Source organism: Aedes albopictus, chromosome 1 (genome assembly GCF_035046485.1).
Source record: "Aedes albopictus strain Foshan chromosome 1, AalbF5, whole genome shotgun sequence".
NCBI lineage: Eukaryota > Metazoa > Arthropoda > Insecta > Diptera > Culicidae > Aedes > Aedes albopictus.
The window spans coordinates 317838316-317909629 of NC_085136.1; the positions used below are offsets into that span (position 1 = coordinate 317838316).

General features: G+C 40.7%; 6 protein-coding genes across 14 annotated transcripts in view; 2 read left to right on the forward strand and 4 right to left on the reverse strand.

The window, feature by feature from the left end:
* The window catches only part of LOC109423622 (serine-arginine protein 55), an 18528-nt gene extending 5963 nt beyond the window's left edge, over nt 1-12565 (forward strand). The window contains exons 4-8 of one of the 4 annotated variants that reach the window (XM_029867456.2): nt 6091-6201; nt 6418-6517; nt 10962-11035; nt 11254-11520; nt 11588-12565. In XM_029867456.2, the coding sequence (XP_029723316.1) occupies nt 6091-6201; nt 6418-6517; nt 10962-11035; nt 11254-11520; nt 11588-11864 (829 nt within the window). In that variant the 3' untranslated portion in view covers nt 11865-12565. Of the gene's footprint in view, nt 1-6090; nt 6202-6417; nt 6518-8683; nt 9187-10961; nt 11036-11253; nt 11521-11587 lie in introns of those variants that run through there. The other 3 variants (XM_029867457.2, XM_062847194.1, XM_062847195.1) reach the window with 3 other exon arrangements.
* A 13578-nt stretch (nt 12566-26143) lies between these two features.
* Nucleotides 26144-33546, reverse strand: LOC109423623 (mitochondrial dicarboxylate carrier). Of its 3 annotated transcripts, none has more exons than XM_029867458.2 (5): nt 33399-33546; nt 28948-29282; nt 28756-28882; nt 28559-28691; nt 26144-27025 (listed from the first exon to the last, which is right to left on the reverse strand). In XM_029867458.2, exons 2-5 carry the CDS (start codon nt 29231-29233, stop codon nt 26705-26707), a joined length of 867 nt encoding a protein of 288 aa, XP_029723318.1. In that variant the 5' UTR covers nt 29234-29282; nt 33399-33546; the 3' UTR covers nt 26144-26704. The 3 variants fall into 3 exon arrangements, with proteins under 3 accessions (XP_029723318.1, XP_029723319.1, XP_029723320.1); XM_029867459.2 differs by lacking the exon at nt 33399-33546 and adding an exon at nt 29644-29740; XM_029867460.2 differs by lacking the exon at nt 33399-33546 and adding an exon at nt 29489-29633.
* Nucleotides 29692-45424, forward strand: LOC109423624 (uncharacterized). Of its 4 annotated transcripts, none has more exons than XM_062847196.1 (2): nt 29692-29715; nt 44640-45424. In XM_062847196.1, exons 1-2 carry the CDS (start codon nt 29711-29713, stop codon nt 45394-45396), a joined length of 762 nt encoding a protein of 253 aa, XP_062703180.1. In that variant the 5' UTR covers nt 29692-29710; the 3' UTR covers nt 45397-45424. The 4 variants fall into 4 exon arrangements, with proteins under 4 accessions (XP_062703180.1, XP_062703181.1, XP_029723322.1 ...); XM_062847197.1 differs by lacking the exon at nt 29692-29715 and adding an exon at nt 30394-30586; XM_029867462.2 differs by lacking the exon at nt 29692-29715 and adding an exon at nt 33596-33730.
* Nucleotides 45425-49501: 4077 nt separating this feature from the next.
* On the reverse strand, nt 49502-51709 carry LOC134285760 (uncharacterized). The gene is made up of 2 exons (XM_062847199.1): nt 49625-51709; nt 49502-49562 (listed from the first exon to the last, which is right to left on the reverse strand). The coding sequence occupies exon 1, from the start codon at nt 51697-51699 to the stop codon at nt 49900-49902; it is 1800 nt and encodes a 599-aa protein (XP_062703183.1). The 5' UTR covers nt 51700-51709; the 3' UTR covers nt 49502-49562; nt 49625-49899.
* Nucleotides 51710-51926: 217 nt separating this feature from the next.
* On the reverse strand, nt 51927-57306 carry LOC134285759 (uncharacterized). The gene is made up of 2 exons (XM_062847198.1): nt 56973-57306; nt 51927-56910 (listed from the first exon to the last, which is right to left on the reverse strand). The coding sequence occupies exon 2, from the start codon at nt 56529-56531 to the stop codon at nt 51927-51929; it is 4605 nt and encodes a 1534-aa protein (XP_062703182.1). The 5' UTR covers nt 56532-56910; nt 56973-57306.
* An 8746-nt stretch (nt 57307-66052) lies between these two features.
* The window catches only part of LOC109423626 (disintegrin and metalloproteinase domain-containing protein 12), an 11502-nt gene continuing 6240 nt past the window's right edge, over nt 66053-71314 (reverse strand). Inside the window, exons 6-8 of the mRNA XM_062861069.1 lie at nt 70439-71314; nt 70200-70338; nt 66053-69288 (exon numbers count right to left, since the gene is read on the reverse strand). The exon at nt 70439-71314 is cut by the window's right edge and continues 664 nt beyond it. Coding sequence (XP_062717053.1) covers nt 67122-69288; nt 70200-70338; nt 70439-71314 — 3182 coding nt within the window. The 3' untranslated portion in view covers nt 66053-67121. The remainder of the gene's footprint in view (nt 69289-70199; nt 70339-70438) is intronic.

Sequence of the window (71314 nt, forward strand, 5' to 3'; positions counted from 1 at the left end):
GATGGGAGTCAAAGATCGCAACAGAACTGAATCGTCCAGCACGTTGCATTACGCTAACGGGATGTACCATGCAAAGTCCTAAAAACACCTACGTTATTCCACTTGATGAAATGCAAAAAATCATAAAAGTATCATCAGTGTACGACCAATACTGTTCTGAGTATGGAGCTGTGCTTTCATACAATCCATTATTGTCTGAATGCCCGAGCAGGGAATGAGAACTAATTGAAAACAAATTGAGTTATATTTAGATATCACGAATTTTGATAACAAAGTGAGTTTTCATTTTGTATGACTTAAGTGTTAACATAACAAAAATGATAACAAAATAATGTACTGGAATATCTAATTGAAATCAGAATGAGTTCTCATTGATAACAAATTGATATCTCATTTTGTTATCTACATTTTACGACTTGATATCATACGCAGTTCTCAGGGAGTTGTCAAATCTAAAGGGTAATAACTAAAAATTAATAACAAATTTAGTATTCATTTTGATATTTTATTAGGCATTAATTTACATGAATAAGTAAAAATGTAAATTAGATTTTATTTTAAATTTAGAAAAATCTCGTGATTGAAAATTTGTTTTGTTTGATACGATATTATCAGAATATGGCACCTATTAATGGCGTAGTAGGGGTAGGCGGGGCATAATGAGCAGGTGGGGCATAATGAGCACCCTGTATTTTCACTGCAAACTTCCAAATTTTCAAAACAAATTGCTTGATTGTAGCTTAATTATCTCAAATTCAATGAATTGATGACGAAACATTTGTCAAAAAAAAAGCCGTTTGTTTTGAAAAAATAGTCAAAATGCGTGAAGTGGTCATGTACTGGGGAAATGTTATAAGAATCAGCTGACCTAAAATAAGGTTTTGGAATCGAATTAAAAATTTAGTGGGCGTCTATCAAGTTTCTTGATATTTCCTGGGTCAATGAAATATATTTGTATCATTGTCAAAATATTGGTATAATTATTTTGTTAAAAAAATATACTTTAAAAAGTTGATAATAGGGTGGGGCAAAATGAGCAACTGGTACAAAAATGATGAAAATGATTAACATCTCAAACAAACGAATTTCACTTTTGGTTTTCTCCGTTACGATGCATGTAGTAAGGTTTTGTCATGAATTTTCAATTTATTAGCTTGAAAAAATCAGTATCTTTATATTTTCACCGTTTGAAAATGCCTTAATAGTAAATTCCATGGAACCCCGCAGTTCCCTACAAATTAAACCCCATAATCCCCTCAAAATATCATTGGTTGTTGCCGGTATGCTTTATCATTGACAAGAACTGTCAATCAGCAATTGATTGTGTACAAAACAGGGATTGATCATCCTGCCCCACCTAGGGTGCTCATTATGCCCCACCCCCAAAACGCAATCCACGATTTTATACGTTTTTTAAAGCATTTAATTTTGCAACATTTATAGCTTTATTTAAAATTTCAACGATTAGTTTTTGTCAGTTAAGATTCAAATGAGCATTATACGTAAAAATTACACATTGATTGCGCTTAATTTACTGGATTTGGTGGCAAAATGCTTAAGCTGCTCATTATGCCCCGCCTACCCCTATTATCGATTGTAACATTAACATTTCATCAACAGTCATTTCCAACTTGGAGCCTACACGGAGAAACTGAAAAACTCAAAAATAGGTACTTAACTCAATTTTGAGTTCTTTTTCATCTTTCTTTTCATGCGCTCTTTCTGTTGTTGTCAGAGAGTGAAGAGAGAAACAGCCCAACTTTTGCAGTTCCGTGCATCAAGCCAACACTGCGTTTCTAGCACAGTACTCAAATTTGAGTGAATACAACCTAGTCAAAATTTCGGTTGGGTGCCAAAAACTTAAAATTAGGTATTTTTTTCACATGAAAGCAAGCGGGAACAACCCAACAAAAACATCGATTCCATCAACTCAAAATTGGCTTGACGCACGCAACCCCGAAGTTGAGTGGAAAGAACTCACTTTTGGGTAGTTTCGTCTCTCCGTGTAAACAAAGAAAAGTTGTATGGAAATCTGATATGATATCCCCATACATATGCAGAATAACTATACCATGAGTCAACTAAAAGATTAATGATGGACATTGAAGTGACAAAGAAAAATAAATTTGGAGTCAAAGGACAACTGTCCTTAACCTTCCGTAACTCGCGCGGTTGACTACCTGCGAGATTTTTTCAACGTGTTGTACAAAATACAACAGCGCGATCACTCGAGGGTTAATATTTTTGCATTTTTGTATAGGTAATTATATTTCAGCTTTTCCTGATCGCAGCAATCTGCGCGCGCGGGTGGCTGCGTTTTTGTTCCAACTGTCACGTTTTTCTGCATCCCGTAAGATTTTTTTTTTTTTTTTTTTTTTAGTTTGGCCGGTGAAAGTATGAAACGGCTGATGGTGCTACGCCATCCGGCAGCCAGAATATGTAAAAGTTTTGTTCAAGTGATTCTAGTGAATGTTGATTTCCAAAGTGCGAATTGTGATGCGGGGTGCAAAAGTAATCAAACCTAGCTTTACGAAGTGTTTCATCAGTACGCGGTTAGGATTCACAAAGGACTTTTGGGGACGAAACTTTTAAATTGCTCGCTGAAAGGAAGAAAAGTGCACTCGTTTTTGTACGTGAATCGAGTCTTAACAAGCGTACAGACTCGAATGTTGTTATAGTGTAGAACAGTTGGAAAGATCACCATTATATTTGCAACCAATGAATAGTGTGTGATCAGACTGACGTGAAACAGCAGTAGCTGAAATTGGTAAAATTCCATCATGGTTCGGCAGTACACTTGGTGAGAATGTTCCTTTTACCATAATACAATGAAGCGAATACTTGAGACGATGTTTGGTGGTGTAACAAAAATGTTTATACAATGATCTTCAGCCTCAATAAAATAACACATCTTATTACTATTTTATCATTATTAATCAACTTAATTTCAAGAGTATTTAGTTAAATTAAATTATCTAATGGTTGAATTATCATATCTTCTACTAATTTTTACTCTTCCAGCGGTAACCAGGTAAATGATTGAACTAAATGTATAATATAATTGTTCTACGCTTTTTCGCCAAGGAAAGCATCCCATAAAACCCCATCCACATCCAACTCCAGATATCTATGAAGTGGGCCAAGTTCTTGGACATATTCTGAGTAGATATCTAATCAACATTTCCTCCCCATCCCCGCTGATCGTAAGGACCTGGCCAGGTGTCGAGAGTTCGTTAAATGAAAGGTTTGTCAAGTCACAGGCAACTTTTCTGGCGCATTAAACTTCTCAATCGACAGCCACCCCAGGATGTGTACGGTCGGCTATGCTATGCTATGCTATGCTATGCTAGGTAATTATATTTCAGCTTTTCCTTCTGATTATATGCACTGCAGCAAAACAAATGTGGGAGATGTTCACGACATCCCAGAGCCACAGGCATCGGGACTCAAATTGAATGACATCGAGCAACGAATTGAATCGCATTCGGCTTCTCAGTTTTTCCCTCGTTACCCGGGGAAAATGATAACATTGAAAAAATAAGGCATCCGATAGGAAAAATATTTTACTACAATAGTTCTATCGAGTATGGCATAATGACGTTTGGCATAGTCATTTGGCATAATAGCCAAATGGCATAATTTGGCATAATAGTCGATTGGTAAAATGGCCGTTTGGCATAACAATAAGTGAAATGGCATTCATCATTTTCATGAATGATAAATATCTGTGTTATTTTCAAAACTTCAAACATAACGAGATTCATCATTTTGGTACGGAGCTACAATGAATCCTTTTTCGCGCGAGAATACTTTATAAAGGTAAAATATGTGACCTTCAACAGTAGAATGACCGTGAATTACTTCGGTTGGCCATATCAAACTTCATTTGCCTTTAATATAGAATTTAAAAATTTAAAAATATTTGGCAATATGTTTAGATTGAAATAACTGATATCTGGGAACTTTTGTATTCTGGGTAGTTTTGTTCTCTTCGTCATGGAAGGCTTTTTGAAACCTGTTGAATTCAAAGTTGGCCTCAAATGTTTCCCAACCAAGCTGTACAACCAAGTTTCAGGCAACTTGGCCGATGAATACCCCCTCATAACGAAGAGAACAAACCTGTCGATAATATCCAGTCACCCTAAAAAGACTTACTAAAGTTCAAGCCAATTTAAATCAATAGCATGACCATTACCCAGAATCAGCAAATTATAAATTTTGTGTCAATATGTAAGTAAAATACTCTGGTATGTATATTCAACAAATATTTTGTGAATATAATTAATATTAATAAAGCATATTAAACCTTTTTCGGATTTTTGAAATTAAATCTTGTTATCATTGAGTTTTTGAAATGATAACAAAATGATATCTCTATTTGATATTAAATAAAAACAATTCGGAAAGAAAACTAATTTTGATTTCATTTTGTTATCAATAACAAAATGAGTTATCCCCTGGCCAAGTTCGCAGGGGTTGACGGTATTAAAGTGAAGGAGTTTCATTTTGATTATTGTAATGTAGTGTTCTTTAGTGAAACATATCACCTTTTTAACACTTTAATGCGCCTCCAACGGTTCATCACGAACCGGCTGCTGCAGATGGAGTATGGCTGATCATATGCATCAGACATGCTCGATAAACATGGAGGATCCGCCAGGGCTCATTAGAGTCTATTCCCAAGCAATAGTTCCAAGTCGGTTGGATTTAAGAAGGTTTTGATGATCGTTACAAATCCTAATAAAAGTATTGTAGGATTTGTGACAGGTTTTGGAACCTTTTACAGCCAGCTGACTTCAAAATGTTGTTTGGGCTCTATTTCCCACGTTTCTCGGTTGATTTTGATCAGTAATTCATTAATGTCATAGTCGCTTTTTCGAATTTTTAGAATGTTAGTTGGTCATATTTTCTTTAAATAAAACAATTAAAATCGACCGAAGAATTAATAGTGGGAAGGAGATTTGCAGCACTTAATTGTGCTGATAGATTCGAAGCTAACGTGCGAACACTTAAACGCATTGTTGACGTCAATGCGTTCCACGTGACATTTTGGACAAAAACTGACTGCTTTTTTTAACTGAACAACGTTACTTGTGTATGACTAGGTTGACATTTCTAGGCTACGCTTAAGAAAATGACATGGTTTATCTACGAATTTGAACATTTTTCATAGTATTTGTAGGAGGACGAATACATAATAGTTGACAAAGCAATCTTTATTATTTTAAAATTTTATTGCAATCAACTGACCAACTTGACGTATTTTTGTTTATCTCTTAGATGGCATTTTGACACCAACAGAAAAATATCAGAAGTTCAGTTGCATGTTTCTGTGGGTTTTGGACCGATGACAATTTAAGGACACAAGAGATGAACACAGAGAAGTAGAAAACGATTAGCGAAATCAAGAAAACAATTTGACACAGGATCGACTATATTTTAACATACAGGGTTTGATTTATTCGATGAAAAAAAAACAAACATACGACAACCGACTTAACGAGAAGAAAAACATGTTGAACCATACCACAAAATCGAACCAGACGACAAACACAAACCGTGTGACCATAACACTACATAGGCAAATCCTGACTGACTGACCAATTGAAAACTTTCCAACCTTCTACCGTAACTTTCTGAGTCAGTAAGCAACAGTGTCTTAATGGATATCATTTTCCGCGTACGGCTGGCAAACTGCTTCTGAAAGATTACGTACTCTTTTCTATCTTCGGGTCTAGTGTAGAGATTCAGAGTGCAGCTAGAAACCTAGCAAAAAAAAAATAATAATAACAAAATGAGTTATCAATTTGTTATAGGTTTGTTCTCATTCCCTGCTCGGGTGGCAGAACTCTGTCGTAATGTCTGAATGTCACAAATTTGATTGCCTGAAATTGTGTCGCCACCGGCTTGAGGTTCAATGAACTTGAACGTCGTGCGACTCTATTTATGTGTGGGAAGACGCTTAACGATGAATCGAAACCATTCTTGTGGTGCTAGCTCTTCTCTCGCATCATTTATCGGTCACAGCCTACACACATTTGCATAAGACATCCCCATTAACTGTGGCATTCTTTTGTTGATTATTTACAGAGTAACCGTTGAGCCGGCTCGTGGAACAGCTCGCGGAGGCGGATCGCGCCGTGATCACGACCGGTATGATCGCTACGATCGCCGCGGCGGTGGTGGTGGACGCTATGACAAGTAAGTAGAATCTTTTCCATGAATTTGGCATCATCTGAGTCATAACCAGGAAAACAAGTACCAAAGACGGACGAAAAGACTTTGCATAGCTTTTTCTTATGGTGGAATTGTAAAATATTCCACTATTTATCGAGAAACGCCCGTCCTAATGCTTGTCCACTTCCTTTCATTCTCATCACTATTCCTGTTCGGGCATGAAACGGTTTTTCACTCCAGAAATAGAAGCAATTCCAGGAACAGCTCCCGCTATGGACCCCCGCTCCGGACCGAGTACCGTCTCACGGTGGAGAACCTTTCGTCGCGCGTCAGCTGGCAGGTATGTAAGAGGCGAAGGATTACGGTTGACAAGCCCCCCGTCCCCCCTCATCCCCGTAGATTGTCTTAGTGTGGTGTGTCCGGGTTGTTCCGGTTTCCGGAGCAATCTCGGATGCATTTGCAGGTTTGGTTTTTGAAATCCTCCCCCGGTTGTTGTAGATATACCTGTTTCTACAAATTGTATAGCTATGTAACATCGTGACCGATAACCACTTAAAAAAGGTGCTGAGCAACTTTCGGAGATGGGAAAGTTTCGATAAACTTTTCCACTTCCGAAAGTTGTTTGTACCCTTTGTATACTCGTTTTGTTCCTGTAGATTTCCACAACCATTCGCTCACTAACGTTTGGATTGTTGTTACACAAAGTTGATTGGTTGAGGTTCATTTTATTCGAGTTGTTAATCTGATCAAAAAAGCGGAATGCGTTGCAGGAAGACGGAAGCGAAATGTGTGTACATACATTCGATGTGATTTTATTTGTTTTTCTTTTTGAAAATTGCACTGGTTGCGGATAGAGTTCTAAATTGCTCAACATCAGTTCCTTAGACTTCAATTCTATCGGGATTGTTGGTTCAAAAAATGACGGAAGAAATCAATTTATGCTCTGTATTCTACGTTGTATGGAGAACAAGAAAAATCAATCGGCAGATCTGTTTATGAAACCTGAAATAATCTCTTCATCTACGAACAACAACATACAGCTGAACTACAAGAATTTGATAACCAGGTGAGCGGAGTTTGTGTTTCAAATATTTGCCTTATCAACTATTGATGGATGTATAGAGGAATACCATGGTTGCAACGCGTAATGGGAAATTATGTGGAATTTTTGTATAATCACTACCTCATGGAAGAATGAACGAAGGATGGAAATGAAATAGGACACTGGTTAATCCCTTTGAAAAGTACTGCAAAGCACAGAAGTAAGAAAGAGATTATCTGCTCACTGTAACGGATACAGATCTCTAGCGTATGCAGTATTTTATTTTTTTTAAACTAATATGAGAAAGAGAAGGATGGAAGATGGGGCACTAGTCTCATCTTTTATCCCGCTCTTTCTCTAGTTTGTCACGGAGAATGAGGGAGAAACAATGCTGAGTACGTTAATGATACAGATAAGCTGATTAATCTGCAAGTTCTGGTTTGTGCAGTAGGTTTCTCCTAATAAGCATTTACCAAACGATTTCCTTTGCATAGGAAATTTCCACAAACATTCGTTTGATCAATCGTTTATCCCTGTTTGAACAAATCTCATCATCAAAGTCTAGAATACAGAGCATAGATTGAAAACCTCGCGCACAGTGCAAATGTATGTTTACATATTAATTTCACATCTATACTATAAGTAAACAGAACGCTTGAGACAGTGTCGATTGCCGAAAATGATAGCTTATCTTCTTCGATGACCTGAGGCAGTCACACCTACTTGTCGGGAGAAGCGACATCTAACTGGACGCATACCGGGGTCGCTAAGGACGGATTATGTTACCGATTGAGAATCAGTAGACTGAGCTTGGAGCAGTCTAGTTGGAAGAGAGTAAAGTACTGTCGTATGCTATAACAAAAGCAACGAATTGAATTGCTTGAATTACAACCAAAAATTGTTCGCTGCATCGACATACCCAAATGTAAACGATGCGAATAAATTGAAGCGAATGAATCAAGAAGAACAACAGCACGTTGACTTACTAACAATGGATCAGTCGACAGAAGGTTCAAATCGAAGAGGGGTGATCACAAGTGGCATAAATCGGATTGGAGCGTTACGAACCTGCAGAAAAACGTTACATATCTAGAGGAAAGAAACCAAACCGAACGCGTTGGATAAGGAACTTAAGGAGGATAATCCATCGAGAACTGCCTCTGGCCTCAGAAGAAAGCATTGTTGTTCAGGATCGACATTGTCTGCAGGGTTCTGGGACCAACGATCGTTTCGCATGCAACGATCCGTTGAGCTTCTTCCAATTCGTAGTTGTATCTTTAATTTCTTTAACTATTCTTATCCTTACCCATAACAAATTCCCCTCTTTCCCAATTAAAAACCGTTTGTGTATATGTTGATCTGTTTAGTTTCGGAAGCTTTTTTACAATACACATAAACACAACAGAATCCACCGAAAAGAACAGCAAAATAGTAAATCTATTATTATGTTATCTTTTCCTGAAGGCAACCCTCCTTACATGATCTGGGGTTTGCAGAGAAGAACACGAATAACACACTGACAGGAAGAGCCATGAGCACGTTTAGAGAGAGAAAGCATCCACGCGATGATGATGAGATGATCATGGGCAATAACCGTAGACTGGTCCAATTGGATTCTGAAGTCCTGATAGTCTCCCAAACTCCCTGAGGCGCCAGTCACGATCGGACAAGGACTTACCAAAAGTCAAAGATGGCCGTTGCAACGCCATACTGGCAGGGCACCAAGCGAGCAAACGAAGGCGCCAGTTGATTTAAGCTTTTGAGGGACTTCCAATCATCATCCGTGGTTCCGGAGGTCATTCCGGCAAGCACCACAGTGACGTACCCCTGGGTGGAACTGTTTCACCCGCATCGCGATCAACCCCAGACACAAGGAGTGGCCTTAGTTCGTACCCGTCCACATAGAGGGCACCTTCCGTGCCGTTGTTGAACCCGATGGCCCGTTTTCGATTTCAGAAGAAGATACTCTTCGGCTGCAAAACTACGCAAAAGTACAAACACTTTTTCTCGATTTTTAGCCTTGCCAAAAACTGTATCATTTTTATTAATTTTCAAACTAAATTTAAAGATTTATCCATTACACTGATGCGCCCGCCACACGGTCTCAGCGGAAGAAGCATGAGAGCGAGGGAGAGAGAATCAAGTTGAGGTCATCCCATACAAAGCTAGAGATTGACAGAGAGAGAGACTGATGAGGGATCCGTTGAGAGGGACATTCCAGAGTCAGGGTCAAGGCCAGTGCCGAGGCCAATCTCGTTAAGTTCATCTTCCGCGTAGCGACGAGCCTTATTCCGATGATGTCTTGTGCGTGATCGACCACGAGTGAGACCCCTCCGGGACACCGTAGATACCCCCCACCACCGCCCGATGGACACTCATCGCAGTTCAGGCATCCTTGAGTCATCCGGAGTGCTTGGCGATCAACGTTCTTTTTACCTAATTTCTTTTATAAATCACACACTAGTTTAGCTCATTTCTGGTTTTGGTAACATCGGTTGTTCGATTCCGGGGACATCCGCTAACGAAGAAATGGAGCCAAACGTCGTTCGTGTATCCTTTCCGCTGTTTGGGATTCGACCGTTCCGTTCCGAGGCGTGTACCGAACAGCGCACACCCACACTCTTGAGACCAAACGCTTCGGTTGAGGTCGTCCGCCATTGGTTGAGCACAGATTACTCTTCTACCACCTAAGCCAAGCACACACTGAGCCCGAATGATGAGCGCAGAAGACACAATGAGAGGGAGAGAGACAGACTGACAATCAGACCGCGCGAGAGGCCACATTTCCATAAGGTTCCTTTCTTGAGTGACCGGCGCACGTGCGACAGTCCCACAGTATGTGTGTGTCCTGGCCAAAAGGTAAAGGTCGATTTTCATTCACTTTCATTTAGATACATTTCTTTTGTCTAAACATGTTAGTAAAAGAGAAACCAGTGATTCACCGTGTAAGAAACTAACTTTTCTGCATCGCTTTTTTATTTGATCTGTGTCGGTAAGAGAAAGAAATATGTCAAGAAGACAGGTTCCATGTCATAATGAAAAGAATCGAGGAGAAACAGACGATGGACGAATCCAGATGAGATATCCCGAAAATTGAGCGATCCTTGAGTTGAGGAACTCGATAAAGAATCTAGAGATTGCCAAACGAAATGCCACACTTCCAAGTTGTTGACGAGAGATGCCCATGCAATTCCAATCGAGAGCGAGAAAGAGAGACCACTACAAGAGAGATCCTACGACGATCGAAGAGGAGTTCCAAACGATCAAGAAGCGATCGTGTAACCGATGCCAAAAAACGATGTGGGAGAAAGAGAGAGACTAACGAACTATGCCAATCCCCCGAAGTTCCTCTCCCGTATGCGCAGAAGGCACGTTTGAATCCGATTGTAAAACGAAGTCGTTCGATTCGAAGCGATGATCAGCACGACGAAAAGGTAGATCCCCTCCAATGGGGGAGCACCACCGAGACTCAACGCAGAAATGATTCTTTTCATTATGACATCCGGTAGTTTCAGAAGCAGACAGAAGAAAGCGCAGGGTTTTCCTAGTACAATAGGTCGATCGATATAAATGAGCACGCGTAGTTAGAGATAAGAAAGAGAGACCTTGTTATCTAGCTTGTAATTCTTTCAAAATCCAAGCCCTTACTGGATTATACTGATGGAATCTTGTTCTGTTTGTCTTCCTTGATTTCTGTTTCATAATCTACTCCGGGAACGAACAACGTGCGATACGCGCACAGGACCTGAAAGACTACATGCGTCAGGCCGGAGAAGTCACCTACGCTGACGCCCACAAGCAGCGCAAGAATGAAGGGTAAGTTTTGAAAATCGCCATCAAAAGGTTGACTAGAAACATCTACAGCAAATTCCAGTCTTTTTTAAGATGTTGTTGCGTGAAGATTTAAAAACTTTAGTTATGTTTGCTTTAATCGTATATTATGTTCGAAACAAACATACCTATAGTTGCATCTACACAACTGTCCAAAACCCAGCACAACAACTAATATAATACTCTTTCTTCACCTGTTCCAGAGTGGTAGAGTTCGCCACCAGCTCCGACATGCGCACGGCCATTGAAAAACTGGACGATACCGAGCTGAACGGACGCCGCATCCGCTTGGTTGAAGAACGTAGCACTCGGAACGGCCGCAACGGTCGTGGTCGCTCCCGATCATCCAGCAGCCGATCGCGCTCTCGTTCGCGCCGTCGCTCCCGCTCGCGATCGCGCCGTTCCTCTCGTAGCCGCTCCAAGTCCAAGAATGGATCCAAATCGCCGCAAAAATCTCGCTCGCGTTCGCTGTAAGTATACCTACTCTCTCAAAATCCGGAATCGTTCTATGAAACTAACTCCCGTTACGCCCTGCAGGAAACGGGACTCCAAGTCCAAGTCGCGATCCCGATCGGTGAAGCGTGACGAATCCCGCTCCCGCTCGCGATCCAAATCGGAGCGCCGCTCGCACAGCCGCTCCAAATCCAAGGACAACAAGTCCCGCTCCCGCTCCCGTTCGCCACGGTCGCAGTCCCGCTCGCGGTCCCGATCCCGGTCGCACTCGCCGCAGGACAAACGGGACAAGTCCCGCTCGGCGTCGCCCAAGAACAATGACCACTCGCCCGACAGGGGCAACGAGAGCAACGAGGATTAGGCGGTAAGCTTCGGAGAGTAAGTTTTGTGATTACATTTAAGTGTCATGGCTAGTTGCTTAAAACTTCTTGACATACAACTAGGTTTATGTTACAAAACATACACGCGTATTCACTATACTGACTTCTTGGTGTGAACATTTTGATTTCCGAGTTGTAGTACGATACATGCAATATGATTCTGAAATGTTAGGTACAGTCATAGGTTAAAATTAAGTTTTTATCAAAAGAAACTGGGATCTACTGATTTTAGTGCTTCTCTATTGCATAACAATGGGGAAATACGCAAATCTTTGGTTAGTTTTCTTTTAGTCAATAACAGTTTAGTTTTAATTATATACCCGTAAGCTTGATCAGTTTAGGAATCTTGATTGTCGGAAAATATTACGTCTGTTTGAATTGAAAACGAAATTTTTGATTTTCTTTTGATTCGCATGAATAGTGGAAGCGACAGATCTCACGGTAGAAAGTCGACACAATCGAATATGTGGTGATTATCACAGAACAGCTGTTGTGTCACCGTTTTCTCCGTTCTGTTGGAAATACGGCAGGACGTTTTAAGTTCCCTCTGATTGTCATCCTAAATAATAAACACCATACCATAAAATATTGCATTAAACAAAAGAACAACTGCTGTTGTCACAGCAGTTTTGCAAGTTTATATTCATGTGGAAGTGGATTAAATATAATTGTGAAAAAATCACTTTTAGAGAGGTTGCTTTATCCGAACATCCAGTTAGATTTTGAAAATGTCCACCGTGTACGCACTAAACTTCTCACCACAATGTTAAACTATTATATTACGTAGGTATATCTACAAGTAATGCAACAAGTAATCCGTGTTGCATATTTACCCTGGCCAAGTTCGCAGGGGTTGACGGTATTAAAGTGAAGGAGTTTCATTTTGATTATTGTAATGTAGTGTTCTTTAGTGAAACATATCACCTTTTTAACACTTTAATGCGCCTCCAACGGTTCATCACGAACCGGCTGCTGCAGATGGAGTATGGCTGATCATATGCATCAGACATGCTCGATAAACAGGAGGAAACGCCGGGGCTCAGTAGAGTCTATTCCCAAGCAATAGTTCCAAGTCGGTTGGATTTGAGAAGGTTTTGATGATCGTTTCAAATCCTAATAAAAGTATTATAGGATTTGTGACAGGTTTTGAAACCTTTCACAGCCATCTGACTTCAAAATGTTGTTTGGGCTCTATTTCCCACGTTTCTCGGTTGATTTTTATTACATAGTAATTTATTAATGTCATAGTCGCTTTTTCGATTTTTTGCAATGTTAGTTTTTCATATTTTCTTTAAATGAAGCAATTGAAATCGACCGAAGAATCAATAGTGGGAAGGAGATTTGCAGCACTTAATTGTGCTGATAGATTCGAAGCTAACGTGCGAACACTTAAACGCATTGTTGACGTCAATGCGTTCGACGTGACATTTTGGACAAAAACTGACTGCTTTTTATTAACTGAACAACGTTACTTGTGTATAACTAGGTTGACATTTCTAGGCTACGCTTGAGAAAATGACATGGTTCATCTAGGTAGGACCGATAGGACAATTGAATAGTTTTATTAGTATTTGTAGCGGGATGAAGGTTGACATGAAATCTTTATTATTTTAAAATTTTATTGTAATCAACTGACCAACTTGGCGTATTTTTGATTATCTCTTAGATGTTCAGAAGTTCAGTTGCATGTTTCTGTGGGTTTTGGACCGATGACAATTTAAGGACACAAGAGATGAACACAAGTAGAAAACGATTAGCGAAATCAAGAAAACAATTTGACACAGGATCGACTATATTTTAACATACAGGGTTCGATTGATTCGATAAAAAAAAACAAACATACGACAACTGACTTAACGAGGAGAAAAACATATTTAACCATACCACAAAATCAAACAAGGAGACAAACATAAACCGTGTGACCATAACACTACATAGGCAAATCCTGACTGACTGACCAATTGAAAACTTTCCAATCTTCTACCGTAACTTTCTGAGTCAGTTGCAACAGTGTCTTAATGGATATCATTTTCCGCGTACGGCTGGCAAACTGCTTCTGAAAGATTACGTACTCTTTTCTATCTTCGGGTCTAGTGTAGAGGTTTCAACTCTATTCAGAGTGCAGCTAGAAACCTAGCAAAAAAAAAAAAAAAAAAAAAAATTTCCAACAATTACAAATATTTTAGCAAAATTGACTGATAACTTTTGACAGTGTAAAGTTTTTTACGAGTTTATTGCATTTTAAATAAATATTTGTTTTATACTTTTTTCAAATTTGCTACTTTTTTCAGTAAATTTATGATTACTCCTCACAAAACCAAGTAAATTTGGAGTTTTCTTCGACAATACGGTCAAACATATAGGACCGCGAAATTGCCGCGAAATTCACAATAGTAGTCCGCGAAATTTAAGAAATTTTGCCGCGAATTTCCATTGTCCCTACTAGGGACAATGGAAATTCGCGATTTCGCGGAAGCCGCGAAATCCGCGAAATTGGGCTTTGGCCGCGAAATTCAAGAAATCCCGCGAAATGCTGCGAAATTTGACAAACCTCTAAAAATACCTTACATAGGGTAAGAAATCAAGCTTTGAACTAGTCAAATTGTAATCTTAATTTGAACCATTTCAAAATTCTTTAAAACGACGTACTTTTCAGGCAAATATTGTCCCGAAAAAGATGTTAAACAGCTTTCCGTAATATAACCTGATAACATGGGCTTTAAAAGCATTGAAAAAAGCGTTTTTGTCATGGAAAACAGGCAATTGAAAAATCACTGTGATTTCACCCATATTCCCCCAAGAGAAAGCACATTTTCGGTGCACTCGAACAGCTCATGCATTGTATCACAAGCAATATATGAACACATCAAATGAAAGCTTATTCATCGTTGAATCGACCAACCGAATAATATTCCGCATTATTTGTCATAAAATTATCAAATTTAAGTGATTCTTACTTGGAGAATGTTATCTTAAGTTGAACCATTTGTAATCTAAATTTGAACTAGTAAACGGGGGTGAGCTTCTAGTGTTAGCCTGTAGATTGCGCTAGTGGTTGCTTTGTTTACTCTTGGGGGATGAAAAATTCCAAATTTAGTTTCCAAATTCCTAAAGAATTTCGAACATTCTGAGTTGAGATTCCACTGCCTAATGAAAAATAGGTATGAGAATTAGCAGATTCATGTGATTTTTCATTGTTTAGCATGGAATTGGCTGTTTTGTGAGTTGCTCGAGCTGCTGCCGCCAGTAGTTCAAATTAAGATTAAAATTGGTTCAAATTATGATTAAGATGGTTCAAATTAAGATTAAAATCATTGTTGATGAAAAATCAAATATTTCAATGAAATTCGGTGCAAATACAAACTTTTTACCATTTAACAGAAAGCTTATACCCGTGGCTTTCATGTACATACGATTTTGCCGTAGTAAATTATTTCCATGTGGGAGAAAAAATCACTTAAAATTTGCACTGCTTCAGAAAGCCGCAATTTGGTTCAAATTTTGATTACTTACCCTATTCCCATAAATTTCAAATTTTTTGTCAAAAATTGACAGATAATTTTCGACAATTTGAGATTATTTACGATTTCGTATCTGCATAATAAAAATTCATTGCATCATATGTATGCTTCTTTCTTGAAAAATCATAAAACTTGTTACGTTTTTAAATGAATTATTCATTTAACATGCAAAATTGATTTTTTTTTCAAAAAAAAAAATGGTCAAAACATAGGACCGCGACATTGCCGCAAAATTCACAATAGTAGCCCGCGAAATTTAAGAAATTTTACCGCGAATTTCCATTGTCCCTAGACATGACGTATGTGCATGACGCAACAACTACCAGGACACAGTTCCATACGTCTCTTTTTAATAACGACATTCAGCATATTTCCAATAAAACTATACTTCAATAAAGCAATGACTAAAACTGGTATGATAGAACAGATCAGAATGACTTAATTGACTATTACCTTGGGAATCTACTTCGAATAACTGACAAATTGACAAGAACCTAACTAAATACATACACCATACTAAAAAAAACTGGGCAAAGGCACAACCTTGTGATCAGCTTGATTGCTGTCAGGTCTCGGGGCTTAAATGCATCTTTACTCTACAGAGAAAGATGCACACTCGTGGTGCCACCAAGAATCGATACTTTCCATGATCAGACAAAGAAGCTCTGGGGTCCTTTTTAGTTATTTTTGATATATTTTATTTCTATTTGCAGGAAGGAAGTCGATACAAAATTTTCCTCCACTTTGTTATAATTATTAAATAAACTTCTTAGTACTGAAGACACAAGAACAAGAAACACAAGAAACTAACCTAATCTGCTCACTGAAAATCAAGCATCGTTACCGTTTTGTATGAAAATGGATTGCCGGTATTTTTGCTTTGTCTGACACTGTATGTCCAAAATTCTTACTGCATTATTGGTACCATTTTTTCAAAGGTAAATTACGTTGACCATATAATTAACAACACATTCTTTCACAGCTCAATACAAAGTTAATCTCCCACCTTTCCTAATCCTTGAGGTTGCAATGCCTACTCCTAAATTCCACAGATTCAATGTTAGGAAGAAGTTTTTGATACCAACGCAGCTTGACATGACGAAAACTGATCACTTATTTAGCAAGATGGACAATTTAATTTATAACGACAAAGTAGATATCTTTACAAAGCCAACGAGTGATCAATACTCAATTCTTAAAATACATTATTGACGTCAATGAGTTCTATCTGATACTTTGGACAAACATTTACCATTTCTTACTAGCTGAACTGAAAACTCATAAAAAAACATCATACTCAATGAGTATTACTCATCTGACCGAATATACAAATTTTTGTTGATCTCTAGGTAATATTAAAGCATGACAGAAAGATAAAAGAAATTTTGTTAGACGCTTCTTTTTGATAACGACATGATTAGGATTACAGCATACTTAATTGAACTTCAATGAAAATTCCTATAATTTTTCTTTGGTCTATAACTCAAATTTTAGTATTGAAATATAATTTAAAATATAATTTTCTCTTTTTTAATTGCATTTTAAATCAAGAAGTATATCACATACTTTTCGTCTTTGATACTTACCATTATTTTTTATTTGGATACAATAATAATCAACAATGATGATCAACAAAATTTTTAAAATTTCGTAGTATTATTTGCATTATTGTGCCAAGTCTAATCCAACCCCTTTCCCCAACCCATACCATTACCCATCCGATGGTGTTCATGTGGTCCGCACGGACTATTACGGCCATTACCCCTCCTTGATCTTCGGCTTTGGATTGACTTGCGCTCTTATTGCCCCACCAAACGCTGCAAAATGAAAATGAAAATGAAAGTAATCCGTGTTGCATATTTAAAGTAATCACCTCACGGTTGGCATCCACGCACCAACATGAATCCTCTGCCAAACAACCATTTTCCAAAAATACCCTCTGGAAATGCAGACACAATGACTGGTGTGTATGGTCTGCCGTGGGTAAGAGATTACACTAATCATTTCCTTCCCATTCCCCTCATTGACGTGCAGTCTGACGTAGCAGGCGCCATTCTTGCATAAAAATTGAAGCTTATTAACACTCACACACTGAAGATGCCTGTTAGTCTCAAGTAGGTTCCCCCATTGGTTCCCTGTACCTCATAAGTGTCGCTGATCTGGTGATACTGAAGTAGCAGTAACTTGCGGTAAATCTAGCTCAAGCAGCTTGGAATTCTTCTCCGTGAGTTCCAGGGCCAAAAATCAACCAGAAAACCTATTCAACAAAATGGATTGATTGATTGATTTATCTTTATTATAGAGACTTTCAGCCCTTGGCTGGTTCGTCTCTGACACAAAATGGAGACCGCTTCGCAATTTGGCTCAATCCTGCCGTCCTGCCTTATGCTACCATCGCTGATCTTAGTCGTCATGGTCATGATGTCAAAGAGGTTCTCTAGAATATCTTTTCAGGCAAGTACCTACCATTATCAACTAGAACTAGCGTCCTTCGATTTCATTCCCGTTTTCAACCAATGCCAGTGAAGAGAATTGTCAGACAAAAGAGGCACAAAACAAGCAACAAAGAAGATGCGACGATTACTCTTTATCCCTACTGGTAACAGATAATGACATGATCTCGAATTTTTTTGTTGCAGACAAAACGGAAGCTGAATTTGTTGCGTACTTTTCAACTCGTGAATAATCAATTATTGCTAACCCAAAGTCGAAACTGTTTGATGATAGAGCTTCACCAGAGTTGCAGTGTTTACCGACTCGAAGTTACCGTTCGAAAATCGCAATGCAAGGCTTAAAAATCTCTAAACTCGTGGTGTACGATGTTAAGGACATATGGGAAGGAATCCCTGTCATGGCAGTGCAAATGGCTGCCTCACACATACCACCACATTTTCCACCGTTTCACAAAAAAATGCTCAAGTTATTCCACTTACCTTCAATAAATCATCGTTGCATAGTTATCAACAACTCCTAACGCTATGAATTTAACATTTCAATATATTTTCTGCCCGAAAAAGGGTCAGAATCTCCCGAACCGTGCAATTTTGTTCCACACTCAACGAAACCATCAGTGACTGTTTACATTTTGCTCCCCGGGAGCGGCCGACACATTTCACTAAAAAAATCCTATTTACGCTTCACTAAGCATCACTAGGACAATTTACTTCCAATGTTTAAACAATTGTTACTTCGCACTGGTAGGTTTTTCACGGAAAATACTTGAAACTTGTGAGAACGGTGCTGTAAAAAACTCCCGAGCGCAACATACTGGGTTTTTTTTATTTTTCTAATTTCATATCGGCTGCGGTGCGTACGGCCCGTCTGCGTTGTTTTGTTTATGTTGTGCAGTGATGTCAGCATCGTCAGTTAAAGCGCATCATCTCAGTAGCAATTTAACGGGAATGTGATAAAAATTTGAAACAAAAATTAGTTGATCGTCTAGTGTGAACTTTTGAGAATCAGTGGACTAGTGAGTTTTGTTCAGAGAAGTCTGCAGAGTTGCATGAATCTGAATACGGCATATGTTCTGAAGAAAAAGCGGCATAATGTTTAAGACAATAACGTTACGAGTGATGTAGCTCCGGGAGTAAGTTCAAATTCTTTGGATTTTTTGCGGATAGTTTGAGTTTGGAATTGAAATGATAGAATTCAAATATGAATTTTACCGTAAATGTATGCCTTGTAATTGTAAACGAAAATGCTGGCAACCATGTCCAATGTTATGTGCTTCACCAATACCCGTACAAAAGTGTGCTTACCAATACATTTGAACATGAATCTGTGGATTCCAAGGAGTTTCACCTTAATCCCATTATTTTCAAGTTGGGACAAACTTATGTCGCATGGGTTTGTTTGTCGCAACAAATACAGGTTGCGACATTGTCATTATTGTTGCGCGATGGTTGAATTTTGATTCACTGACCAATGCAAAACTTTATCTACCGCTTTGATCGTCAATCTGCCTTGTCTCACCGAATACGTAGCACAGGCCGATCTTCTTCGTCGACCTTTCGAAGATGTATGGTTCTATGGAAGTCCCCTCTTGCAGTCGAACCCCTAGTAGCCAGCTTTTATTGCCGCCTACAGAATTTCCATGAGTATCTAAATCTAGGGTCACTAATGGGTCGTTTCAAATCACCATTTTCGGCAAGTATTCGACGATTAATGATTGCTCCTGGCCTCATGAATCATGTCGAGACGTTGCCAAGGCCTATTTTGTAAGCGATCTACCAGCATTCACTTCAAACATTGATTGTTCGGAGCTCTCGGATTTTGCCTTTTCGAAAGTTAGAAGCGTTCGGGAGTTTTCCACCGTTTTTTGGATGAAAAGATAATGTCACTGGAAAAATTAGGCGTATCGGCGTAACGCACTTGAGCGAAAGCAACTGTTCAAGCTGGAAGTTCAAGATGAAGCCATTATTGATTCGTGAGGCTCTTGCTGCCCATATTCGCATAACAGTCCCAAGTTTGCTGGGTTTCCTATTCACATGGGACTGTTGTGCGAATGTGGGAAGTTTGGGAGTACACTAAGGTCTTTTTTGCAATTTCTCATCGTAATAGGCTGTTTTACCTCACGCAAATCTGACAGGAAAAGGCCTACTTTCCCACACCAAATTAACAGTGCTGTAATGGTTCATTACAGCACTGATTTGCGTTGCGTAATGAATCATTACAGCACTGTTTTCAGTTTTGGTCAACTTCTTGATGCTTTGTGGACGCAGTTTTAAAAAATTATGACAACTGCTCAGTATAACCTGTTATGTTCTGATTTTCTTAAACATGGCTAAGAACATCAGTGTGCAGTTTGATGAAAAAGTTTTGTTAAAAACTATCCTCAAGGGTAATTTATGAAATTGCAAAAAAACGTTGTACGCAAGCCTCGTTGGATAAATGTACGACTCGTGCTGTAAAAATCGTCATTCTGCACCTTGTTGCGTAAACTACTATTTTTACACGGTTTTTTTTACACGGTTTCGCGAATTAACACGTTTTTTACACGGATTGGCGAATTAACACGGTTTTTCAACTTTCTCGCGCTAAGTGTCTAGAAGGGAACTCTTACTAAAAGGAACAAATGGGATTTATGGGAAAGGGTTGCAAGGGAGTTGAAAAGTGGTATGAGGTGAAGGCGGATGATGATGTAAAAGGTCTGCAGGAAAGGGATGTGTGGGGGGCGGTCTGTTTATTAAAGGGGGGGGGTTTAATATATGGGGGGCTAGGAGGGGTTAAATGGGGGGTTTCCTAAAGGTGATTTCTGGAGTATGGTTCAGCGTCCTACAGGTCCATGGAGCATAGTTCTGAAGAGAAGTAATTTTCAAGGATATTCTAGGGCATCCAAGAACTTCCGCGAGCAGTGGCCTTAAGATCTACAAGCGTAATCGATGGATTGTAGTTACATTTCTGATACGGTGCAACATCCTACAGGTCCTTAGAGCATAGTTCTGTAGAGACTTGATTTTCCAAGATATTCTAGGACCTCCAAGAACTTCCACGAGTACAGGCCTGAAAATATACGAGCGTAATCAATTAATTGTTGCTATACATATATCAGTAATGTGGCAACACACTATTGATAACGTTTGTAGATCTTAAGGTTCTTGGAGGTCCTAGATCATTTTTGGAAATTATTTCTTTAAAGACCTATGCTCCCTGGACCTGTAGGACGCTACACTGTATTAGTAATGTGACAATAAACCATTGATAACGCTTGTAGATATTCAGGTCTTTACTCATGGAAGTTCATGGACCTGTAGCATTCTACAACGTATTAGAAATGTAACAACAATCCATTGATTACGCTTGTAGATCTTAAGGCCGTTACTCGCGGAAGTTCTTGGAGGTCCTAAATCATCTTTGGAAATCATTTCTCTACAGAACTATGCTCCCTGGACCTGTAGAACGCTACACTGTATCAGTAATGTGACAACAAACCATTGATAACGCTCGTAGATCTTCAGGTCTTTACTCATGGAAGTTCTTGGAGGACCTAGAACATCTGTGAAAATTAGTTTCTTACAAAAAAATTGTTCATGAACCTGTAGCATGTTACGACATATTAGAAATGTAACAACAATCCATTGATTGCGCTTGTAGATCTTAAGGCCTTAACTCGCGGAAGTTCATGGAAGACCTAGCATATCTTCAGAAATGAATACTCTTCAGTACAATGCTCAATGGGCCTCTGTGATGTTACAACGTATCGGTAATGTAGCAAGAAACCATTGTCTATGTTTGTAGTTCTTGTGGCCTTTACTCGCGGAAGTTCTTGGAGATCAAAATTGGAGGCCAAGTTTGAAAATTATTTATTTACAGAACAATGCTCCGTAGACCTGTACTGCCGTGAATCGCAAGTCAGTCCCATATGTAAAAAGTAGGCATTGAGAAAATGGTCTCTGAAGTTTTCAAATTCGATTTCTATACGAAACTCTAAAAAATCGCCATGAATTGAAAACTTCTGCGATCATCATGAAACTTTCACATATTGTTTCAAACGTGAAAACGTAGCAGTGAAAAATATAAAACTGGCAAAAATAGTGTTAGGTTTTGTACTGGAGGGTGCACAAGTTCGTAATGGGACAATCTGACTTGGTGTTGTTTTTCAATTTTACTGAACAAACTATATATTTTTTTGCATGCAGCTGAAAGATCATCCGAAGAAAGCTCGAAAACGGCCATTAATTCATTTTTGCCCAAAATGCAGATGGGACTGACTTGCGATTCACGGCAGTGTAGGATGTTGAACAGTATCAGTGATGTAACAACAATCAATCGATTACGCTCGTAGATATTAAAGCCTTTACTTGCGAAAGTTCCTGGGTGTCCTGGAACTTCTTTCTGTACACCACCTTGCTTCGTGGACCTGTACTGCCCACATTCGCACAACAGTCCCATGTGAATAGGAAACCCAGCAAACTTGGGACTGTTATGCGAATAGGGGCAGTGTAGGGTGTTGACAGTCTCCTAGACAATCTCAGAACTCCCGGGGCCCCCCCTCCCCCATAGTAGACTTTCGTCCATACAAAATTTTCGAAATTTGTAAGGACCGTAAACTTTGCCCAGACCCTACGCATATGGTCAAATCTCAACCGTTACGTAGTTATTGAACTTCCCATGTTTATGACTCTTATTGCCTTAACTGGCAATAACTTGAAAATTGTCAAACTTATCGAAGTTTTTTTACCCTTATTCGAAAGATTATTGAATTTTCTAACAAATGGCATCTTTGAATCGATTGGTTTAGTTGAATAACTAAGTTTTCTAGAGCAAAATGACTAAAAATACTGTATTTTTATTGGTTTTTGTCAATTATCTTTGAAACATGCGTAATAAATAAAAATTCTTTCTTTGGCAAAGTTGTGGCCCCTATTACACTCTACAATTCGTTCTTTGACACCAAACTTCTATCTCTTATCGTTGTATTGCAATTTCGATTTTAACATCGCATTTCAGATCATAAATTTGCAACTGTCATGGAATGCACTTTTTTGCGCATTGTGCCGCACATTTAAATCAAAATTGCAAGAAAACGATAAGAGATAGAAGTTTGGTGTCAAAGAACGAATTGTAGAGTGTAACAGGGGCCACAACTTTGCCAAAGAAAGAATTTCAATTTATTACGCATGTTTCAAAGATAATTGACAAAAACCAATAAAAATACACTATTTTTAGCTATTTTGCTCTAGAAAACTTAGTTATTCAACTAAACCAATCCATTCAAAGATGCCATTTGTTAGAAAATTCAATAATCTTTCGAATAAGGGTAAAAAAACTTCGATAAGTTTGACAATTTTCAAGTTATTGCCAGTTAAGGCAATAAGAGTCATAAACATGGGAAGTTCAATAACTACGTAACGGTTGAGATTTGACCATATGCGTAGAACAATTTTTTTCTCCATTTATGGTCCTCTATCACCCTTTAAAAAGTTTGCACTCGGGAACCTAACACCCTGTATAAAGCAACCGACAACGGGTTGTTTAACACCGGCTCTCAGCGAGGAGACATGCCTGCTGAAGCGTACCAAGTAGACGTGTGCGCCGAATATTCGGCGTGAAATCGGCGTTCATCGGCGTGGGGCTTCTCAAACAATTATGAACAAAGTAAACTACTTTCTGATGATTGGATTGCAACAAATGGACATCTAGCTATGTGCTGCTGCATAATTTTTTTTGGTTTTGATGATGGTAGCCTTTCTGAGAAGGGATACGCCGATCGGCGTGCGGTTTTCACGCCGCCGCCGCCGCCGTTTGCCACGCCGACACGCCGATGCTTCCTAGATCGGCTTCAAACAACATAACCATAAAATTTTTCCACCAGTGCATGGGTATAACCCCCCTTTACCTATCCCCGTTTAAAAAATATAGTATTTTTGATTCTTGTTGGCTAGGGGAGCCGCACGCCGATTCACGCCGATTTCTCATCGGCGCGGCGCGGCGCGGCGGCGCACACCTCTAGTACCAAGTGCTTAACCCTCTAATACCCAAATTTTTGATTTTGATCTAAATATCATTTTTCGTCATCTAAAATCGATTTAAACATGTTTTGGAAGATAATCATCTTTAATTCTCGATTTCGTGAGTTTCAGTTTTTGATTTTTCCAATTTTTATTTTTGAACATCCCCACACTTTTATATTTTTCCTGGAAGCCAATTTGGGGAACGGATTTTTTGAGATGAAAACATTTTGAGATTTTATGATTATTGTTGAAATATTATTATTTTAAATTTTTTTCACAGAAAATTTTATTTTCCGTGTAATTTTATGGAAAATAATGTTAGAGTGTATTCGATTCCCTTAAACTATTAATTAAGGATAGAATGATTTGGGAAAAATTTAAAATATGTTAATTGTAGCGATTCAATACAAAATAAACAATGACTTCTAAAAGGTGACTAAAACATCAATTTTTCAATGATTTTTAAAAAATGTAAATACGCTTTAAAATACACCAAAAATTATTTTGAGATATACAGAACAGTACAGTCAAGACTCGCTGGTTGGGGGCTTAATAGTTGGGTGACTTTTTAGTTGGGGCCCCGTTAGTTGAGCTGTCAGCCAACTAAAAAGTACCTGGATGTCATAATTCAATGTCAAACTGAAAATGACAACCCATCTGTAATTCCGAGGGGCGAGCTAATGAGTTTTTGGTTTCTTTAACTTTACTGATAATCGAAAAGAATTTCTATTTCATATTTCTTCAAAAAAAAAAAAAGAATATGTACAATTACTTCGAAACAAATGCAAAACATCGGTAATCTTTATTTTGTCGATCATTGAAAGCGTTTTGTGCTTGCTTTTGGTCCGGGTGGTTTCATAAACATCTATATTTTCACTTCACCGACTAAAAATGGGTGAAAATAAAATGTTTCTGGCATTGGCCATATATGTATCTTGCAAAACGTATCAATTTTGCTCTAAATGTGAAACAAATTGAAAAATTTTCCTTTTTGCTTCCAACCTAAACATGATTTAAAAAAACAATGCGTACGCCCCTTGTGCTGCTGTCACTTCACCCAACTAGCGAATCGAATTCGTTGGTTGGGTGGAGGTTGTGGCTCAACGAGCGGGTTCCGACTGTACTAAATATCAGCCAAAAATATAAAAAAATTGATTTTCCACGAAACAAAAATTACAAAAATGCTCAAACTATACCCCGTCTAAAGGCGGGATTGGGTATTAGAGGGTTAACAAAGAATTTGGAGAGACAAGTCATCACAAAACCAATCTATCATTTCTCTGTCCCTGTTGTGTCTGATTTTGCATCCCTGTGCATCCGGTGACTCACCGGAGATCAAACCCCACACTGTTACCGCTAGTCAAGCCTGCTGTCCAGTGTCCGTTCCTGTCATCTGTTAGCTCGCCGTCGTTGATCATTGTCGATCGTCTGGTTGTCGCAATCAAGTTTTGTCGCCTTTATCTCAGTCACTGTCTAGTTCATCCATCCTGTCTATCCGGCGGTTACCTGTCTGGTTTTCGGTGTCGGTCTGCCGTCCGTCTTGCTGCCGAATTATAGATGGTCGTAATGATCGGCACCGTCCGTACTTACCGTCGTGTAGTTATCTGGCACAGTAGGAATTCTCAGGAAACTGCAAGGGCTACTAGAGGCGCTCTGAACGAATGGGAAGGTCTTCAGCAGCAGTATAACATCCATGGGAACTTCGGGAAGGGCGGCTAATCAGGGTTCAGGTTCCTCCTATTTGAAAGAAGGACGACCAGAGACGCGGTTTTGCAAAGGGCGGACTTTTCAAGATTTCAAAATTCTCAGAGGCCAGAACATATCGGAGAAATTATAGCGGCTTGGAGATACCTATCCAGGACATCCGGAATGTCGATGGAGTGATGTCATTTATTTTGTTTCGTCGACGATATGCATGTGGCAAGTAATGATGAAAACGAGCGGGTGCACAGTTACCTGTAGCAGCACTTAAAGCTCTCGTCTCTGGGTTTTCAAGGGGAGAGAACAAATTTCGGAAGCTTTTCATATCAATCGGCATACATTCGGAAGATTTCCGAGAGTTTCATCATATCATAATATAGTTGCCTCCACCTCGGTCAAAAACAGGAGATGACATACGATCGGGATAACTTTTTCATGAGATCCAGTCAATTTGGTTTTTCCATGCTAGCACGACACTACTAGGTGATCGAACAGAATCTGCAATGAAGCGCTTCACAGTTGGAAACGACCAAAATCAGTCATTCGGTAGATGTTTAAAATTTCTTTCGAACAATAAGCTGCAAATTTGTAGTTTACATCTTGTATCATAAATTACTTTATTTATTGCCTACATTTACCAACTCGGAACGGTTTCCTGATTTTGTTTCTTGTTCGATTGGGATCTCACAATTGGGCAGATGTCTAATATTATAAAATATACCTTCAACACGTTGAACGATTGAACAGCGCTGATTTACCTATAGAGCTTCTTTTCTGTTTTTAACAGAAATTTAAAATAAACGTCTCTACTAAACAGTTAAATGTCACATGGAATGTGTTTGTTCATTGATTGTGAAAGCATTGTTGATTGAAACGAGCAAATTCATCACAAAAAGAGTATGTAACAAGCTAAAACAGTGAGATAAAAGCCAACAGTGAAATGCTTGTGTAGAAGTTCGAGGTCTTCTACTGTCCGGACTTTGCGCAAAACAAAAAATAAAAACTTTGGAACCTTTCTAAATCTGCACCCGTAACCAAAAACCCCAAGCAACGATTTCCCCCGGCGCGAGCAACTATTGCAACAACATCTCCAATTTTCGATCCTACACAGCTAATATCAACAATTTCTTGAATTTTTTCACCGCCTCACTTCTTCTCCGGCTTCAGGTAGCCAAAGTTCATGCGCAGCTGCTCTAGGAACACGAACGTCAGGATGGTGTGCGGTCCCAACCGGACGAAGGCCGGCACGTAACCCTTGAAGAAGCCGAGCGGTCCGAGGCGGGCCGTGTAGCGGATCAGCTCCCACAGGTTGGCGAACTCGCCCGGTTTGGCGTTCATCGCCCGGGTCTTCAACACGTCCAGCGGTTGGGTCATAGTGGTGGCGATGGCACCGGCCGTCAGCGAGGACAGGAAGTGCGTCGTCAGGTTGTCGCCGAAGTAACCGGACTGCAGCAGGAGGTCCTTGACCTGTGTGGGGGAGAGGGTGGGATGTTAGTTGTATAATAGGACTACATATTATGATTAGGGTGGGGCGGGGCAAGATGGGTCGCGGGGCAAGATGGGTCAGTGCCATTTTTGGGCGCATTACTCATGTTTTGTTGATGTTAATAATTTTGTTAGATGACCAGCATGAATATACAAAAGTTTGGGGTATTGATTGAAAAATAATTCACTCTCATTGGAAATAAAAAATAAAATGGTTTTTAGCCATTTTTCTTATGCGATACATTCCATATAATCTCCATATAAACGGCCGTGGGGCAAGATGGGTCACCTTCAATTTTGAACGTATTGTTGGAGCAATCAAAAGTTAATTATTTTTTATTACAAGACCATCTCATAAATGACTTCAATCAAGCGGAATGACCGCTCAAAATTATAACATAAAATTATGATAATTTTTTAGTGAAAACATCGATTTTCAAGTCGCCTTAGGACCACTCAAATCGTAAAGTTTTTTTATATTTAAAATAAATTTATAAAATGTTTACTAGTAGCTCTTGTTTACTCAGTATGGATATGGAGCATATATGAATGCGGAAAAAATCTCATATTTTGACGTTTTTCGTTGAGAAAATGTGAATTACTTAAAAGGTGACCCATCTTGCCCCGCACTTTTTTCACGGCGCCAAATTGATCACTTTTTAAAACTGCTCGTTTAATATCATATTTTGTATGTAAGGAACTTTTTATCGCCTTTTAGTGTATTAAAGAGTAGCGGACGAATACAAACCAATACGATTTGTATTTACAAAGTTATGGTGATCCATCCTTAGGTGACCCATCTTGCCCCGCCCCACCCTATATCTGTTATACACGTTAGGTAAGCAAAGACACAATTTTGCGTAGCAAAACGCCCAGTGTCGATTTCTTGTACATACGCTGTGTTGTACAGAAAACGAACTTATGCATCACAAACGTAACAAGTTCCGTAAGAGTGTAATCGGGAGTGTAATAAAGCTAGCTCGGCATCTGTTTTTGGATAGGTAATTCAGATTTTGAGAAGCGTGTAGACTAGACTAGGTAATTCAGATTTTGAGAAGCGTGATCGTCCACTGTAGAGAAGTTGAAAACTGTGGTGTGGATGGTGCGTTGGGAATACAGCGTTACCAACCTTCCAGATACATCTGGATTTATCCAGATTTTTGAGGTCTCATTTTACAAAACTTTGGAAGATCCAGGCAATTGTTTTCGGGACTTTTAAGGTTTTGCTCGGAATTTGTAAGGTTTTTCACACTCTTCCATACAAAACTTCCTAAATCCAGATTTTTCGACAATTGATCTGGCACCCCTGTGGGAATGGATTGCTATTCCCTCTTCGAATAAAACTACATTATCGATCAGAACACTACAACAGTCATTTAACTGCGAGGCAAATTTAAAACGCCATTTCTGAAAGCATACTTTCAGGCGCTTCTTGAAAAATTATTGTTTGGGATGATATCTGGCAGGATTCAGAAAGTTTTAAATCGAGATGTTTGAGATTTATCGATCACTTACCAGATCGTAGAAAGATAACTGTCCAATTGTCATGAACACAGCACGTGAGGTAGCGGTTGAGGCACCTGAGAACAGACGAGTGAAACCTTCTTCCCGGTACACACGGAAGAGACCATCGACTGCATTTTTGTAACTGCAAATGAAGTTGGTTGATTATAACCTGCTGAAAGATAAAGGCTTCATGACAAAAAACTTACTTTCTTCTCTGGTCCAATGGAAGTTTGATGTCGTTCTGCATGCGCACGTTGACCATATCGGCAGGGGTTCCCACGAAACCTCCGGCAGCACCAGCTGCACCTGCCAACACGGCCTTACCCAAGAATCCTAAGAAATACAAGAATATTTGAAGTCACAAACCTTCCACCACCCGCATTCTCCCCAACACATACCGGAATCACTGCCCATGGCCTGTTTGCCGACCTCGTAGATACCGAACCGGGTGGTCGAGTAGGTGAGCTGTCGCAGCAGGGATGCCGACAGCCCATTGTAGAGCGCCAGGACGCCCTGCGTTCGGACGACCTTGCCCGTCAGCTGGAGCAGCGAGATCTTACCCTCCTGTTGGGTTTGCAGTTGCACCTTGAGCAGATCCAACGGATGGGTACAACAGGCCGCTCCGGCACTGGCCAAACCACCAAAGTACCAGTACGATACTCGCTTTTGCTTTTCATCGGCCATATTGGGGCTGTTGTTGGTGGTTGACCTTGTGCTCCGTTATCAGCGAATCCTGCAAAGACACATGACCCGGAAGGCAAAGGTGAGATCATTCAAAGAGCACACCGCACTCCACGATCCGCGCTCTCGATTTCGATAAAATTTCAATGTCATTGTCATCGCCTCGCGTATGTTGCTAGGCATTTCACGGTGACATAATCGCAGCAAACGTAAACAAATGGGCAGAAGAGTAGGAAGATGCGTTGCAAGTAGACACACCTCTCACCACGATATACGCAAACGAGGCTGCGTTTGGCTGCTGTTCTGTATTTCGGATTCCTGTTTCTACTCTTCTTCGCACGAATTCGTGTGATATATTTTTAGATAAGTAAATCAAAATCAAGAAAGACAAAGCTAAGAAGCAAACACCGTACCGTTTTTCCTGTGGTTGGAATGAGGGTCGGATGTGTGTGCGCGATGCAAGTTCGCGAGGAATGACGAATGACGTAAGTGCGAATGACAGACAGAGAGCGCGATGACGACGGTGGTAAAAGAAGATAGATATGGAGAAGAAGATTGACAGCTGATCGATTTTTATTCTCACGTATCAAAGCGAAACGTGATAAAATTAAGTAAAATAACTCATTTGTATCAGTTATCATAAGATAATTTTATATCGTATTAAATTGATTAAAGTTATATTAAAATATATTCCATATTCCGTTTAAAACGCATGCATTTCAAAGTGTGGTGATTACAGCAATCAAATTCACCTTCAAAGCACAGTTCTCAGCTTTTCACCATACATTCACGAAAGTGCCCAATTCTCTCTTATTCGCAAGTTGTCACGCACACACACATTAAACTCATGGCACATGTGATCGATGCCGCAAGCAAAGTGTTGTCAAAATCAGCTGGCTGGATGATTTGATTCAGGTTTGATGTTGTTAATCAACAGCCTAAACACAACGCCAAAAGAGCACTGTTTGCACGTGCATTGTGATTGAGAAGTTGTAAAAAAAAACGGAGTGATAACAAAAGTGTTTGTGCCAAGTGCCGGTTGAAACGAAAAGCAAGTGATAAAAGTGTCTCGGTAACAGCTGCCTCGGGATTCGCTACTCGGCAGGGTAAGTTTACTCTTGTAATTAGTCCATCTTGAAATTTGCTTTTCTAGTTTTAGTGGTGGGTGGATGGGTGCTATTTAATTTTTCTGTTATGTGCTGCTCTTACAAACAACAACATTGTTAAATGTTCACCCAAGGAAAAGAGGCTTAGGGAAGATCAGGATAACACGCGCTCCCTAAGGAATGGCTTGATTCTAGCCATGAAACGTACAAAAATGTTCATTCTAGTTGCTGATATCTAAAAGTTTGATATGTAGGTATTCTTCCAATTGTGCTCATTCTGCGAATGGAGTGACGTGAGAAAAGTCGAAGTCGTATATCGAGGTGAGAAATCTCGACTCGAATGAGGTGACTCTCCATTTGATTTACACGGCGAGTCACTTCATTCGAGAGTGGATTCTTCATCTCGATATACGATTCCGACTTTTCTCACGTCACTCCATTCGCAGAATGAGCACAAATAGCTAAAAACTGTATATCAAATAACGTTGTAGAAGCAAAGCTATAATTTAAAACATTCAGGATTCAAGCGTTCCTGTTCGATCCTTACAACCCCTTACAACGGCTTATTCTTTAACTCGTGGTATGTAAGATACGAAGATGTTTTTCAAGAGGGAGGAAAACGCTTAGACGATGCTGCCAAGATGATGTTACTTTTTCGAATGCTGAGTACGACGGTTCATTACCGGTACGTGGAAGTAATCTTCCGAAGCACCCAGGGAAGTTCAAGTTGAACGAAACGGTCGCCGGAAGTAAATTTTCCATGCAAGATACCAGTGTTTGCAGTACTTGAAGCACGAAGCAGACGAATTTACCTCGTGTTGCAAGCACTGTGAGGCGTTCCAGCTGTCGAAGCTATTCAGTGACCAGTTCAAAGCCCTTCAATTTATCTTCGGTCTATAGCCACCTCGTGATGCTGATGTTCGAGCAAGACTAGTCTCCAAGTTAGAAGCTGTTGAAACCACATCGGCAAGACCACATGGCTCTAGACGACCACCTTGGAGAATCCCCTTGAAGAATGCTGCCGTATTGTGAATCTAAAGCAAGACACGCAACTTATAGAGAGCAAAGACAAGCACATCAATACAATCTCTTGAAACTACAAAGGCACGGCTCAGAAGTAGTTCTGACATCACAGTCATTTCCCAAGAAAACGGGATCCTGATTGGACGACCACCGACTTGCAACATTTCATAATTTGAAGCTTCTGCCCGAGTTGCATAACTGAAATCACCATTGGAAACGTGAGTAAACCGAAACTCCTTTGCAGGTTTCGGATTGGGCTGCTCTGATAGTCACCATGTGCGTGCAAAGTAAACAACGCTCTTGCATCCGATCGGCATCCTCTAAATTCCTCCAGTGGATTGTCTCTGGGCATTCCTCCGAGAATCCCTCCAGGAGTTTCTTCGAGAATTGTTCCAGGAGCTCATCTGGAAATTCCTCCAAGAGTTCCTGCGGATATAACTTCAGAAATTCCTCCCGGAAACTGCCAGAGCAACTTCCTGGGAAAATTCCTGAGGGAAATCGCGGAAGCACTTCTACTGGAGCTCCTTGGCAAGAATTCACAGAGAAACTCTCAGACGAACTTTTAGAGGAACTTCCGGAGGAATTTCCTGGGAGAATTCCTGGAGGAAATCTTTGAGAAATACCTGTAGGAAATTTTGAAGGAATTCCCGGAAGAGTTACTGAAGGAACTCCCGGAGGCATTTTCGGAGGAACTCCTAGAGGAACTTTCTGAGAGAATTCTTGGATTTCCTGCCAGAGTAACTTCCTGGGGAAATTCCTGGAGGATTTTTTGAATGAATTTTCGGAGTAAATCTTGCAGGAACTTTTGGATGAACTCCAGGAAAATCTTCCTGGGAGAATTTCTGGAGGAATTGCTGACGGAGAAGCTTCAGAAGGAACTTTTGGAGGAATTCTTGTCGGAATACCTGGAGGAATTTCTTGCAGTAATTCCTTGGGAAAATTCTGGCAAGTGGAATCACGAAAGAGAGGGCAAACCTAGACAGCTGTGCTACGATACATGGAGACACGTTCGAGGTAGTGGAAGTCTATCTAAGATCCTTATAAAAGGAAGGCAACAACGTTAGTCGTTGGTCGTTAGTCGGTGGAAGTTAGTCTTCCACAAGAATCTGTGGGCGAAAAAGATTCACCGTCGCACCAAATGTACCATATACATAACGCTAAGCCGGTGTTAGAGCGGTGGGTGCTAACGACGATCTACGGCGGAGTGCAGGAGAACAGTGTGTGGAGGTGGATAAACTGTGGATAAACCACGAACTCGCAGCGTTCTACATCATCTACCCAGCATCCATACGGTAGTCAATGTCGGAAAGATACGATGGGCAGGACATGCTTCAAGCTGTTGCAAGAATGCCGGATAACAACTCTGTAAAGCAAGTGATCCAGTAGGCAAAAGAAGGCGTGGAGTGCAGAGAGCACAAATGGGCGGACCAGGCGAACATTGGGCGTGATAGAGGATGGAGAGCGGAAGCCGTGATTATGTATTATCCGTAGTGTGATACAAAGAAATGTATGTGTCTGTAACCCGAAGAAAGTACGCAGACCTGATTGAAACTCCAAAAACAGTTGCGACGCTTATGCGCAACTGACAACTAAAATTACGTCGCGAAATTTGCAGAAATCACTAGAATAAATCCGTCTTTAAGCTCAAACAAATTATAATCCATCCAAGCAACCCGAGGGATCCTAGCCCGAGAGAAGCACGGATTTTTTAAACGGCGGTAAACTTGTTTTCATTTTTATGATTTGATTCAGGACTTCGAATCACTGATGCAAGTATTACATCATAAGCTCTGCAGTACCACACGCCAAAATCCTAACGATCATATTCCATTCATCAAAACCTCGAGCACACCTCTCTCCGAGCGCCAATATTCTTATCACAAAACTGTTCATCACTCGACCGGCAATTAACTCCCTTGTCGCCGTCGCCGATTAGGTTCAGCGAAAATTGATATAAAACAATCATGCATCACCGACCGGGGAGATCCGAGAGACCATGATGGATTACTACAGTCGATAGACTCCAAAAAACGACTTACTTTCTCTACACAGAAGCAACGACCAACGCAACAACGGATGACAGTCTGCGTCCTTCAATCGCGCACACTACTGTCACACTGACTGTTCTGTTCTGTTCTGCGTTCTTTCACCGACGATGTACTGATTCGGACTAAACTGACCTCCTGACGATGGCTAGCTCACTGCTAGCTCTGCTGATCAGTTAGCTCGCCGACCGTCGTCGTCGCATACGATTAGGAAGAGCAGAGCTCGCAGAGCTTAATACGTTTTATCAGTTTGGTATATTACAGCATTGCGAACATCATCATCGCCGCGTCTCGGGGTGCGCGATTTTCGTGGTGGGGTGGGAAAGGTAGGGTGACCAGTAGAGTGGCCAATAAGCTTGGTTGGGTGGAGAAAGTGGAGTCGTCATGACTTGTTTGAAATGTTGATGTTGAAGTGATCATCAATGCACGGTGTGTCTGGTAGAACAACATTATTTAAAAAAAATCGGTATCGCTAAAACACCCACCCAGCGAAAGCTGAATGTCCCCCCTTTCATTTGAGGCTAAAACAAGAAAGTTCTATCGGCGGTCCTAGAACAATTTTTTTTTCCAAAATTTATTATCATAAGGACACATTTCACGCACTTCTACACCGCGGTTTTTGAACTTCATTGAATGATATTTCCGGGCTCCTGTTGTCGATTTTGATTCTTTTTGCCGCAAAATGAAGATAATTACCTATATTCTTTTAATAGTACCTGAAACTTTGAAAACTGCTTCTAGAAAGTAGCAAATTCCTTGGCGTTCGGTCGAAATTCGTCATTTTTTGCGATGGTGTCCCGTTACGCTGTATTTCTTGTTTTCTTTCGAAGTACAAAGGTCCAACTCCCAATTAGAAAGCATAAACTGAATCTTCTATACAAATCTGATCGTTTGATATGCTGGTTGGTATGTTTATGACAACATATCAATTTTTGGAAGCAAAAGTTTGATTCTCGCACAAAACGTAACGCGTGGAATGTGTCTAAGACTTGCATTTTCTTCCTTTCAACCTTCAGTGTAACCTAATGGGCTCGTATGAGGTCGCTCATTAGTAACGTATCATATTAATAGAGTAAAACATATTCAAAATTTTCCACACAAAATGTTGCACAAGTGTAAAAAATATTTAAGAGAGTTGTAGTAGAATATTACCAATATTAAGGTATATGTGTTAACCATCTCTCCTTATTGACATGTAGAAGAAGTTATTTCGACTGCCATTCTCTTCGTTTTTATCGACAGAGCCAAATGTTCGAAAAGTTTTACAGTCGTAGTAGGCCATGACTTGGATGTCAATAAAAATATAACGATCAACAAAGTAGCTCGGATAAAATTACCGCGTTCCAGTATAGGCCGGTATACATTCATTTTGTGCCCCTTTCTGGTACTAATTTGAAGGATTGCTGTGTGGTATAGCATTTGGTATTGAATCATGAAAAATAAAAGAAATTCAATGTCAACATAGCTTTGCACCAAACTTTTAGAGAAACAACTATGACATGAAATCATAAAGTCACAATGCAAACCGTACCAAGGTGTGCGTGCTGTGTTCGAAGAAGCTTTTTCTGCAACCACCAATATAATCGAAAGTAGTTGATATTCACAGATTTAGATATTTGTTTTATATGGCTGAGCATACAAATAAAAGACAGAATAAAATAGAAAAGTCCCAATTTGTTTTTATTTGTATTTGCAGGTTATTGAGATTATTGATTAACTTTTTCTGAAATATACCAGGTATAGAAGTTGGTACTATCCCACGATAATATATCGCAATTACTCATTTAAAGTTTATTCGTTCAATGATGAGATCATACCCTTTAGAATTACTTTCTTTAAGTATAAATATAAATTGAGTCTTCTACACAGAGTATCGATATTTGCTGTAATTGCGAAATATTTAGTGCTGCAAGAACTACAGTTTCTTCTTAATTTAAAAGCAAACGCGGCAGACCTAGCACTACTACCGATGATGCAAAAAGATAGTGCTCGTTGCAGTTCTGCTAAAGATACGAAAGGGAGATTTCATGTTTGCATTGAAAACGTAATCACTGTACTCCATTCTCCTGCAGCAGTACAGTAAATACATTTTTTAAACGAAAATATCAGTACTGTACGAGAAAACCGCTTTAGATTTTTCAATGATGACGATTATGTAATGACGGCCTTGAGAACAAAAAATGTCGGATAACAATTAGATATTATGAAAAAGTACCTATTTTACCAAAAAACTAAGTAAATCAACGTAATTTTTATTTAAGTTTTGTTCCATTATTGTAGGACCACCTTTCTCAAATTATGTGTCGTGACTCACCTGCCACGTTAGAAATACACGCGTTTTAAAGATTTGACTCCAGAAAATATCGAGTTGCGTTCATCTTAGGATTCTGGAAAGTGTATGTCGTCTTGTAATAAATTGTAGTATCTTAGCATCTAACATCGTGGCCTTAAGGATGTTTTTCACTTAAAACAGCTTAGTCAAATAAATTGGCAATGTTTTGTACCTAGAGATTTGTAGAACTTGTTTATAAAGTAAAAGTATCAATAACATGTTCAGTTTGCCGTTTTAGCCAATTCATGGTATTTGGAACACACAGCCATTCCCTTATATCACAGACGTAGCTCTTAGAGAAAATTCATTTTTTTTGCTGTCTTTTTCATGAACACGCATCCACCTGTTGGTAGAACCGCGCGAGACACTACGGCCATGATGGGATGCGATTTGACGTTTGCCTAACACGCACACTTTTATACATGTCTCCTGTAAGTTCCGTTTGTATCATTCAGCAACGTGTACACTTGCAAACATCAAAGCGATCGAACATTAGCACCTCTGATGAAAGAATCGCGGAAATCAAACGAAATTTGATTTCATCGTTAAATGCATGTGCCAAACCCTATTGAAGAGTATTACGTCTGTTTGTCTGTGCTTATATCGTGCATTGCTCAATAGAGAAAATAATAAAATTCGTTGAATAATTGAAAGTGTTGTCAAATGCATTCTATAAGGATGAACACGCTGATTTAATAATAATTATGAGTATTAGAGCATGATGCGGTACACATGTAAATTGAAATTTGAACTCATCATGTCCACCTGCTTAAAACTATAACAATTTTTTTTAGCATTACTGCCCATAACCACGAAACTGACTACTGTTTACTGTTTTTTTTTATTAATATGGGACTATTATGCTTTTGTGGGAAGTGTAATTAACATCATATAAAAAATCTTCCTTCGGAAAGCCAATGGACTGTTTTTCGTTATTACTTAGTACTTCGAGAAAATACAAAAAATATCACACTATTTCAAAAAAAAAAATTGTTCTAGACCCGCCGATAGAACTTTCTCCTTTAAGTCTCAAATAAAAGGTGGGACCCTTAGCTTTCGTTTGGTGGGTATTTTAGCGATACCGATTTTTTTTAAATAATGTTGTCCACCAGACACACCGTGCAATGCGATCAGCTGAGCTAGATTTACGATTTGAGCGAATGAAGCGATTTGAGTTTAGCTAGATTCTGTGAGTCTAGTCTTCATATTTTGGATTATTCTAGTAATGTGAAGGCTGCGGTCAACAACGTTATCTGACTGGTGGTAAGATAGATGAGGAGCTGACAATGACGAAGAATTCACAAGATAACCAACAAGCTGCATTATTTTTTTTACTAAAAATTGTCATTGAACACAATTTAGGATGTTTTTTCGTTTTCTACGATCGAGAAAAAATAGATAGTTGGCATTGAGATGAGACTCGGAAAGTGACAAAAGACAGAAACGAAAATAAGCACTTATGGTAATGAGCACCACGAAGTATGATATGTACTCGATTTGATCGGATTATCCTAAATCCGAGATTAAATTTAATACCTCTTTCGGTAAGTATACCAAGCCCGGTATGAAGTAGCCACTTTATACGACACATACAAAATGCGAAAATGTATGCGTGAGAGAATAAACGTATGGGAAGGCATCCGAACCAAAACAGCAGATTCTTTATTTTTTTACCTAGATTGCTCGGATACTTTTTTTATTTTTATCTGTATTAACGAGATTTTTAGCCCCTGGCTTGTTCATCTCGGGACCCACGCTGTACTTGCCTTCCGAAGGAAGAACTCACAGTTTGCGCGTTTGTCGGGAGTGGGATACGATCCCAGGTCCTCGGCGTGAAAGGCATGCACTTTAACCATCACACCAGATCCGCTCCCTGCTCGGATACTGCTGCAGCGAACTTCACGTCTTTAAATAATTTTAAAGGATTCCTTCAGGATTTTCAAAAGTATTTTTTTCAGACTTCAATTACACAAGTTTACAAAATAAAACGAAAGTCGTGAACTTCTATCAACGACCAAAATTTTTGAATCATGATTTAGCACTGATTTTGAAACCGTGCTTCAAAAAAATTTAAGTGGAACAGTTTTTGAGTTTAAGCTCAATATCGAGTTTTACAACTTAAAAAAAAATGAAATTTACTAAAATTCAAATTTCGTGCGTTTTGTTCAACCAATTTTAAATCTTTTTCCATAAATTAAAAGCTGAATACAATACCATTCGATCATCTGAATACAGGTTTTGCGTCAGATTGATGAAATTCAAGATATTGGCGAGTTTTAGGGACAATCTCCTTAAATTTTAGCAAAATTCCCAAAATTTTTTGAAGAAATGTATTTTTTTTTCAATAAGAAAAAAAAACAATTTAAAAAATTTTTCTCGACGTTTATTTGACACATTATATGTAGGCGAGTTACAGTAAAAATTTCAGCTCAATCGGAGCATTGATTACGGAGAATAAAATGTTTGAAGTGAGCGACTTTGCTTAAAAATAGAACAAAAATCGATTTCAAATCATCAACCTTGTATGGAAAGTCGAAAAAAAAATCCGCTCTACTGTATTTTTTTTTCTTTCGCGTTTTCGAGCTCAGGGCATGATTCTACACTAAAAATGATCACCAGCTTACCGAGTTCAAAAATGCTGTTAACTAGTGTTATTCGTACAGAGATTTTTTTTCTTCCTAAGGTTGCTTTCAGAATATCTCCAAGTTTTTTTTCGGTACATTCCACCAGATATTTCTCCTAGGATTTTGTTTAGTATTTGTTCAGAGATTTGTGCTTACAATTTCCAAATAACTTCCAGGAAGGATTAACCTGCAGTTTCTTTACGAATTTATCTATAAATCTTCACAAGAAATCCTCAAATAATTTTCCAATAATTCTACAAGGGGTTTCCAGAAGTATCAGAGGTCTTGTTGGATTTTCGAAAGGGGTTTCTCCTGGAATTTGTCTAAGGATTGATTCTTCCACCAATTTCTCCGACGGTTTTTTAAGAATTTCTCTGAAAAAATTTTTCTTATAATTTCCCAATTACAAACTCTCGAATTCGGAAATTCGTTTAACAATTCTTTGAAACTTTTACGGAATTTTGACCAAGCAATCCCCTAGCATCATTTCCTGAATTCCTTCTGGAATTTGTTAAAAAAAATCTTTCTGCATTTTTACTCAAACATTCTGAAGCATGCCTTCACAAATTTCTTCAATAATTGTTACAGTTCTTCCAAAAAAAACTGTGATTCATTTCAAATAATGTGAAAATATATTTCCAAAGATTTGTTCAGAAATTTCAAAATTCCTCAGGAATATCTTCAGAAATTTCCCTAGGAATTTTCACAGAGATTCCTTCTGGATTTTCCCAGGGTTTCCTCCAGGAATTCTTTCAAGAATTTCCTCAGTAATTTGTCCAGGAATTGTTCCGGAAATTTCCTGGAACCTCCTGCTAGGAATTTCCCCAGGAACTCTTTCAAAAACTTTCCCAGGAATTCCTCTTGGAGATTCCCTAGGAATTCTTCCAGAAATTTTCCCACGAATTTCTCCAGTCATTTACCAAGCAATTCCTTTTTTCTTTTTTTTTAATTTTCCCAGGAATTCTTCCAGAAACTTCCTCAAAACTTCCTTACGGAATTTTCCCAGGAATTACTTCACTAATTTCCTCCTGGAATTCTTTCCTCAATTGTCCAAGAGTTTGTTTCAGATAATCATCGAAAATTTTTGAGGAATTCTTTTAGTAATTTCTTTAGGATTTTTCTTAAATTTCCCCAGGTATTCTTTCAGAAAATATCCTAGGAATTTCTTCCAAAATTACCAGAATTTCTTTAGGAATCATTCCATATTTTTTGTCAGAAATTCCTTCTGGTTTTTCACCAGGTATTACGTTAGGAATTTCATTGGAAAATCCTTCTAGGAATTACTTTATACATTTCTTCCGGAATTTTCATACAGATTCCTTCAGGATTTTTTTAGGAATTCCTCCAGCAATTTCCCCAGAGATTCTTTCAGCAATCGCCCCATTAATTCTTTCAGAAATTTCTCCTTTTTTCGGAAACTTCCTAAGACACTCCTGTAAGAGTTTCCCTAGGAACCTTTTCAAAATATTCGCCAGGAATTCCTCTTGAAGATTTCCTAAAATAATTTCCCAGGAATTCCTTCCGGAACTTCCCTGGGAATTTTTCCAGAAATCTCCTCAGGAATTCATTCTAGAATTTTCCCAGAAATTCCTTCTGGAATTTCCAAAGGATTTACCTCCGGTTATTCCCAGAAGCTCCTTCACCAATTTCCTCAGGAATTTCTTCATAAATTTCCCCATGAATTCCTTCCGCTATTTTCTCAGAGTTTGTATCAGGATTTTTTCCAGGATACTGAATTTCCTTAAGAATTTCTTGGAATTTCTCCAGGAATTTATTCCAGATACTCTTTAAAAAATTTCCCCAGAAATTGCTTTTGGTATTTTTTCACAAATTCTTTCAGAAATTTCTTTAGGAATCTCCCGGAATTGCCAGGAATTCCTCATGGAATTTCTCCAATAAATTCCCTTGGACATTAGAATTTCCCCAGGAATTCTTTCGGAAATTTCACCAGGAATTTCTCCAAGAATTCATCCAGAAATTTTCCTGGGAATTATTCCAGAATTTTTTTTTCCGAAAATTGTCACAGATATTCTTCCAGGGATTCTTTCAAAAATTTCTTAAATCATTTCTCTAGTTATTTTCCCAGGATCTGTTTTCAAAATTTCGCCAGGAATCTTCCTCCTGGATATTTCCTATGAATTCTTTCAGAAAGTTCCCAGGAATTCCTCCATTCATTTTCCAAAATTTCCTTCCGGAATTTCTCCAGGGATTCTTTCCGAAATTTCTCTGAAATTTCCCTGGAATTCCTTCCTGTATTTTTCCAAGAATTCTATCCTGAATTCCCATGACTTTTCAGTAATTTTCTCAGAAATTTCTTGGAATTTCCACAGGTTTTCTTTCTGAAACATCCCCAGGAATTTTCTCAGAAATTGCTTCGGGAATTTGTCAAGGGCTTGTGTCAGTAGTTTCTGCAAGAATTCCTTCAGTGATTTCCCAAGAATTCCCTTCATAAATTTTCCAAAAATTCCCTTCATAAATTTCCCTAAGAAAACCCTCCATAATATCCACAGAAATTCAGCCTGACATTTCCCCAGAAATTCCGTCAAAAATTTCTCCAGGAAATACTTTTATAAATTTATCCCCAGGAACTCTTTCAAAAAATTCTTAAGGAATTTTCCTGGTGTTTCCCAGAAATTTCTCTAGGAATTTTCCCAGTAATTCTTCCCCTAATTTCTCCAGGAATTCTTTCGAAAATTTACACAGGAATTTCTCCAACAATTCATGGAAGTTCTCCAGAAATTCTTCCAAAGATTCTTTAAGAAATACCCTCAGGAATCCTATCGGGGTTTTCTCCGGGAATTCTCCCATCCGAAATTTCTTTGGGTATTCTTTCTGGAATACCTCCGGGATTCACCTTAATATTCCTTCAGGGGTTTCTCCATTATTTTTTTCCTTGAATTCTCCCAGGGATACCTCCAGCCATTCCTCCATGGATTCTACCTGGAGTTGCTTAAGCATGAATCCCCATGAATCTGTCTCTTGAAGATTCCCAAAGAATTTTAGCAGAAATTTCCCCTAGAATTCCTTCCGGCATTTCCCCAGGAATTTCTTATGAAATTTTCCAGGAATTCCTTCCGGAGTTTTCGTAGGAATTCTTTTAGTACTTTTTTCAAGAATTTCTTGGATTTTCCCCAGGAATTCATCCCTTCCTATCCTCGTAACGGAGAAGATGGGCGTGGGCGGCAATGGAAGTTCTCATGTCTTTTTTACTTCAACCTCTGATTGGAAAGCTGTTCCTTCCCAAATAGCATTCCATAAGCAATTAGAATAAGAGTATTAAAGATATAACATGACAACTTTCAATATGCAATCTACGAATTACTCCGTTACCACGCAACGCAACGCAATTCCTTGGATTTTCCCCAGGAATCCTTTCAGAAATTTTCCCAGAAAATCCTTCCGAAATTTTCCAGCTATTCCTACTGAAATTTCCTAACAAATTTCTGAAATTTCCTAACGCAATTGTTAGGAATTTCCCCAAGAAATCCTTCAGTATTTTTCCAAAAATTCCTTTATAAACCTCCCCAGAAATTCCATTCAGAATATTGACAGGAACTACTTCAGTAATGTCTCCGAAAATACCTTCAAAAATTTCACCAGAAATTTCCTCCAGACAGGAACTCCTTCAGGAATATCTTCAGAAATAACTTAATAAATTTCTCACAGTAATTTATTCTTAAATTTCTCCAAAAAATCCTCTGGGATTCTCAGAAATTCCTTCAGGAATTCTGTCAGACATTTCTTCAAGAATCCTAAAATTCCAAAAAACAATGTCTCAGGACTTCTTTCGAAAAAAAAAATCCCAGGAATGCCTCAGAAATTTTTCCAAGAATTCCTCCAGAAACTTTTTCAGGAATTTCCACAGAGATTCCTCGAGAAACTCTTCAAGAAATACTCCTAACAAATCTCTCAGGTTTTTCTCCGGTAGTCCTCGCAGGGTTTTTTGTCTGGATTTTTTTTTCTGGAATACTCCCTTGAAAATTCCTCCTGGCTTTCCTTCATTATTTTTTCTTGAGTTTTCTCAGAAACACATCCTCAGATTCTACCTGGGGTCCTCAAGCATTTTTTTTTTCAGATATTAGTTCTGCATCTTCTTCCACCAGTTAATTATTGCAGGACTTCTCCAGGAAATACTTCAGGCATTTCTCCAGGTATTTCCTTTGGAATATTCTTGAGAACTCTTTCAGAAATTTCATCGGAGATTCATCGGAGGATTTTTCCATTATTTTTCTGCCAGAAATTCACCAAAAAGCTTCTCTAGAAGTGCATTGAAGGATTTCCCGAGGAGTCTCTGAAGGAAGAACTTTAGGAATTGCAGGAAAAACCTTTGAAGGGTTGACTGGTAGAATCTCTGGAAGTACTCCTGGGGAAAATTTAGGGAGAATTTCAGGAGAAATCCCTAAAGCAGCCCCTGGAGAAACCATGAATTTATTCATGGCTGTTCAAACCATTTGCTAGAATCCATGATAGAATTTCTAGATCATTGAAAGAATTCATGAAGGCATTTAAGGAGCAGCTCATTAGGCAATTCCTAGGAAAACTTTTGAAATAGTTACTGATGAAACCTCTGAAAAGATTTCTTGCAAAATCTTGAAAGAAACACAGGAGGAACATCTGCATGAGTGCTTTGGAAACACAAATTTGACGGAAAGAATGTCCTACAGATTTTTTTGTGGAAGCTGCTGGAGTGACTTCCGAATGGTTTCCTGAAGGCATTTGCCTGAAGGAATTCCTTGAAGAACCCATGAAATTTCCCCAAGAATTTCTCCAAGAATTCATCCAGAAATTTTCCTGAGAATTACTCCTGAAATTTTTCATAGATATTCGTCCAGGGATTCTTTCGGAAATTTCTTAAAGCACTGCTCTAGAAATTCCCAGGAGCTCTTTCAAAAATTCCCCAGGAATCTTCCTAATGGAGATTGCTGAAGAATTCTTTCAGAAATTTTCCAAGAGCTCCAGGGATTCTTTACCTCCGGAATGCCTTGAGGTTTTCCCTGGAATTCTTTCAGACATATCCGCTTATGAGGAATACAAAAAAAGAACTCTAAATGAAACGATAGAATTCCTGGAGAAAACCCTGATGGAAATCGTGGATGAATCCCTAAAGCAAGTCATGAAGGATTGCCTGAAGCAATAATTTGAAGAATTTCTCAAATAAGGTGCTGCCGTTGTGTTTTTAAGAAATTTTCATTATGAACTTACGGACATTATTGTACCACAGACAAACAGACGTAACACCTTGAACGATTTTCATGGAAATCCGTCGCCCAGTTCACACTACCATCACCTGGGGGAAAAGTTGCACGAGTTACTGTGTTGTTGAATATCGTCAACAGAAGGCGCTATTGTGAAACGTCAAACGCATAGAAAAACGATGCGCGCGCCTGTGGTTGTGAAAGCCACAACTATGAAAATTTAAAATGATCGTTAAAAGCGTGGTCGATGGAAATTTCGCAAGTGTTACGTCTGTTTGTCTGTGATTGTACTATTTATGCAACTTCATATTGAATTAAGAGTTGCTAACATTCGTGCAGGATTCCGACCACCTGACACCCTGGTCACCCTAGCCTTAACCAGCGAAATCCATACAGCGATTCGCTCGTCGTCAGCCAGCACTTTCCGATCCTGCTGTAGATTCAACACATTAGCGCTGCTGCGATCGCCGTTGTGATCAACATTGTCGAGACCATTTTCGCGCACGCAATTCTTCCGCTCGCTGCTGACCGTCGTTATCTTCTTACATCGAACAAAGTAGCGGCTTTGACGATTGCTTACGTCTTTTGTAAAATTTCTATTTTTCGATCTTATTGTTTCTCACCTAGTCCTACCTACGACCAAAGCAAGCGCTTCTGTGCTACATCTACAGGAGAGGCGTGTGACGACGCCTGCTACTGAACTTGGCCTAGCCGTGTAGATAGATAATTTCCTGCTGTTCGAAAATAGATCTGTATAAACATTTTGTAAAGGGACGAATTCGAACTATGTGGAATCACGTGTGCGGGTTGATCGGCTCGCTGTCGAATTATAAACATAAACATGTGTTTCAACGTGCGAATGAGACGCGCGTAAAAGATGTTGACTCATCATGAGAAGCGAAGCTATTCAAGGCAAAGCGAAATTTTGAATCATTTAGATAGTGAATATGCGATCTAGACTTGGCGTTCTATAAAATGTTAACGATGGAAACCGATTCATTGATGTTTGATCTAGCAATCGACATTTCGTGTAGTCGTTATAATTACTTGTTGCTAACAAGTCTACTCGATCTCTTTTCCGCAGATCATATCCAACAATGGCACAACCTGTCCTCGCCGCATGCGGTCTACAAGCCGAGCACCTCCCACGTCTGACCATACTCAAACAGGACTCCGGTGTGGACGGAAGCTTCCTGATCGCGGCAACCTTGGGACATCGGCTCAAAGCGTCTAAGGATCATCACGTACTGCTGGTAGCTAGCCACCACACCTACCATCACTACAGCGCTGCCTGCATGAAGGTGGGCTTCAACTTGGGCCCGTCCCGTGATTCCGGGCAACTTCAAATCTTGGACGTCGCTGCCGACCTGTTCCGCAACTACCCAAACAACATACCCTCTTTGGACGAAATTGCCGAACGCATCCAAGCATTCCTACAAGCGCGCCCCGACGGAACCATCCTGGTTGATGATCTGACCTACTTCCTGAACTTCGATCACTCGGAGGCGCAGTTGATCGACTTTGTCGAGCAGCTGGTAGTGCAGGACGATCGCCACCACTCGTTGGTGATCAAGTTGAACACGGCCGATCGGTGGGCCACCCTGTGCGCCAATTTGGACGATTTGGCTCAGGTGGAGATCGGGCTGCAACGGTTGACGTCCGGACAGTTTCGGGAAGTTGATGGCCGGTTGGTGGTGCGTCGGTTTCTGGCGGAGAAGGACGACGGAGACGAGCAGGGCTTGCTCAGGTTGAAGAAGGTGGACAGGTCGGTGCTGTACAAGGTGAACGAGAGGAACATCAAGGTGTTCGTACCGGGCGAGGTGGGTATCAAGAATTTGTGAGGTAGATATTAAACTTTTTGAGATAGAAGATTTTTGGGTGTGGTTATTTGTTAGAGAAATCCTAAGGATACTGTGTAAGTTTCATCGATTTGGGATACCCTTATTTCTGTACAGTTTGTGAGGCTTACAGAGAAAAGAAAGTGATGAAACGAGAACGAAACGTCAATCTTGTAAAGAGTTTTGTGCGAGAAGTGCTGCGGCTACTGCTACTGTGAAGGTTTCTGTTTTATGCGAGGTATGCACTTCAAACGGAATCGCTCAAGTAGTTATCGTTCAGTGCATTATTTTTCCGTGGCCGGAATGGTCAAGAAATTTAACACAGCAAGCCCCATTTGATTTGACGTTTCGTTTCAGCTCCGTACTAGGATCCGGAATAAAGCAACGCTTTATTATTTCTTGAGCGATTCCTTGCCTGAATTTTCCACGCATCGAGATAGGCCAAGAAATTTCATGCGATCAGCGTACTACCCATTAGCAAGAAGGTGACTGTACAGTTATGCAAATAAATATAGTGGCATTCGGTCGAGTGCAGCAGTGCGGATGACAGCGACGTCAACAGTAAACGGGAAAACACGCAAAACCTTGCAAACACATAATCAGAGAGGTTACAAATATCGAAGCTGAGAAAGTACCGGAAATCGAGTTGAGCTGGGGAATTCAGCGAAGAAGAGTTGACGTGTCCAAAGCAGTAAATGGAACCGAGCTTCCCGGGAACGACTCTGCAGTTACCAGCCGAATTTTGCTATGTAAGTATTTTTATCAGAAAAAGAATTGTTACGGAGAATAAATATAATAACTGGGTAAGTATATTTATACGCAAAACTACTAGTAGAAATTATAAGAATCAAAATAAAATCTACTTTGGTGACTACTTTTGGTCGCAGTCAAAGATACGCGCGAGATTGTCGTCTAAGGCAACAGACCTGGTTTCCAAATTTTCCATCATAGTGTTCTTTGATATTTCATTTAAAAAGTTGACCACGTGGCCGGGTGATGTGATGACTGCTGCGACTACGCGTGGTATTTGCACCGCGATTAGATTTAGACCATCTTTCAAGACCTGGAAAAGAAGTCGCCATAAATGTGTTTTCCATGCAACGCACAATACAAAAAGTAATGAAATATTTCGCAGGATGTCATTTGTATCTTCTCATGCGGAAAATTCTATTATCTTACGTTAATCTTGAATGTTGAAAATTGTTTTCTTCTGTTTTCAGTGTGTACATATTTACAAGCAACATCTATCAACGATCGACAATGCTTTCTCTATGAACTCTCCAAGAATTCTTGTAGGTACTCTCCTAGAATTTTTCTAGGAATTCTCCAAGAATTCTCTAAGATTTTCTCTAGAAAATCTCCAAGATTTTTTTTTAGGAATTTTCCCAGAATGCTTCCAGGAATTTTCCTAAAGCTCCTCTAGAAATCCCTTGCAGGAGTTCTCCAATAATTTCGCTAAAAAATCTCTAAGATTTCTTCGCAAAAAATCTCGAACAATTCTCTGGACATTCCCAAAAAAAAAACCCTAATTAATCCACCTAGCGGTGATGGTGCCTTTCTCGTGCTTTAAAATATCCTTTCAACAAAACTCGAGTGACATGTTGATGACATTGACATAAATACAAAATGAAAACTGCTTGCTAAATCTTCTCAATATGGATACATTTTATATTAGCATAACATCCAATATTCAGAAAATATAAGACAACGATCCAAAACTCAAACCAAACAAGTGTCATGAAGCCGCAAAATTTTGAAACGTCATTGTAGATTTTCCGGTCATCATTTTATGACTCCGGATATCTACCCCAACTAAACTAACCGCCATCTTGAACATTGAGACACCATCTTGGATGTTCTGGTATTCATTTTTGGACTCTGCACCTAAAATTACATAAAATAGTCGCCGTATTGAATTTTGGCATGTCGTTTATGATTTTCTTATTACCAGTTTTGGACGAAGACCGGCATTCTTCCCCATTCAAACTATAGTCATATTGGTTTTCTGATTACAAATTTTGAATTCTGGACATATTTTCATACAAAATATGCCCATAATGCAAGAATTAAAAATCCTATAAAATAGGCACTAACTTGAATACTGGGCCATTATCTTGGACTTTGGACCGCTATTTTGGATACTCTGGTGGACTCCAAACAAATTTCCCATACCAAATACACTTATTTTACATAGTTTTAGAGCTCAAAATTCCTTAAAACAGCCACCATCTTCTGTTTACGCGATCAAATTCTTATTTTTCCATTCAACGTTGACCAATCCTGCTATAACCGGGAGGAATCTGAAATGGTACGATTTGATGAGATCGCTTTAGTTTTTTCTATATTTTGTTCTCATATATGAGAACTTAGACCTATTCGTCACTGTTGTTCATACCTAATGTTTATTAGGCCATTAAACAAAGCCACGATTTAATTTTTCACATGAACGTTGGTTCTGCTACACAACAGCTAGTCTCTAATGTGATCTAAGGCTATTTTCTTGCTAACCGTTCATTAGATTATCAAAAAATCTGCGATCTGATGTGTCGTATGTATGGGTTTGGTTCATTTTTATACTTGGTAATTTCCGGTGGGATAGCCGGATCTGATTCCATGAGTCATGGACCATGACACTACCGGTTGTCCCAATTATGGTCTGAGAATATTTTATACTATATTATTGCTATTTATTCACCTTTACCTAATCACCGCGATTTGATATATCGCATGAATGGGTTTGCTTCACTTTTACTTCTAACCACTTTCGAAACCACAGCTGAACCCGCAACACTACCGGGAATCTAATGTGTCTGACCCTATTTTTCCATCAGGTTGTCGTGTTGTGTGTAGGTAAGAGGTAACGATAGCGCACGAATGTAACAAAGCCGACTGACACCCGACTGCGGCAACGAAATGAAGGTAGTAAAAAGTGTCGAATGTTTACAAGACTGGTCGTGATTTGATGTACCGCATCCATGGGTTTGGTTAAATTTTACATTTTAATACCCGGATCTGATTCCTGGTAACTACCGGCTGAACCAAATATGGTCTAACATTATAGTCTTGTTAACTGCTCATCGGTTAACAAAAACGCTGCAAATTGAAGGTGTCCCATGCAAATTTCGACGGGACTCTCTGAACCAATTCCGGACCACTACCAGTGACGTAAGGCTATTTTCTAGCTAACTGTTCATCAGGTTATCGCAAAAGCCACGATTTGATGTGTCACATGCCTGGATTTGTTTCACTTTTACATTTGGCCTCTTCCGGCCACTCAAAACCGATTCCGAAACACTTGCTGACCGTTCATTAGGTAATCTAAAAAGCCGCTATTTGATGTGACGCATGTACGGGTTTGTTTCTCTTTCAGATTTAACCACTTCAGCAGGAACCCCGGAACGGGTTCCGGAACACTACTGGTTCAGATATGATCTGAGATGATTTTCCTGCTCATTATCCTTCAGGTCATCGAAAATGCCGTGGTTTGATGTACCGCATGCATGGGTTTGGTTCAATTGTATATTTGGCCACTTCCAGCGGGACGCCTAGAACCGGTTTCGGAACACTACCGGTTCAGATATGATCTGAGACTATTTTTCTGCTTACCGCTCATCAGGTTATCGAAAATGCCGTAGTTTGATGTGTCGCATGCATGGGTTTGGTTCACTTGTACATTTGGCCACTTCCAGCGGGATGACTAGAACCGGTTCCGGAACACTACCGGTTCAGATATGGTCTGAGATGATTTTCCTGCTCATTGTCCATCAGGTCATCTAAAATGCCGTGGTTTGATGTGTCGCTTGCATGGGTTCGGTAGAATTGTATATTTGGCCACTCACAGCGGGACGCCCAGAACCGGTTCGGGAACACTACCGGTTCAGATATGGCCTGAGACTATTTTCCTGCTTACCGCTCATCAGGTTATCGAAAATGCCGTGGTTTGATGTGTCTCATGCATGGGTTTGGTTCACTTTGATATTTGCCACTTCCGGCGGGACACCCGGAACCGGTTCCGGGACACTACCGGTTCAGATATGGTCTTAGACTATTTTTCTGCTTACCGCTCATCAGGTTATCGAAAATGCCGTGGTTTGATGTGTCGCATGCATAGTGTTCCCGTTTCACGAAAGAAACACCGTCTTGTCAGTTGCTATCAAGCAGCTACAAGGCTGTAATTTATTTGGAGTTTTCATGAGTAATGTTTAAGGTAAGTATAATTGGTGTATCTTACAAATTCAGTGCACTTCGGTGCCGATAATACTGTTGGACAATCTACCGTGAAATGATAAACCGACGATCATCAATCTTGTATGTTAGGTTTGAATTTAGACCGCAGTCTGTGGGCTACTTGAAGGCAAATGCTTATATTTTGTGAATAGGTAACTATAAATATGATGGGATACAAATCGACTCAATTTGCTGACTAATTGTTGTGAATTACTCATCTACGCTGTCTGATCCTTCACCCTGACTTTCTCAGGTTGTCATTCCACGTCGTTACACCGACTAGTCTGAGGGAACGGTAAGTCGCTTCACCGTCTGTTCGTCGTAACGAGGGGTCTCGGCAACATTCCCCGCCCCGTGAACTACTTCCGGTTCCCTGGGAACGCCTTCCATGACCTTATCGTGAATAGCAACATCGAGAACCGCCAGCTTCACAGCGGGTCGGTTGAAAACTCCTCTAGAGGTCTGTATCTTAGCACGCCGTACTTGTCCGGATTTGTCCGGATAGGTCTCCAAAACACGACCCCTTTCCCAACTGTTTCTCGAAGTCTCATCAACCACTATTACTAAGTCTCCGGGTTCCAGCGGTTTTGCTGGTTCAAACCATTTTGTGCGTCTCGTCAGCATCGGCAGGTATTCTCGCGTCCATCTGATCCAGAAATCATTCACAATTCGTTGCGACATTCTGTAACTGTCGCGAAGTACGTTCCCGTCGACGACAGGGTTTGTTGCCGGTTGCTTGATACCAGTCGATCCGTACAACAAAAAATGGTTAGGCGTGAGTGCCGCTTCGTTCTCATCCTCCAGTGGTACGTAGGTGAGTGGACGGGAGTTTACTATCGCTTCCGCCTCTATCATAATTGTCTCGATCACTTCATCGCTGGGGTGCCGTTGACTGTCCGATATAGCTTGCATTGCCACTTTTACGGACCGCACCATGCGTTCCCATGGCCCTCCCATATGGGGAGCTACGGGCACATTGAAATACCATTGCGTGTGCGCGTTGGTAAACGTGGACGCACAACCTTCGTTTATCTTCTCGAGCTTCCTCTTTTCCTCCGATAACTGCCGATTAGCACCAACAAAGTTGGTGCCATTGTCCGAAAAGACCTCCGATGGTGCACCCCTCCTAGCCACGAATCTCCGGAAAGCCATTATACAAGAGGCTGTTGAAAGGCTATGCACCAACTCCAGATGAATTGCGCGAATTGTTAAACAGGTGAAGAGACAAATCCACCGCTTAACACTACTACGTCCAATCTTGACCATGAACGGTCCCATATAATCGACGCCCACGAATGTGAAGGGTCGAATGAACGGCGTTAGACGTACTTTTGGCAACGGAGCCATCAATGGTGGTACCGGCCTAGCCCTTTGTATTTTACAGTGCTGACACTCTCGGCTCACTTTCCGCACGAGTACCCGCAGCTTCGGTACATAAAACTGCTGCCGTAGTTCATTACAAACTGTTTCGCCGTTGGCGTGGAGAAATCGTTGATGGAATTCCTGTACAAGAAGAAACGTTATGCGATGCTCTCTTGGAAGTAATACAGGATATTTCGCAGCATACGAAACATGTGGAGCACTGCTGATCCGGCTATCCATCCTTATAACACCATGCTCGTCAAGAACTGGGGACAACTTATGCAACGGACTTCGTTTTTGAACTCTGTGTCCATTCTTCAAATCACGAATCTCCTCAGGGTATGTGCTAGCCTGTGCTTGCCGCCAGAGTGCTTCTTCTGCTTTTACGAAGTCATCCCGCTCTGGTAGGGAGCTGCTCTTTTCTCGACCCAGAAAGTGCTTCCACACCTTTACTGCCCGGTACACCTGTACCATCGTCCGGACTAGACGCTTCCAGCTCGAAAAACGTCCTACTTCAACCAATACCCCGATCTTTTGGTGAACAGCTACAATATGTACCTCTTCGCTCGCTGCGTCAGTTCCGGATATCTCCTTTGTTGATTGCATCGGCCACCGCTCTTTCGGCTCTCGCAGGAAAGATGGACCCTTGTACCATCGGCTATCAGAATCGAAGGACGGACCAGTGTTCCACTTAGTGGCGTCATCAGCAACGTTCATTTTCGACGGAACGTAGGGTCTGGGACCATTTGGGCAGGAGCACCTATTTTGGGCACTTGCTGCTATAACTCAGTCAATTTTGAACCGATTGACTTGATTTTTGAGACACGATCAGATACGCACAGTATCTTGCCATGTACAAAAATTCAAATCAATCGGTTTGAAATTAACTGAGTTATAGCAGCAAGTGCCCAAAATAGGTGCTCCTGCCCAAATGGTCCCAGACCCTAGTTCCATTCGTCAACGCTAGTGAGCGAGAGAATTTCGCCAACACGGAAAGAGACAAACTGGTGATATCGCCGACCGTCTGACCGAATCCACGCCAAAACTGTAGATGAGTCAGTCCACAAGTATCGCTTTCGAATATTGAGAGTGAGAGCCGTACAGATGTGTTGCAGCAGACGCGCTCCCATCATGGCAGCTTGGAGTTCCAGTCTAGGGACTGAAAGTGTCCGAAGGGGCGCTACTTTGGTTTTTGCAGCTACCAATGCACACCAGTTACCTCCGTTGTGCGCCATTCTCACATAAGCTACGCATGCACACGCCGCTATGCTGGCGTCCGTGAACACGTGAAGTTCAATTTCATCTACGTCTTGGGGTTGAAGTTCTCCGAAAAAACAGCGAGGAATTGCTACTTCATTGATGGTTTCATAAAGTTTAATCCATTTAATCCACAGTTCTCGTAGATGTTCTGCTATAGGTTCATCCCAATTTGTCCCCGACCGCCAGATCTCCTGCATTAAAATTTTGCCATGTACAACAAAGTGCGCGACAAAGCCCAAGGGATCATACAGCTTCATTACTGTTCGGAGTACTTGCCTTTTGGTAGGTGCCGCCGGATTGCTTCCCAAAACTTCCTGAAGTCCTGTCCGATCAAAGGTGAAATGGTCGGCAGATGGAATCCACACCACTCCCAATACGCGTTCGTAGACTGTATCTTTATCGAGGTTCAGCGACTTGATGGTTGACGGACTGGTCTCTCCCAGACGATTTAGAACTTCCGATGAGTTTGACAGAATCTTTCCGAATTGAAATCCGGCGGATGCATGGATGTTCTGAACTTCCGTGACTAATTGAACTGCTTCATCCACGGTATTGACACTGTCCAAGAAGTCGTCCACGTAGTGTCCTTTAACGATCGCGTTCACTGCTCTGGGATATTTTTCGGCGAAGTCAAAGGCATTTCTGTTCTTCGCATATTGTGCCGTGCAAGGAGAGCTGGTTGCTCCAAACATAGCCACGTTGATAACATATACCTGTACATCTTTGTCCGGGTTATTACGCCACAGGAAACACTGCGAACGACTGTCTTCTTCCCGTATGAGTATTCTCAAAAACATTTCGCGGATGTCAGAGCAGACGGCTATCTTGCCTTCTCTGAACCGTAGAAGCACATCTACGAGCGGAACAAGAAGATCTGGTCCTTTAAGCAACATATCGTTGAAGCATACTCCTCCGACCTTTGCGGCTGCATCCCACACCATTCTAATTTTGCTTGGTTTCTTGGGATTCGTAACTATTCCAAGAGGGAGATACCATCTTCGGAAAGGATCTGTGCTTTCCAATTCTTCCGGGGATAATACACGGACATACTGTTTCTGCACAAAGCTCTCGAGTTGCTCGTTAACTTTATTCCGTAGCACCGCATCCTTTGCCAAACGTTTCTCCAGTCCCCTCAGTCTGCTCAAAGCCATTTGATAGCTGTCTGGAAAGCGAACGTCGTCTTTACGCCATAGCAGACCAACTTCCATCCGACCTTCCCTTCGCACCGTAGTCGTTTCTAGAATACTTCGTGCCCGTTTGTCCTCGTCGGATTCTATTTGCTGCGTAACAACGGCTTCTTCGACCGCGAAAAATTTTCGCATAGAATCGTGCAGTTCGGTATTGCTTATGCTCTCGGCTACATGGACGTGTAACTGTTCCACCGATTCCTCATTCGTGGAGTTTCTCCCGTACACGCACCAACCTAATCGGGTTTTTGCGGCAACTGGGTCATTGTTGCCTCCTTCCCGAATTCTTAAACTGGTTATCATCCGTACGTGTTCGATTCCAATAATCATGCCTGGCTTGGCGTTGACGTAACTGTTCACGGGAAGCCCCTGCAAATGGGGGAAGGCCTTCACTAATTCCTTGTAGTCCAACGTTTGATTTGGAAGTCCTAGTTCTTGCACCGTCCGAACGTCGTTTAGTAGATATTTTTCCTCCTTATTGGCTCCAGAAATCTTAACGCTTATTCGCCTAGAGGCCTTCTCGTGACGACCGATCTTTCCGGTCCAACTCAGCCAAAGGCTGTCTGGTTCGCCCTCGATACCTAGCTGTGTCGCAATTTCTGCTTCGAGCAACGTTGACGATGACCCGTCATCCAAGAATACGAAAGTCTCTACCTGTTTCCCGTTACCATACAATGTTACTGGAAGGTAACGGAATAGCGTATAGGATTTAGTCCCGTGGTGGTTTTGGTGGACTGCAATGTTCGTACTTCGACTGTCGGCATTCTGACTGTGGACACTGTGCAGTAGCGTATGATGCCTAATGCGGCATCCTTCCACATTGCATTCTTTCTTCGATCGGCAGGGCCACTTCCGATGCGGAATCAAACACAATCGGCAGAGATTTTTCTGCCGAACAGCCTTCCAGCGTCCTCCAATGTCCAAAGCCTTGAATCCCGAGCAATTCAGGATCTGATGACCATCCTTATCGCAGTATGAACAGGCTTTCGACGAAGATTCCCCACATGTGCTCTCCTTCGTTGTTGCACTTGATGACTCGCCCATGTGGGTGAAAAGTTTCTCCTTCTGCTTCGGTTTATCGGTTCGATTATGCTTCTGGTGATTTTGCGCTGAATCCACATCGATACTAAGCTCGGATACCAGGTTCACTAAACCCGACATAAAGCTGTTGAACGTCGCCAAGTTGACGTTCACGCACTGCTGTTTGTACGTGCCCCACTGCATTTTCAAGGACGTTGGAAGCTTCTCTATCAACTCCTGCAGCAGCATTGGATTTGCTAGGTGCGCTTGTTGATCTGCAAGAATGATGTGATCGACGAGATTTTGTATCGCCAACCCGTATGCAACGATGGAATTGAGATTGTCCGATTTTGGAGAAGGAACATTTCTGACTTTCTTCAGTAGAGAGTTTATGAGTATTTCTGGGCGCCCATATAACTTATGCAGGGTGTTCATTACGAATGGAACGGAAGCAGGCAGCAGGAGACGGCTGCGAACTGCTTCCAGTGCTGAACCCCCTAAGCTGCGCTGCAGCCTGGCCAGATTTTCGGCGTCCGTGTAACCGCATACTTCCGTAGTGTTCGTGAAGGAGCTGTAGAACATCGGCCACTCTTGGGGGTCGCCACTGAACTTCGGCAATTCACGCGGCATAACTTGTCGTGCCGCTAACTGAGCGCTTGTTGGTCCTACTGAATGTAGTGGTGGATTGTTCCTCGTATAACCGGTCCCCATCGCCTCTGTTATCACCGGATGTGGAACCGACGCATGACTCCCATGGAAAACTCGTGGGTTGGCCTGAATACCGAAGGACGCATCAACCACAGATGGAATTGGGTGGAACGACGAACTTGTACACGCTGCGACTTCCGGGTTTGCCGGATACCATAAGGATTGGCCCCGCGCCAATGTAGCTTCTGGAACAGCGGGATACTGGAAAGAACTTGTACTTTGCAAAACTGGTTGATTTTCCACCGGTAGTGACACTGGATTTGTTGGAATGAAACAGGGCAATCGTGATGGAGGATTACTCGTTGTTGGAACTGGATACTGTAGATGATTTCCGTAGGTACGGTGGAAAATATGAGGGTTGGCCGACATCGGTACGGTTGCTGCCGAAGACATACTAATCACTCCTGGATACGAATAGACCGGTACTGTACCGGAAGTAATATGCTGGGTCGCGCTCATTTTCTCCGCTCTCCTGCTCACCGTATCTGCTGGTGAAGTACTTGCTGGAACTGCTTGGGCTAACGATGATACAGTCCCAGCAGCCGCTGATACCGTTATATCTGGAACTGCAGAATGCGTGGTTGGGTTACACGATGCGCTTCCTGGTACTGCTGTTGTCGCTAGTAGTTCGTAGGATTGCGCCAAAGCTGTCACACTACCACCCTGAACTGGAATTGTCGGATCCGCATACAACATTCCCTGGTTGAGCGGAACGGCCGACTTCTTCGTGTTGGAGATCGAGCATGTAGGTGCTGCTTTTGCTCCGGTTTCAACCTCACTGGCTATGGGTAATGGGAAAACCGAACCCGCTTGAGTCGTTGATGGTCTCGGGGGAACTACTCCATCTGCAGAGGAGCCCTTATTTAGCCACTTCTCCAGCTGAACCCGCTTGCTTCTCACGCTGACGCCGCTTTTCCTGCTCGAAGACTCCTTCTCCTCGCCGATCTGCATCAGCAGCTCGTACTTCTGCTTTAAGAACTCCTGTTCGTCGTCCATCGCCTTCAGCTTGGCCTCTTCTTCCATTCTACGGATTTTTAACTCCTCTGCAGCGCGTTTCTTCTTTAGCTTCTGTTGCTCTTCCAGTAGTTGAAGGCTGAGCTGTAGTCTCTGCGAAACTCGACTACTCTTGCTAACCGACGAGTCGTTGAACGAGACCTCAGACTTCGAGGAACCGTTCCAGTCGGCTAAACAAGCACTGCATTTCCAACTCCTATCGGGTTCTCCGATGGAATCGGTAACACCAGCACACTGGAAATGTATCCACCCTTCACAAATATCACAACACACCATATTGTCATCGATATCACCGCGATCGCACATCTTACACTGCTTATCACCGCCCGGAGTCGAAACGTTGACATTTTTCTCGGACATCGCGACCGCGGGACAGAACTAACTCTAACTCTGACTATGATTGACTTATCTACTAGTAGAGCGATCCGCAACCGGATGGGTGCGGTAACGAAAGATACACACTAAATCTACTGCACTTAGCTGCTCTCCGTAATCCGCCCCTGGCCGCATTCGGTTGTTGTGTCCAACGGTTGATTTGCTTCGCCACGCTCGGCGTACTACGACGAAAGCTGTCTTCGATGGCGAATCGTCTCTCTGACCTCCACGGTTCTCGAATTCGTAGCAGAATCGTCCTACGGGCTACAACCGTTCATCCAACTTAGGATGAATTTCCTTGTAGATTGTTCCCGTTTCACGAAAGAAACACCGTCTTGTCAGTTGCTATCAAGCAGCTACAAGGCTGTAATTTATTTGGAGTTTTCATGAGTAATGTTTAAGGTAAGTATAATTGGTGTATCTTACAAATTCAGTGCACTTCGGTGCCGATAATACTGTTGGACAATCTACCGTGAAATGATAAACCGACGATCATCAATCTTGTATGTTAGGTTTGAATTTAGACCGCAGTCTGTGGGCTACTTGAAGGCAAATGCTTATATTTTGTGAATAGGTAACTATAAATATGATGGGATACAAATCGACTCAATTTGCTGACTAATTGTTGTGAATTACTCATCTACGCTGTCTGATCCTTCACCCTGACTTTCTCAGGTTGTCATTCCACGTCGTTACACCGACTAGTCTGAGGGAACGGTAAGTCGCTTCACCGTCTGTTCGTCGTAACGAGGGGTCTCGGCAACACATAGGTTTGATGCATTTTCATATCTGGTCCCTTCCTGGGGTACCGTTCCGGAACACCTAAATGGCCATATCTCCGGAACGGCTGAACCGATCCGAACCATTTTCAATAGGAAACAATGGGACCAGATTCCGCGTCGAATGAATCGTCGGTCATTGAAATCGGATGAGGTTTACTGCCAAAAAGTGATGTGAGTTTTTTTGTACACACACATACACACACACATACACACACACATACACACACACAGACATCACCTCAATTCGTCGAGCTGAGTCGATTGGTATATAAGACTTGACCCCTCCGGAGGCTCTATCAAATTTTCGTTTTTGGAGTGAACATATAGCCTTTCGGTACACCTTGGTGTACGAGAAAGGCAAAAAAAAATACGAAGAATTCTAAAACTTAATTGGGAATTCCACAAATTAAATTTGGTTGAATATTTCAATTTTTTTCTGGAAATCCTTCAAGATGTTCTATGGAAAACCTTCAGGAATTCTTCTAGAAATTGACTAAGAATTTCACTAGGAACTTGCCAAGAATGGATCACTAAAATAACTAAAACGGCCGCTATGGAATGAACAGAATGAACGCCACCGTAGTCTTGTATGCTAATAGTTCTTTAAGAATTTCTCGATAAATTCTCAAAGAATGATTCTACAATTAATCCAACAACTCTTGTGGAAATTTTCCAGGAATTCCACTTAAATTTTCCTGGAGGTACTCTAGAATTGCTCTAAGTATTCCTCTAGATATGTTCTCAGTAATATGGAAATAGTCTTAGTATTTCTAGAAGTTCTCCTAGGATTACTGTGGAAATTTTCAAACATTTTTCTTAGATTTCTGCTAGAATTACTCTGGGTATTGTTCGAGATATCTCCAAGAATTCCTCCAGTAACTGTCCAAAAAGTCTTCTAGAATTTCTTCAAGCATTCCTAGGAAGTCTAAGAATTTCTCTAGGAGTTGATTGATTGGTTTGTCTTTATTCAAGAGACTTTCGGCTTTTGGCTGGTTTGTCTCTTTTCTCTAGGAGTATCGTTCAAGAATCTCTTTGGGAATCCTCTCAAAATGCCTCTGGGAATTTTCCAAGAACCCATCTGGAAACTCTTTAGAGGAGTTCTCTAAGAATTTCACTAGAAATTCTCCAATAATTTCACTGGAAATTCTCCAAAAAAATCTCGAACAATTTCGCTAGAATTTCCCTTATAAATCCTTTACGAAGAATTTCTTTCAGAATTCTAAACTCAATTGAATTTTTAAATTCTGAAAAAAAATCAATGATTTTTTGATTTTATACGAAAGAGCACCTTTTTCTATGCCACTATGAGTTTTTTTTTCAGATTTTTATAACTTAATTTTGGTACCTATAATCAATTTCAAAGAATTTTTTTGAAATCACCTTTTGACAACTGAGCAACTGCTTGACAGCTCCGCCCAGTACAAAATGCAATGAGGGGTGATTTGACAAATCGACAAATAGGTTCCCGGGCTTCAAAATTCATGAAAATTTGGATTTTGGCTCAGTTTGGCATGCAGATTCGGAATATGAAATTATCTCAACACCTCTAAAGAAGCCAATTGGCCAGAATTATAATTTAGGAATTTGCCAAGAGTATTTCAAATGTTTTTTTCTGGAATTCCTTCAAGATGTTCTATGAAGAACCTTCAAGAATTCTTCTGGGAATTGTCCAAGAATTTCACTAGGAACTTTCCAAAAATAGTTTTTCAACAACTACTCGAAAAATTCTCAAGGAATCAATCTAGAAATTCTCCAGGAATTCATCCAAAATTTTCTGGAAAGTACTCTAGAAGTACTCGAAGTATTCCTCTAGATATACTTACTCTTAATATTTGTCTAGAAATTCTCTTAGTATTTCTCTAGAAATTCTCCTAGGATTACTCTAGACATTTTTAAAAATTCTTCTTAGATTTCTGCAAGAATTACTCTGGGTATTGCCTAAGAAAATTCCAAAAGTTCCTCTAGGAAGTCTCCAAAAAGTCTTCAAGTAAATTTCCAACCATTCCTCTAGAAGTTTTCTAAGATTTTTTTTTTCTTGAAATGCTTCAGAATTCGTCTTTGAATTTTCCAACAGTTTCTCTAGGAATCCTCTCAGAATGTCTTTAGGAAGCTCCTGTTGCAACCCTCTAAAGGAAGTCTCCAAGAATTTCACTAAGAATTCTTAAACAAAATTTCACTAAAAATACTTCAAGATTTCCTCAAGATAAAACATTTTTCTAGAAATTCCCTGTGTATTCCTCAAGAACTAATCTGGGTATTCACTAAGAATTGGTCTAGGAATTCTACTAGATTTTTCTATGAATTTTTAAGGAATTCTTCTGGAACTCTTTCGAGATGTTCTATGAAGAACCTCCAAGAGTTCTTCTTGTAATTGTCCAAGAATTTCACTAGGAGTTTTCTAATAATGAGAGAATTAGAACAATCTTAAGAGAATCATCTCCAAGAATGTCTTGAAAAGTTATTCAAGAACTCCTCCAAAAAAATCATCTAGAAATACTCCAAGAAGTCCTCTAGAAATATTACTGAGGGATTATAGAAAAACTGTAAGGATTCTCCTAGATTTACTTCTAGTATTCTTCTTGAAATGTTGTTAGTGTTAGTTTTAGTAATTAGCCTCTAGGAATTCACCAAGAATTCCCCTGGGTAATTTCCAAGATTTTTTTTTTTTGTGGAAATTCTCTATAAATTTATCAACAAATTCTATGAGATGCTTTGTGGAAATTCTCAAAAAAAAATCCAATAGTTTTTTGGTAAAATTATAGATTGCCTTCAGGACTACACCTTGGAATTCTCCAAGAATTCCTTTAGAAAATCTCCAAGAATTACTCTAGAAATTATACATTATACATCTTCTGGAGATTTTCTCTAACAAGTTCTTTAGAATGTCCTCCACAATTTTGCTGGGGAATTCCAATAAACCACTAGGAATTTTCCAAAAATTCCTCAGAAAATTCTCCAAGTTTTCCTCTACGAACAGATTTTCTATGAATTCCTCTTAAGAATTCTCCTGGTCTGTCTTTTGGAATTTTTCCAGAATTTCTTTAAAGATTTTTTATTTTTTTTTCTAGAAATTCTTTAGCACTTTCTCTGGAAATTCCCTAGGACTATTTTTTTAGGAATTTTCCAAGCATTTCTATTGTAATTCTAGAAGAATTTACCTGAGTATTCTCAAATAAGTACCCTGGGCATTCTCCTAGAATTCCTGTGCAATTCCTTCACGGATTTCTCTTTCCAGAAATCTTCTGGGAATTCTCCAAGGATTTCTTTCTGTAGAGTTTTAGCACCATTTAGATCAAAACAATGGATCTGATCTTGTACCGACTTTTCGAACCCTCTAAGCAGGATACCCTCTACGAATGAGTGTAATCAGTTTCGTACCTTTTAATTCCGCCCTAATTGCTTATCCTTGGACAGATACGTGTATTTCGGCTACCACTTGTAATCTTCCTCAGTGTCAGTTATCCACTCCTTTCAGAAATCCGGAGAGATTCCTCTCAGGAATCCGGAGAGATTCCTCTCAGGAATCCGGAGAGATTCCTCTCAGGAATCCGGAGAGATTCCTCTCAGGAATCCGGAGAGATTCCTCTCAGGAATCCGGAGAGATTCCTCTCAGGAATCCGGAGAGATTCCTCTCAGGAATCCGGAGAGATTCCTCTCAGGAATCCGGAGAGATTCCTCTCAGGAATCCGGAGAGATTCCTCTCAGGAATCCGGAGAGATTCCTCTCAGGAATCCGGAGAGATTCCTCTCAGGAATCCGGAGAGATTCCTCTCAGGAGCCCGGAGAGATCCCTCTCAGGAATCCGGAGAGATTCCTCTCAGGAATCCGGAGAGATTCCTCTCAGGAATCCGGAGAGATTCCTCTCAGGAATCCGGAGAGATTCCTCTCAGGAATCCGGAGAGATTCCTCTCAGGAATCCGGAGAGATTCCTCTCAGGAATCCGGAGAGATTCCTCTCAGGAATCCGGAGAGATTCCTCTCAGGAATCCGGAGAGATTCCTCTCAGGAATCCGGAGAGATTCCTCTCAGGAATCCGGAGAGATTCCTCTCAGGAATCCGGAGAGATTCCTTTCAGAAATACGGAGAGATTCCTCGCAGGAATCCGGAGAGATTCCTCTCAGGAATCCGGATTGATTCACCTCAGGAATCCGGAGAGATTCCTCTCAGGCATCTGCAGAGATTCCTCCCAGGAATCTGTAGAGCTTCCTCAAGAAATCTGGAGAGATTCCTCCAGGAATCTAGAGAGATTCCTCCAGGAATCTAGAGATATTCCTCCAGGAATCTAGAGAGATTCCTCCAGGAATAACCGGACTGGATAACTGACACTAAGGAAGATTACAAGTGGTAGTCGGAATACGCGTATCTCTCAAAAGATAAGCAATTAGGGCGGAATTAAAAGGTACGAAACTAATTAGGGTAAATGATGATGGTTGGACCAACTTGAGATATTTCGATACGTGGTCAACATGTACGTCAAGAATTTCTTATGATCGAATCGCAATAACATACCCAATTTGTAGTTGGCAGAATGCTCTACTCTTCTAGTTTACGAAAAGCCCGGAGAATACCTAAATTACTTAAAAAATAATTATATAATTCGTTTTATTCGAGCTTACAATTTTGATCTTGGTTGGACCAACGCAGATATTGGTTGGACCAAAAAATGATTATGGTTGGACCATGATGGCTGAATATCCAAATATCGGACAAAAGAGTGGCGAAAACAATAATCATCAGAAAACCAGGTTGACGTCGGCGACATCGTGACTGCACGCAGTTCAAGAAAACCTAAGAACTCTGAAAGTTCGATGAAACTGGAGAAACACCCCTCCGGACTGACGAAAATGAAGGGGGCATGCAGGATTAAGATTTCAGATAGGTTTTAAATGTCTTACAAATCGACACTGATTTTTCATTTGGGCCTAACTGACATTTTCGAATTCTCTTCATCGATCCTCTCTTTGTTTTATCACAGAATGTGTATTGAGTTTTTCAAAGATTTTTTGGTTGAAATGCGAAGAAGGCGACTACATGTTGCTATAGAAACAAAAAGAATAATGATTTTGTTTGTTTTGATCAAGTTATTAGCCAAAGAGAGAGTCGATGAAGAGAAATCGATCAAGTCAGTTAGGCCCTTATGAAAAATCATTGTCGAAATGATCTATAAACATTAAAATTATTTAGATATAGGTTTATTTTTCATCAACATCGTGTGCTACATACCGAATAATTAGGGAATTATGTCTCACTTGCCAAAGGGTATTATTGCCACACAGACTCAGCCTAGGGCGCAGCTATTGGTGGGTGAGCGAACACTCACTACCATATATCGATGTAGGACAGAGTTCCATTGTAGATTCAGGTTGATGATGATATTAGGTAGCTGCGACAATCCTTAATGCATACGGTGGGCTGCAGTGGGAGACTGGTGAGGTACTATTTGCTAATCGACCAGGGACACTATTCTTGTCCTCTTAATCTAGATCTTGGTGGACGCACTAAGGACGTAAGGAGGAAAGCGACCGGCCGTCGAAATAAGCTCAGCTGTTCGGACCCACGGGACAATGCGACGACTTCTTCGGCCTATACCGCTTCAGGTTTAGGTATCCGACGGCGGGCAGTACTCGCTTGGGAACGCGACAATCTTGTTCAATGTCACCGCGCGCGGAGAAAATAGTAAACAAACTGCATTAGTCCTAGCAACCTACATGGTAACCGCTAGGTCTAACCACAATCATTCGGTGGACCAACCATCATCATATTCATTTTGCCTAATTTTTCTTATTTATTTAATTTTAAGTGAAAAATTATTAATTACACATACGTCATCATGAAGTTCATATATTTTCGCAAAAGTATAACGCAAAAAATATATGCATTCAAAATAAAATATCTTTACTGCAGATGTTACAAATTGAGTAATTTTGTTGTCCAAGTTGCGCTTCTAGTCAGCCCTATCAACATCCTTAAATAATTAAATGATTTAAAGATATAATACATAAAATCCATTTGATTTCAATAAAGATGAAGCTATGTTTTGACAAAAGTAAGACTTCAACTCAAGTTTTAAAGAAAAAGTTGATCAAATCTGTAATTTTCCAAATTGGTCCAACCATGATCAGTTTTTCAGTTGGTCCAACCATCATCATTTACCCTACATTCATTCGAAAATGGATCTGAGTTTAATATCAATTCTGATTTTCAGCAATTCTTCTAGAATTTCTCCAGGTTTCTCTAAAATTTTCCTGGAGGTACTCTAGAAATACTCCAAGTATTCCTCTAGATATACTTCTAGTATTCTTCTGGAAATTCTTTTAATACTTCTCTAGTAATTCTCCTAGTATTTCTCTAGAAATTCTCCTAGGATTACTGTAGAAATTTTAAAAAATTCTTCAAAAATTTCTGTAAGAATTCTTCTGGGTGTTGTCCAAGAAATTGCGAAGTATTTCTCTAGGAACTCTCCAACACGTCTTCTAGAAATTCTTCAAGCATTCCTCTAAGAACTCTTAGAAAGAAATTTTACAAGAATTCGCCTAGGAATTCACAAGAATTCCTCTCACAATGCCTCTAGGAATTCTCCAAAAATTCCACTAGCAATCCTCTTAAGCAATTTTCCAAGAATTTCACTATGCATTATTCTTCAATTAAATACACTAGAAATTTCCATTATTTTCTCGAGAAATTCTAAAAGTTTCATGTGTATTCTACAACAACTGTGGGCTTCGTGGCCGTGCAGCTAGAAGCGTCAGTCATCTAGGCGTTTTGTAAGCCTCGGAGTGTGGGTTCGATTCCCGCTCCAGTCGGGGAAAACTTTTCGTCAAACGGAAAATTCTCCACTGGGCCACTGGGTGTTATGTGTGTTGTCCGTTGTCATATGTTAGTGCTTGTTCAGTCTGTACAACCTCTGGTTGAAGACGGTGTAGTGTCTTTTTTTTAGAACTAACCTGGGTATTCATCAAGAATTTCTCTAAAATTTCTACCAGATTTTTGTAGGCATTTTTAAGAATTCTTGTGAAATTCTTTCGAGATGATTTCCAGAGGACCTCGAAAAATTCTTCTGGAAAATGTTCAAGGATTCCACTAGGAGTTTTCCTATAATTGAAAAATTAGAACAAACTTAAGGAATTCGCCATTCTCCAAGAATGTCTTTGAAAGTTCTTAAATAAATCCTCCATAAATACTCAAAAAAATCTTCTAGAAGTAATACAATGACTTTTTTAGAAATTTTCCAGGAAGTCTTTTAGAATTTTCCACGAGGTTCTCTAGAAATACTCTAAATATTCCTCTTGATTTACAACTAGTATTCTCCAGGAAATTCCTTCAGTATTATTTTTAGAAACTATCCTCCTATAATTTATCAAGAATTCCTCTAGTTATTTTCCAATTTTTTTATGGAAACTCTCTACGTTCTTCAAAGTTTCTGAAAAAAATCTCGGTAAACCTTTTGGCATTCTTTTAGGCTATCCCTGGGAGTTCTCCAAGAATTCATTCAGAAAATCTCCAACCAATACTCTAGGAATTATACAAAACATCTTCTGGGGGGTTTTCAACAAGTTATCTGGAAACTCGCCACATTTTCCTGGTAATTCTGCAGTAAAACCACTAGAAATGTTTCAAGAATCCCTCAGGAAATTCACCAAGAAAACCTACAACAGATTCTCTAGGAATTCCTCAAAGAATTCTCCTGGAGTGTCTTCAGGAACTTTCCCAGAACTTTGGGGATTTTCCAAGATTTTTTTTAAAGAATTCTCCTGCAATTACTCTGAAAATTGCCTAAGACCTTCAATAAGGATTTTTTTTAAATTTTCTCTGGAAGTCCTAAAATAATTTCCCTGGGAATTCTTAAAAAAAATATTTCTTCAATTTCTTCAATAATTCCTCTGTAATTCTAACAAGGGATTCTCTGAAACTCCTTCAAGAATTCTTCTTGGAATTATTTAAGGTTTTCTTTGGAGCATCTGCTAGAATTCCACTAAGATTAATAAAAAAAATGGATCTGATTGTTATAACTACACTTCTATGAGTTTTTCAAGAATTCCTCTGGAAATTCTGCATAAGTTCTCCTAGGATTTCCTTCAAGAATACACATGAAATTCCTTCAGGAGTCGTCATGTTAAGGAATTCTCCTCACCAGGAACTCTTTAAGAAGTTTTCAAAGAAATCCTTTTAGGAATTGCCCAAAAACTGCTCTATGGGTTATCCAAGATTTCCTTCAGGATTTTCCCAAAAAGTCCTCTAAGAATTACATGAAAATTTCTCTAGGAGTTGTCCAAGAGTTTCCCTTAGGAATCTCAAAAAATCTTCTGCAATTCCTTAGAGAACTCCTCTTCAAAAAAAATCCTAGAGGAATTCTTACGAATTTCCAGAGGAATGCTAGGAGGGCTCCCTGGTAAATCCTTGGAGAATTCTTTTTGTTTATAATCTTCGTTTATTTGAGGCTCAATCGCGATTAATACTTTACGGAGCCGTGTATCATTGTTTGTATGTTATTTACAAACATCTTCAAAATTAACTTAGTTAGTAAGGGACGAGGCCTTGGAGAATTCCCGGAGGAGACTAAATAGATATTTCCTGGTCGAATTTTTTGGGAGTATTGTTCATAACTTATAAGATTGGTGTACGGATGTGTCGGTATGTGAGGTATTACACTTGTTTCGATAATATGTCTTCTAAAATCTTAGTTCACAAGGATCAATTTCGAAGGTAACAAACATATCCAAGCCCAGTTCAATATTATAAAAGACTTTATTTCGTTAGAGTTATATTCTCTTTTCTTCTTCTTTTCTCTCCCTCTCTCGTTGACAATTGTTCATTTGTTCACCTATATAAAAAGCAGTTTCACTTTACACAAATAGTATGCTGAATGATGCACCATTCTCTTCCTCTAGGGACTTCCTTCTATCATCATTTCACAATTGATTAATTTGCAAATCCTACACAAATAGTAATTGGTTTACCGTCCAATCGTAAAAAGCAGTCATCCCAAGTAACATTTTTAGGTCTAATAGATTAGAACAGATCCTTGGAACAATCGTTGAAGGTCTCCCCAAATCTAATTGGATTCTAAAATGTTGCTTGGGATGTGATCTATTTCTTCTTTTTCTTCTTTTGATTAGTTTTCGATCTTTCCAAATTCGTTTTCTTATCTTCCTTTGATAACGGACTCCAAATCGAATTTCGCACCCAAACGTTCCTATACTCCGGTCAACGTTCTCTATCCGTCCTTTTCTTCCAAGCATATTTTTCTTCTTCTTTGGTTACTATTTACAAACAAGTGAGATTCCCTAAACTATGACGGACTTGTCTCGGGATATTTTGCTTTCTCCGGCAAGCGCAATTCGATAACCTCGCAGGAGGGGACAAAAGCACAGCAAGAAACAATAGAACACTGTGGAAAAATCGGGGAGGGAACGCGGATCGAGGAGATCAAGCCGTAGGAGGTTCACTGCGACAACATTTTGCTTATCAAATATCTAATAATCTTTGTGTAAGGTTGCTTGTAACGTTTGTAAAAACCGAAAACGATCTATTGCGCGCGCGAACTCTTCTATTGTTTATCCTAATTCACACATCGGTGATTTTGATTGTTATTATTCTTACTGTGTTCGGAATCGGAACTGAACGCGGTCCTCGCGGACCGTTTTCACAATTTCATATTAACATAATATGAACGATTGATATTCACGCCGAGGCAGTTTCCGCTCGAAGCGTGAGTTAGTCTCTGAATGGAATTTTCTGGGCGTGTTTGGCGTTTATTTTTTCTGCTAGTACGGATTCTAAGTAGAGATGGCGCTCCTACTTTTTCGTTTCGAACTTCTGCTGCAACGACGCCACGTTGGAGGACTTTCCGGGACCAGGTCGGGCGGCCGCCGTTAGGATCTTGCTGTTGGCGGTTGAGATCTTCGGCTTGACGACGCTCTCTGGTTTTGCCGCTGTTTTGGGTTTCTGCGCTGGGGTGACGGCGGTTGCCTTGGCAGTCGTGACGCCACCATTAGCAATTCGGCCCTTTGGAGAAGGGCTTCGCGTTCGAACCGAAGAGTTGTTCAGGGGTTTTCGACTGCCGTTGGTAGTCGCGGTGATGCTAGGGGGTGTCGGATTTCGGCTGAGTTTCGGCGCCGTGAAGGTGCTGACGCCGTTGGAGAGTTTTTCCTGGTTGATCTTGGACTTGGTGGCCGCTACGACAGATCCCGGGCGGCTGTTGGTCACGGAACTATGATAAGGCTTGTAGGGAGCTGCCGTTGTCGTGGACTTTTTCGTTGTCACTGCTGGAGGCCTACTGGACTCCACAGGGCCTTCAAACTGAAGAGAGCTCAAGACGTTTGAGCCGCCATTTCTAAAGCTACTTAAATTAGTTGAAACACTTTCTGGCTTAGATGGCGCCACCCGTGCGATCGGGGCGTTGATCGCCGACGGTCGTAGATATCCGCTGGACGTGGTACTCACGCTGGACTTGAGATTTGCCGGGTACGGCTCGTCGTCGTCCGTGGGAGCTCCCGCCCCTTCTTCATCGTCCTGAATCTCTGAAGTGTTGACGTACGTGGGTTCGTCATCTTCCTCCTCGGCCATGGGCGCCTGAGAGTTCTTCCGGACACCTCCGTCCCTCTTCAATGTGGAAGCTATGTACACAGAATCGCTTCCCCGGCTTTCAATCTCGTTGACGATCTCGCCCAGGAGGCCCATACTGTCAGAACTTCCGGAAGAGAGCGTGGCCTGCGGTGACATGATACTCGGAGGTGACGGAGATTCGTCGATGACCGAATAGATGTTGTCATGTCCGAGGACAGACGAAGATCCGTTGGAGGTTGCAGTGGTGATGGAGTCTTCCACGTCCTGGCAGTCGTCGTAGTCATTTCGGGGAGCAACGATCGTAACCGACTTCAGCGATGCTGGTTTCCGGTAACCGTGAGTATTTGGCTTGATTTCGGTGACCGTGGGTGCCGGAGGAACTGGAGGTCGTGGTGGAGGCATAGTTGGACGCGATCCGACCATGCTCTGTGGACGCTTCAGCGTCGAGAATTTTCTTGGAGACTCGGTAGCGGCCTGGCCATCTCCTGGTACTCGCTTGCCGTTCGCTTCCGGATCTCGCATGCTCTTCGCTCGTTGGACGGTAGCAACGCCTGGTCCCAGCACCGATTCGGTTTCGTTCAACTTGGGCATACTTTTCGCCAGGTCGGAAGCGATGGGAATCGGGGCGGATATCTCCAAGTTTTTCAGCTTCTCCTTGTCGGCGATCTTGATGTTCTTGGGTTCGGCCTTGGGAAGCTTTTCGTCCTTCTTCAGGTACGAGGTGATGCGGTTCAGTTTGCCTTCCTTGGGTTTCTTGTCTTTGCTGGTTGGATTGATCAGGATCTCCGGGGCCATGTTTTCTTCGGATCCCCCAGACGGGTTGCTCTGCACCGGGGGTACAACCGGAGCAGGTCGGATAGGAATTTTGGCAGTTCCGGTGTTGATTTCTCTGGAGGTGTTTGTGGACGATTCTAGAATGGGACTGGAAATGATGGGGCGTGCCGTAGAACCAGGATTGAGAGGAGGCAGAGCCGGTGCGGCCTCCATTTGGTGCTCGTGATTGGCTAGCTTGTATCCGTTGATCTGGTGGATTCCTGCCGGTTTATTGTAGGTGCTGTTACCGATCTGGACCGTGTGTGCGGGGACAGCTGGCTTAAACTTCGGGGCAGGGGGAGCAGGTCTACTGGGAACGGTGCTGCTAGTGTCCTCGCTATACTTTGACACCGGATGGACAAACGCTACATTGGGGGACTTAAGGGTTGCTCCTGGCTCGGGAAGGGGTTTCAGGGTGAAGCCTTTGAATTTACCGAACATGTTGTTATTACTGATGAAGTCCACATCATTCGAAGGTCTCAGCAATGCTGAGTTCATATCATCCGGAGAGTTGGGAGAGGATGGTGTTGTATGTGTAGATCCAGTACTTCGTGAAGAATCTGTTTTCATATTGTTGGTAGACCTGTAACAAAGGGGAACATTATAGCAAATTGTCATAGGTCTTTCAAAGGTATTCAAAGAAAAACTTTGAACGGTCAATTCCGTGTAACAATTCTTGTTTTTATCCAGGTTTAAAACATAGAATATTACATGGAAGTATACATGTATTAGAATAAGGTTTACGTAGCAGTTCATTTTACGACAAATAATACCTACTAAAAAAGTAAAATAAACTGGGAACACTTTTCCCAACATCTGTCAAATTCGTTGAATGAGTTACCACGTATACCCATCTTCTAGACTAGAGAACAACACCTACCCAGCAGCGTTAAATGCGTATGTTTGTGTGTGTACGTGTGATATCATGCGACTAAAAACTACACACCAAGATGATGAAACAACGACCAATACAGATAAACCAGATTAGAGACATAACAACAATAAGTCAGATTAGTGAACCAAAATGATCAGTTTACTTTCGATTGTAAAATAAGGTTAGAATTAACAATACATTTAAAACAACCACAGTTGACATAATCACAAAGTTGATAAGTTATTATTAGCGAACACAAACACATACATAAAACTAGCTTAAATGCTAAATTAAAATCATGCGTACTGGATACATAAATACATGTAAATGATTAAACTTAAGATATTAGGCATATTTCCAATGACAAGAAGCGAACTGACTCAAAACACCAATATATCTTAATGCACAACTAAAGATGTAGCTCCGTGCTAGTGTTTAGTAACTCGGGATTAGTACTGGAAACCAACTGCAAGCCACTAATTTGGACATGCGGTTTGTTAGAAGTTTTAACGCCAGGCGCATTATTTCCGGTGGAACCGGAAGGAGAAGTAGAAGAAGTGCTAGCGATTCGGCACGTCTGAAACACATTGCTAAGCGAACGCTTGGTTTGTTGTACGTACACGGACGGTGGCTTGCGGTGCTTCTTGGTGCTTCCGGCATGGTCCTGCCGGTAGTAGTACACCACGAAGGCGAAGATGGCACAGGTCGGGACCACTCCGCAGAAGAAGATGTACAGGAACCGTGTGAAGCCGCTGCCAGCTGAAATAGAAAAAAAAAGATTGAGAAATGTCGTGAATTCACTGGGTGAATTTCGTTCAGTGTATGCGATTTGTCAAAATCAGTGTTGCCAAATACTCACCATTTGGATCCGATGCCGGCCCGCTGTCTTCCGAGCCTCCGTTTCCGGGACTATTGCACAAAGGTGGTCCGAAACCCTTGTTGCAGTGGCAGTGTCCTTCGCTGTTACAGATACCATTGCCGTTGCAGTTCTCCGGACATTCCACGCCACTGCCTTGTGCTCGAAGACTTTCCACGGCCATACACACTTGGTTCAAACACATCTTTCCTTCGCCGCATTTCGCTCCATCCGGTGCCAGACCGGGGTCGACCTTCTGCAGTCCCAAATCCACGATTGCCGAGCGGCATGGAATCACGCTTCCGTTGTAGGTCATGAAGCTGTGCGACAGGATGGCCACCGACTCCATTCCGAATTCCAGTCGTTCGTTCAAATGCCGGCAGTGAAGCATTCCGCAGTGCACGTCGCCTTCATCGCACTTCACGTACTCGTTCTTCACTCGATTGTATCCGCAGTTTCCATGTCTGGTCCCTTCCTCATTTTTCTTGTAGCACTGATCCGACGACTTCCCTGTTGGGCCCCACAGCAATCGGCACTGATCGTTCTGCGATCTGCACGATCCCTTGTAGCAGAACGCCTTTCCGTCGTCGCACACCTCCGTATCCCTCTTGAAGACATCGTTTGGGCAATATTCCGACTCTCCGGAGCAATACTCCGGCAAGTCGCACTCTCCCTCGGCTTCTCGACAAACCGTTCCTCCAGGTTTAGGCTTGCAGGTCTCCAGGTCGCAGCACTCCCCAGTTGCACAGGAGGCATTCGAATGCAACATACAAGTCCTCGGATTGCAGCACGAGTTCTCGCAATGATCCGGCAGTCCGCAGTCGCACTGCTCGCCTGGTTCTACGAATCCATTCCCGCAAACCGGCGAGTCGAACAGCT

What these genes read in the sequence shown, in the direction of transcription:
- LOC134285760 (XM_062847199.1), bottom strand. Translation starts at nt 51,699, where the DNA reads ATGAACGTTGCTGATGACGCCACTAAGTGGAACACTGGTCCGTCCTTC.
- LOC134285759 (XM_062847198.1), bottom strand. Translation starts at nt 56,531, where the DNA reads ATGTCCGAGAAAAATGTCAACGTTTCGACTCCGGGCGGTGATAAGCAG.
- LOC109423623 (XM_029867458.2), bottom strand. Translation starts at nt 29,233, where the DNA reads ATGGCCGATGAAAAGCAAAAGCGAGTATCGTACTGGTACTTTGGTGGT. An exon ending in GGCCATGGGCAGTGATTCCG is followed by an intron (nt 28,883 to 28,947) that starts GTATGTGTTGGG and finishes TGTATTTCTTAG; the next exon opens with GATTCTTGGGTAAGGCCGTG. An exon ending in AGTTATCTTTCTACGATCTG is followed by an intron (nt 27,026 to 28,558) that starts GTAAGTGATCGA and finishes TCCCCCACACAG; the next exon opens with GTCAAGGACCTCCTGCTGCA.